The sequence below is a fragment of the Budorcas taxicolor genome, chromosome 18, assembly GCF_023091745.1.
Source record: "Budorcas taxicolor isolate Tak-1 chromosome 18, Takin1.1, whole genome shotgun sequence".
Lineage (NCBI taxonomy): Eukaryota > Metazoa > Chordata > Mammalia > Artiodactyla > Bovidae > Budorcas > Budorcas taxicolor.
The window spans coordinates 51999432-52071104 of NC_068927.1; the positions used below are offsets into that span (position 1 = coordinate 51999432).

At 49.0% G+C, this 71673-nt stretch overlaps 1 protein-coding gene across 1 annotated transcript; it reads left to right on the forward strand.

Annotated features, from left to right (window-relative positions):
- The first annotated feature begins 17604 nt into the window (after window positions 1-17604).
- Window positions 17605-33601, forward strand: CEACAM1 (CEA cell adhesion molecule 1). Its single transcript, XM_052655777.1, has 8 exons — window positions 17605-17762; window positions 18655-19014; window positions 23577-23855; window positions 25144-25422; window positions 29805-29934; window positions 30646-30698; window positions 31364-31395; window positions 32512-33601. Exons 1-8 carry the CDS (start codon window positions 17699-17701, stop codon window positions 32632-32634), a joined length of 1320 nt encoding a protein of 439 aa, XP_052511737.1. The 5' UTR covers window positions 17605-17698; the 3' UTR covers window positions 32635-33601.
- Window positions 33602-71673: the final 38072 nt, after the last annotated feature.

Below are 71673 nucleotides of genomic sequence, written 5' to 3' on the forward strand. Positions count from 1 at the left end.
TATACGATATAGTGCGTGCCGTGGGTGCACGGTGTGGTGTCTGTACCCAGGCTGCTCAGTGGTCTCACAGAGGCCTCACTCTGTTGCAGAGACTGCCCTCAGCTGAGCCACAGTCCCTCTTCAGACAGTTGCCCCCCACCCACTCCTGGGAGCAGCCAGCAGCCAGGACTGCCTAGCGCAGGGCTCTGGAGCCCCAAGTGAGGCCGGCGGTGGGCTGAAGTGTGTGCTCAGAGCCCCTCGGTAAGGCTGCAGCATGCCACCCCCCCCCCCCCCGCTCAGACCTGACCCTGGCTAGCTCCTGGCTCTGTGCTGCCCGGATTCCCTCCAGTGACCCCTCCAGGAAACTCCGGAATCCTCTCTCTTGCTCTGCTTCCAGGAAGCCGGACTGGAGACCATCCACTCCAGCAGTGGCTCTTGCTCGGAAGCCAGCCCTGCAAGTTGTTTCTGGATCAGATCACTCACCACAGGACTGGGAAGTAGGGCACCAGTATCCTGGACATTTTTATCTGAGGGGAGCAGTGGGGATAAGAACAGAGGTGCACAGCTGGCATGCTGTCTCGAGGTTGAGGTGTGGGGGGTGGTAGAGAGAAGGAGTGTGGAATCAGGTGCTGGTAACCTGAGCCTGGACCAGAGACAAGGACGGGCTCGCTCCTGTCACTCAGCAGTGACAGCCAAGTGTGAGAGGCCAGGGGACCCTCACCTCCTGCAGTCAAAGGCTGAGACCTGGCAGCGGCCTTAAGTGTAAAGAGCAAAACTTAAAAATGGAGCTCTTGGCTTCAGCAAACACTTTGTGCCTACACTGGGGAAGGAAGGGACCCTGAGACGAGGTCGGAGGGACCTGCTCCAGAATAGATCCCCTTGTGGTCTTGACCCCACAATACTCTGAGTCTTCTGCACGGAAGAAGCAAAAATGCCCGTGCCCTAACCCCAGACCCTGTGAATCCCTCCTTTTACACAACAAAGGAGGAGATTTTGCAGACAGGATGAAGTTAAGGATGGTGACGTGGGGGGACTCTATTTTTGCATTCTCCATGTGGTTCAGTGTTATCATCCTGGTCCTCGTGAAGTAGGGGCAAGAGAGTGAAGGAGAGAGGAAGACGTGAGGGCAGACGCAGAGGCAGGAGTGATGAGCTGTGAAGACACAGGAAGGGGCCGTGAGCCCTGGATGCAGGCAGCCCCCAGAGTCCAGCGAAAGGGAGAGAAACACATCCTGCCCTGAAGACTCCAGACGGGGTACAGCCCCACTGACCCTGGATTCGAGCCCCATCGGGTTCACTGCAGACTTGCATGACAGGACTGTGCTCTGTGTGTGCTGGGTGGTTACGGCAGCCATGGGAAGCAAAGACACCCCTTCTTGAGAGATTGTGCAGATTTCAAGGGACACACAACAGCTTCAGAAATTCCCTGGCTGTCCAGCTGTTAGGACTCAGCACTTTCACTTCCCGGAGCCCAGGCCCTAGCCTGGTTGGAGAACTGAGATCCTGCAAACTGCACAGTGTGGCCAAAGGAAAAAAAATAACAACCTACACTTCCTCAAGTTCCTCACGACAATTCCTGTAGTGAATTTAGGAAGTGAGTGTTGTTTGGATTGGAATCCCAGGCACGGGGTGAACAGGTGATGGTTTATGAACCTGAGTTCATCCTTGAGGGTCTTTGGGATGTGAACCCTCCAAGAGAAATGAGGGGCGCGTTTCTGGTTAAGGGAGGGGCGTGAGCCCAGGCCCACAGTTGGAAATGGGTGGAAGGCATGGGGGTGGGGGGACCCCGTGTAGTGTCTGCAGAACTGGCCCAGGACGTGATGGTTTTATGCTGCAGCCACTGGGGACGCGGACACTGACGGCAGCCAATGGGAGCAGCTAGGAAGAGGAACCAGTGGACCGCTATCTGCTTCCACTCTTAGAAGCTCAGCTGAAGGGAACGACAGGAAAATCTGTCGTAGCTGACACCTGTTCAGAACCAAGCGTCCTGCAAGGTCCTCTTCCACACAGGGCCGTTCTCGGTTGTCACGCTGAGGGAGGTGTTAGGACCAGGGAGGGTTCACAGCTTCCTTGCTCTCAGGGAGGCTGAAAGCACTCATGGCAGAATTTGAGCCCACATCTGCCTGATGCAAAGTCCTTGTTCTTTCCACTGAGAGACACTGCCTTTGTCAACTCTGTTAAGAGTCCAGGCTTCTGAGAACCACATGAAAGTGTAAATAAGTCTGTTGTAACGGGATTTAAGGGCGAAACAAAAGACCAGGGAGATAACAGGCTTGAGAGACTGAAAGAAACTCCCCATCTTTATGGGCAGAGCAAGTAAGGCCTCCACAAGACAAGTGACCAGAATGTTTCAGTGTCTAATAGGCATCGTCAGGTTTTATGTCCAAATGAGGGTCTTGGGTTCTTTCTGGTTTCCCCAGTGATTTTCCCGAGAGTTCCCCATACCATATAACGGAACCACTATCCCTCTGCTGATTCAGTGAAAAGCTTGATTAAAGTTAGGGCTTTGCGTTGTTTAAAGTTAATTAATTAGTTATTCTTTGGCTGCCCTGGGTGTTGGTGGCTGCACGCAGGCTTTCTCTAGCTGTGGCGAGCAGGGGCTGCTCGTTGTGATGCCCAGGCTTCCCATTGCTTCCCTTGCTGTGGAGTATGGGCTCTAGGGCACGCGGGCTTCTGCAGCTGCGGTGCAGGAGCTCAGTAGTTGTGGCCCACGGGCTTAGTTGCTCTGCAGCATGTGCTATCTTCCCAGACCGGGGATCGAACCCGTGTCCCATGCGTTGGCAGCTGGAGTCTTATCCGCTGGACCACCAGGGGATTCCCTGGGCTAATGGTTTAGAAAGCTGAGCCCAGCAAGTTTTCCCATATGGCCACCAGAGAGACGTGAGGATGTTTCCTTGGGCAGTGGCAGCCCTCAGACAAGCAGCTCCCCTGTCATTGCTTTCCTTTGCGTCAGGACAGGCCCTGCACGTGCGGCTGAGTGTTCCCTGGGACATAGCTGCTCGCCGGCCTAGCAGGAGCAGCCGCGTCGACTCCGTCAGCTGGAAGCGTGCCTGCTGGGAGCTGCGCGGTCACAGGCTCTCAAGAAACCCTTGCATATTTCAGCAGTTCCTGTCATTGGTCCTGACTGTGAGGGAAGAAATGTGTTTGAGGGGGAAAAAAAAGGGTGTTGGCATCTGCCAGTACTTTGGTGGTGCAGGTTTTTTTAAAAATCATATTCATGCTGCACAAGGAAGAAAAAAGATGCCCAGAACAAACTGCCCCTTGAAGTTCGGGGAAGAATGGATATGCGTATAAATGTGGCTGAATCCCTTTGCCGTCCACCTGAAACTATCACAACACTGTTAGTCGGCTACACCCCAATACAAAATAAGATGTTCTAATAAAAATTAAATTGTAAAGAGGGCTTCCTTGGTGACTCAGTGGTAAAGAATCTATCTGCCTGCCAATGCAGGAGACCCGGGTTCGGTCCTTGATCCGGGCAGATCCTACATGCGGTGGAGCAACTAACCCATGCGCCACAACTGTTGAGCCTGTGCCCGGATCCCGGAAGCCGTAATCACCGAGCCCACGTGCCACAACTGCTGAAGCCCCAGTGCTCTAGAGCCCGTGCTCCGTAAGAGGAGAAGCCACAAAATGAGAAGTCGGAACGCCACAACCAGAGAGTAGCCCCCTGCTCTTCTCAATTAGAGAAAAGGCCCGAGCAGCAACACAGACCCAGCGCAACCAAAGATAAATAAATAAAAACAAATTGCCCCTTGAATTGCTTCCACTTTGGGGCCACCAAAGTACACGTATGCAGTTAGTCACAATTTAACAAGGAAAACGGACGATGAGGGGATGCGGTGGTTGATAATGGCTGACCAGTGTCTCTGACTCCTTAGCTGTCTCGTACAGGACAGCCCTGGCCACCAGCAGGGCAGCCGGGAAACAGTGACGGGCCGGCACAGGAAGTCCCTGGTGGAGGCCAGATCTCGAGTCTGTCCCCTGTTAGCTGTCCCACTGCCCACTCGATTTCGTGCACACTTGGAAGCCTGAAGACCTCAATCCGGGCCCACACTACGACCGTCTCGCTCTGGGTGACTCAAGAACACCACTCCTCGCTGGCCTCTCATCTAAGCTGGGCCCATAGTTCACCAGTCAGGCCCTTCACTCTCAGCCACTTCGCTGCACACAATTAAAAAGTTTCTTTCTGGTCTCCACACAGGCTCCTGTAAGGCCGGACCCCTGGGGCCATGATGGGCCGCCCCTCCTCTCCCTCCTGTGGGCGGGGGAAGTCCCTAACAGAAGGAGCCTCGCAGATCCCGGGGACCAATGACAGCACACTTTGCCAGCTAAAGCCGCCCCACCCCAGCCACGTAGAAGGACCTGTCAGCCTGTGACGCCTGGGCGTGGCGACCTATCCGAACCCCGGTCCATCTAGCCTGACCATCCCTCGCAAGGAACATATAAAAGCCACCCCCAACACGGTCTGGGCCGCGGACTTCCTTGACCTGCCTCGTTCGGGTCTGGGAACCCCACCCGGGACGGCTTCGACATTAAAGAGCCTGTTAGACACTGTTTTGGTGTCCTGGTCTTTTACCTAACAGCTCCCTCCTCATACATCTCATCCTGTTCTTTCCATGCACCTGCTTGTTCAATTAAGGGTCATGGGATCGGACTTCCCTGGTGGTCCAGGGAATTCACCTGCTGGTGCAGGGGACACACGTTCAAGCCCTGGTCTGGGAAGATCCCGCTTGTCACGGGGCAACTAAGCCATGCAGCAACTCCTAAAAGCCCCGCACCCTGGGGCCTGAGCTCTGCAACAAGAGAAGGCATTGCAAGGAGAAGCCTGCACACTGCAACCAGAGAGAAGCCCCCTCTCGCCGGAACTAGAGGAAGCCTGTGCACGGCAATGGAGACCCAGTGCAGCCAAAAGTAAATATAAAATAAATCAATAATTAAAAAAAAAAAAAAGAGTGATCCAGTCTCCAAGACAGACCCTGGTTGAGTCCACGTAGAAGTCCTAATCATGAATTCTTGCATTTAAAATAAACATTTAAAAATGACTGTCAAATTCCTTCAGCTTGAAATATTATCCCTGCGCAGGGGCCAATCAAACACACACACACACACCCTTCAGGGCACCTACAGGACCCTGCACAGCACCAAGCAGGCTTTGGGAGAAAATTGAAGAGACGAAACGAGCCATGTGATGTCCCAGGGACAGTCGCTGGGAGTCTGCTGTGAGGGTTGAGATGGGATTGTGATGGGCAGGTGGCCTGGGGACTGCAGGGAGGGGGAGGGAGCCAGGGAGCCGGGTACTGATGCCCAGGGAGGACACATTGCTATTCCCAACAGAGACCACGTCTCTGCAGCAGCTGCCCCTACAGAGGGTCGCCCTGGCGAGCCTGGCAGTGCCTTGGCCCCCACACCAACCTTTCCCTGGGGTGAGGAATTTTCAGTCTGTGCCCTACATGGGTAGGATTGTTGTTGATGGTGACACCCAACGGAAACCTACGATTCCACACTCAAAATCTTGTGTCTGCAAAACAGGACCACACCCGTGTGTTCCATGCTAAATTTCCCAGGCAGCGCTGCCACTTCCGAATGACAGGAAGTTCAGCCGTTTCCTGGCTTCCTCCCCGACAGGTCTTCTTGCAGACACAAGGGATGGGTAACAATCATCCCTGCCTCTTCCCTCTGCTCAGTTGCTGCAATCATCCTGGGAGCTGGCTGATAATCAGGATATGGAGGCTGAGAGCCTGGTCGCACAGCCCACCAGGAGGGCAGGACTCAGCCTCCATCCTGGTGGGGTCAGAGGTGGCAATGACCATTCTGGTGACCTGGGTGTATCTGGAAAACTGAGGCCGTCAAACTGAGTTGCCCAAGTGTGGTCAGGACACAGGCTTGAAGCAGGGCTGGGTGGGGGAACAGAGTTAAGGCACCCCGGCTAGAAGCAATGAAGCAGTGGCGTTGAGCCGCTCTGCCGAGTCTAACTCTTTGCGACCGGATGGACGACTGTAGCTCGTCAGGCCCCTCAGTCCCCGGGATTCTCCAGGCAAGAGTGCTGGAGTGGGTTGCCATTTCCTTCTCCAGGGGATCTTCCCGACCCAGGGATTGAACCCGAGACTCCTGCATTGGCAGGTGGATTCTTTACCATCTGAGTCACAGGGAAGCACAGGAATGAAGTGAGAAGTTCTCAGATGTTTGCAGGGACGCAGCTGGAGTCTCCGAGGAAAACCGCCCACCCGCTGGTTCAGCGGCAGCAGCTGGGCTGACAGTGCACGGGAGTCTGTCCATCATCTAACTGCTCCCCCTCAGGAACACCACCCTCTCCTCACGGCCACCTGCTGAATCTCACCTGTGCGCCTCCATTTTCCAGTCTACTTGAAGGGACTCTGGGATCTCTTTTCCTGCACTGCAGGGAGTGCGAAGGAGTGTCAAGCACAGGAATGGTGTCCTGAGAGGTGGAGTGGCAGGACCTCCCCGTCCCAGCACCCTGGGTCCTGATCTGGAGTTTATGGTGAACCTGGGACCCCAGCTGCCCCCTCAGGCCCCAGGAGAACCTGTGCTGCAATGATGGACGCATCTCCCCTGACCCTTCCCAGCGCAAGGCCTCCTGAAGTGCCCAGGAGGACTCGTCTCCTGCTGTGGAGGGTCCATTCTGGAAGGTTCCTCAGCAGCCCAGCCAAGGGCACATGTGCAGATCCTGAGTGAAGGGGCCACAGGTTCACAGCTGTTTCCCCCAGTGCCCACGCTGGTGGCCTAGGCGTCTAGGCACCCATGTCCAGCCCACACTGCCCACTGTGCCTGGAGCCGTCCCCCTCAGCAGTGCCTTGGGTCCTGGGGTGGGCTCCAGGTCACCAGTCCATCCTGCCACCTTCTCCACGTGAGGTTCTTCCTGCGGGACCCTGATGTCTGTCCGCTGGTGGTTGTGGCAATGAACACACGGGCATTTGTCTCAGGTTATGGCAAAAGACTCTTGAGAGTCCCTTGGACTGCAAGGAAATCCAAGAAGTCCATCCTAAAGGAGATCAGTCCTGGGTGTTCATTGGAAGGACTGATGCTGAAGCTGAAACTCCAATACTTTGGCCACCTCATGCGAAGAGTTGATTCATTGGAAAAGACCCTGATGCTGGGAGGGATTGGGGGCAGGAGAAGAAGGGGACGATAGAGGATGAGATGGCTGGATGGCATCACCGACTCGGTGGACATGAGTTTGAGTAAACTCTGCGAGTTGGTGATGGACAGGGAGGCCTGGTGTGCTACAGTCCAGGGGGTCGCGAAGAGTCAGACACGCCTGAGCAACTGAACTGAACGGAACTGACGGCAAAAGAGGAGCGTGAGTGCCCTCTAGTGGACTGATCGAGCTAGAAGAGGAGCAAAGAGGGCTCTGGGGAGTTGAGAGACTGGGGTTGATCTTGGACAAAGGGTACGTTTAGGAGGCATACTTAGGGGGGATAAACTTATGGCTACCTGTAGCTCCCAAGTGGGAAGACTAGTTTTCCAAAGGGGGTAACCACAAGTCAGAATGTCACCCACTGGGTTATACTGAAAGTACAATGAGGGCAATTCTGTAGACGTTGGAAAGAAACGATATATAATGAATCCATATGCATTGTCATTAGACAGGCTGTTCCGATATTACCATCTGAAGAGAGGTCTTGGCAATGAATACAAGACCCCTTATCGTTTGGAAGAAATATCTCACTAAGAAGAAGATTATATCAGAGGAATTTCTTTTTTTTTCTGCACGGTATTTGCTTTACAATATTGTGCTGGTTTCTGCCATACATCAACACGAATCAGCCACAGGTATACATGTGTCCCCTCCTTCTTGAAGCTCCCTCCCATCACCCAATGTTCATTGCAGCATTTTTCACAATTGCTAGGACATGGAAGCAGCCTAGATATCCAGTGACAAGAATGGATACAGAAATTGTGGTACATATATACGATGGAATGTTACTCAGTTTTAAAAAAGAATGCATTTGAGTCAGTCTTAATGAGGTGGAAGAACCTAGAGCATATTCTACAGACAGAAGTAAGTCAGAAAGAGAAAGAATTTCTTTTGATTTTCAGAATCATGTACCTTGGCATCATTCCTTAAGGATGAATCTATCCCCCATGATGGTGTGATTACTCACCTAGAGCCAGGCATCCTGGAATGCAAAGTCAAGTGGGCCTTAGGAAGCATCACTACGAACAAAGCTAGTGGAGGTGATGGAATTCCAGGTGAGCTATTTCAAATCCTAAAAGATGATGCTGTGAAAGTGCTGCACTCAACATGCCAGCAAATTTGGAAAACTCAGCAGTGGCCACAGGACTGGAAAAGGTCAGTTTTCATTCCAATCCCAAAGAAAGGCAATGCCAAAGAATGCTCAAACTACAGCACAATTGCACTCATCTCACTCGATAGTAAAGTAATGCTCAAAATTCTCCAAGTCAGGCTTCAACAGTATGTGAACCACGAACTTCCAGATGTTCAAGCTGGATCGAGAAAAGGCAGAGGAACCAGAGATCAAATTGCGAGCATCTGTTGCATCATGGAAAAAGCAAGAGTTCCAGAAAAACATTGACTTCTGCTTTATGGACTATGCCAAAGCCTTTGACTGTGTGGATCACAACAAACTGTGGAACATTCTTCAAGAGATGGGAATACCAGGCCACCTGACCTGCCTCCTGAGGAATCTGTAGGCAGGTCAAGAAGCAACAGTTAGAACTGGACATGGAACAACAGACTGGTTCCAAATTGGGAAAGGAATCCATCAAGGCTGTATATTGTCACCTTGTTTATTTAACTTAGATGCAGAGTACATCATGAGAAATGCTGGACTGGATGAAGCAGAAGCTGGAATCAAGATTGCCAGGAGAAATATCAGTAACCTCAGATATGCAGATGACACCACCCTTATGGCAGAAAGCGAAGAACTACAGAGCCTCTTGATGAAAGTGAAAGAGGAGAGTGAAAAAGTTGGCTTAAAACTCAACATTCAGAAAACGAAGATCATGGTATCTGGTCCCATCACTTCATGGCAAATAGATGGGGAAACAGTGACAGACTTTATGTAGGGGGGCTCCAAAATCACTGCAGATGGTGACTGTAGCCATGAAATTAAAAGATGCTTACGTTTTAGAAGAAAAGGTATGACCAACCTAGACAGCATATTAAAGAGCAGAGACATTACTTTGCCAACAAAGGTCTGTCTAGTCAAAGCTGTAGTTTTTCCAGTGGTCATATATGGATGTGAGAGTTGGACTGTGAAGAAAGCTGAGTGGTGAAGAATTGATGCTTTTGAACTGTGGTGTTGGAGAAGACTCTTGAGAGTCCCTTGGACTGCAAGGAGATCCAACCAGTCCATCCTAAAGGAAATCAGTCCTGAATATTCATTGGAAAGACTGAGGCTGAAGCTGCAACTCCAATACTTTGGCCACCTGATACGAAGAACTGACTCATTGGAAAAGACCCTGATGCTGGGAGGGACTGGGGGCAGGAGGAGAAAGGAACAACAGAGGCTGAGATGGCTGGATGGCAACACTGACTAATGGACATGAGTTTGAGTAAACTCTGGGAGTTGGTGATGGACAGGGAGGCCCGGCATGCTGCAGTCCATGGGGTTGCAAAGAGTCGGACATGACTGAGCGACTGAAATGAACTGAACTGAACTGAAACTCCTCGGGGGATTCCTCTGATATGCCCGGTGGCCCATGCCCGTCTTTTCCCTCGGGGTCTGCAGGTAAGGCCACACTCCTCTGCGTGTCAGTAGACTTTGCTGCCACTTGTTCCTCCTCACTGATGTCACTATTGTCATCTTCAAGATTCATTTCTGTCTCATCCATAACACTGTCTTCTTCCTCCTCCTCCTCATCTTCCTTGGAAACATTCTTTAATGTGGTGAGCAGTCGATGGTAACCAGACACTTGTTCTGGTTAACTCTCTGCTTCACTTTCAGAACCTGAAGTATCTGAACTCTCTGACAGTTGACAAGTCTGCGGTTTTGCTTCCTTTCTGGAAATCTTGTCATAGAAGGGATGCTCCTCGCCAAAATCTCAAAGATGCTTCTTCTGCTTTTTAGTCAGGGAGCTGAGCAGCTGGCTCCAGCTCTGGCTCCCATGTATGCCCACGGCAAGCACCTCAAATCTGCCCATCCCTAAAAATTAGCTTTTTTCACCTGGAAATAGTCTGGTCAACCCATTCACGTGGGACCACCGACGGGGCTTTATGGCGGAAGGCCCTCATTTGTCCTTATTTAGCTTGGGGGAATGGTCTCATAGCAGAAATTCACTCTATTCTGGGGGCACAGGGGTACACAGAAAAATATTATATCTAAATTATCCTAACCTCCATCACTGTTTCCTGGGAGAGAGAAGTGCTGCTGGCAGATCGTGGTGTGTATGATATTAACAGGAAAGGATGACGTTCACAAGAATCTTTACCTTGGGACTTTTCCTGGTGGTCCAGTGGCTAAGACTCCTCACTCCCAGTGTAGGGGACCTGGGTTCCAACCTTGGTCAGGGAACTAGATCCCTCACACCACAGCTAAGAGTTTGCGTGCTGCAGCTAAAGATCTTGAAAGCCGCAGTGAAGGTGGAAGATCCCGGTGCTGCACCTAAGACTTGGCACAGCCAAATTAAATAAGTAAAATTTTAAGAGTAGAATATTACAGGTGAGCTTTAAAAAAGGAGGGGGAAAAAAGCCCTTGTCCAACCAAGATGGCTCTGGGCTGCGCTCATGCAGCCCTGAGGACCGAGGGATCATGGCTAGCTCTCAAACTTTTTTCCTTTGCAAACACAGGAAGGGATGCGGGAAAATGGGGCTGGCTGATGTCCACACAAATATGAGCAGGAAGAAGCAAGCACAGGTGGTAGACATGTCATGAACAGTTACTGCTTGTTCCCTTCCAGTGCCCTGAGCTCTCCTGGCCTCTTCAGTCCAGGCTCTGGGGGAAAGACGCCATGTCCGTCTGTCCAGGCTTACTAAGTCGCTTCAGTTGTGTCCGACTCTGCGACCCCATCGACTGTAGCCCGCCAGGCTCCTCTGTCCATGGGAATTCTCCAGGCAAGAATACTGAGTGGGTTGCCATGCCCTCCCCTCCAGGGATCTTCCCCACCCAGGGATCAAACCCGCATCTCTTATGTCTCCTGCATTGGCAGATGGGTTCTTTACCACGAGCGCCACGTGGGAACCCGAAAAGATACCACAGAACACACCAAGTCTTCAGAAAAGCTACCATCTCCTTTGTCTCACCTTCCCCCAAGAGCTCCCTCTCCCCTGCTCCTTGTTGTCTCATTTCCACGCTTGTCCCCTCATCACTCTTGGTCCACTGGGACTTGCTGGCGCCTCCCTGTATCTGCCTACGCAGTCCCTGCATGGGATGGCCTCTTCCCCTTTCCCCATCAACCTGCTCCGTCCCCTCTTACAGCCAGACTCACTGGCCATCTGCCACAGTCCGTCCCACCCTCCGCAGGTGAACCCAGGGTCCCCCTCTGAAGCCCCACCCCTGACACTCTCCTCCTTCTGCTGTAACCACATGCCCAAGACCGGTTCCTGCGCTCACGTCGTGCGTCCTGTGGATCCCTGAGTACCTGACAGGCAGGCAGGACGGGTCCAGCTGGGCTTGTCAGTGGTGCCGCTGCTCCTCGAGGAATTGCCCCTGAAAGTGCTCATAGTAGGAGCAAAGGAAAGATCGATGGGTAGATGCGTGGACGCCTGCTTCGGCCCCTGTGTAATTGCTACGAGAGTGCTTAGGGCGGGAAGAAATGGACATTCACGTGCGCTCCCAGCGACATTTTGGCGCCAGCTTTACACAAGGTAAGGGGTAGGATCCTCTCCTAAAGTTTTTGCTTTTGAGATAAAATTCACATACGCTGACATTCGCCGTTTTAACCCCTTGGAAGTGTGGGACCAAGGGAATGTGGCCCATCCCATCCTCCCAGAGTTTTCCTGGGCTGCAGGCATCTTGCACTGACTGCCCAGCAGGCAGGTCAGAGCCCATCTTTGCCTAGGAGTTGGTGTCCAGAGCACTAATCTGAGCCAGATGGTGACGTCAGGACACATAAAGGTGTCTCTCACACCACACCACACCCCCACTGTGGGAGCTGCCAGACTCACTCTGCCCAAAAGTGTCCTCAAGGACCCTGGGCGGGGGGCTTCCCCGATGGCTCAGTGGTAAAGAACCTGCCTGCCATGCAGGAGACACAGGAGGTGGGGCTTCAATCCCTGGGTCAGGAAGATCCCCTGGAGAGTGAAATGGCAACCCACTCCAGTGTTCTTGCCGGGAGAATCCCATGGACGGGGGAGCCTGGTGGGCCACAGTCCATGGGGTCACAAAGAGTCAAACAGGACTGAAGCGACTTAGAAGCAGTAGCACCGTGAGCATGGTGTGCTGAGTCGCTCGGTCATGTCCGATTCTCTGTGATCCCATGGATCACCCACCATGGAATTTTCCAGGCGTGGAGACAGAATGTTTTGGGGAGGAGAGTAACCGCCATCCTTAGACAGAATGATAGACGTGCCTTTGCTTTAAAATGATCCTGGACCTCCCTGATGGGTCAGCAGTAAAGAATCCACCTGCCATTGCAGGAGACATGGGTTTGATCCCTGATCAGGAAAGATCCCACATGCCGTGGGGCAACCGAGCATGCGCTGCACAACTATTGAGCCTGCGCTCTGGAGCCCGGGAGTCACAACTGCTGAGCCCAAGCACCCCAGAGCCCATGGTCTGCAGCCAGAGGAGCTACTGCAGACGAGCCGAGTACCGCAGCTAGAGAAAAGCCGGAGCCACGAAGGCCCAGCACAGCCAAAAGTGAATAAATAAACAGGACATACTTGGTCTAACACACACACAAGACCTCATGGCTGAGGCTATTCCTAAGGAAAAAAGACACTCCAGAGGGGGACCCTCCAGACTGACTGTGTCAGGCCCAACCAGAGGTCCAAGGGCATCTCCTTATCTGGCTTACTCCCCACAGTTATTCCAGGAGCACCTGGGACTCTGTGTGAGGGATTTTCTCCCTCCTCTGGGGCTCCACAGGTTGAGACACCTGAAGGCCTTCTCAGAGAAGAATATCTCTGAGTTTTTCCCACTCCGCTCACTAGGTCACTGCTAAGTTTTCCACCTGTCTGTGTTTATCTCGACAGAAACACAAGGAGCTCTCTGCACCAGAGAAGAGACCATTTACTCAGAGAAAGGGATTCAAAGACTTTTTTGGAATGCTGTATGGATTTATCATTTGAGATCTGCTCACCGATACCCTGGGGGAGTTCAGAACACACAGCTTCCGCCATGACTGTGAGATGCGACTTTGTAAGGAAGCCTCAGCAGCCTTGAAGAGCCAGCTCTGCGATGGTTCTCCTCTGAAGTTCGGAGATTACAGTGGGAGCCGCTGCCACGGAAGCGGGAAACCTCAATGCAATGCGGTAGCTGGATCAAGAGGCAGCAGGCCTAAGAGGCTTCTGTGGTTCAGTTGCTAAGTCGTGTCCACGTCTTTGTGACCCCATGGACTGCAGCACGCCTGGCTCCTCTGTCCTCCACTATTTCCTGAAGTTTGCTCAAACTCATGTCTATTGAGTCGGAACTTAATCACCAAAGACAAGGTGGGCCATGCTCACAGTAATGGACAGTAAAGTCCATGCTGTAATCAGAACAGTCTGACTCAACAGAGATGAGCACTGGCTAACTGATCATGGTGTTCCTAGAAATGAAAGAAACGGGAAGTCTGACAAATTCTTCCTTGATCCGTATACATGAAACAGTTCTAAATCAAGTAAACAAAAGTCTAATAAACTCAAGAAAAAAAAAAAGAGTCAGTATCCCTCAGTCAATTCCAAGCTTAAAAGATCCAGATTCCTTGGGGTGTATGTCTCTTTTTCAGCACTGCTCACAATAGCCAGGACATGGAAGCAACCTCAGTGTCCATCAACAGCAGAATGGATAAAGGTGTAGAACATACATAGCATGGAATATTTTTGTTGTTTAGTCACTAAGTCGTGTCTGACTCTTTTCCCCATACTCGTCCTCTTGTCCCCATACCTCTTTCCATCTGGCTGTTCCCAAATTATCCATGCATGCATGCAAAGTCACTTCAGTTGTGTCTGACTCTGTGTGACCCTATGGACAGTGGCCCACTGAGTTCCTCTGTCCATCCATGGGAGTCTCCAGGCAAGAATACTGGGATGGGTTGCCATGCTCTCCTCCAGGGGATCTTCCTAACCCAGGGATCGAACCCGCATCTCTTAATGTCTCCTGTATTGGCAGGTGGGTTCTTTACCACTAGCACCACCTGGAAAGCCTGTTCCTGAGTTATATCTTTCAATAAGAATCCCGAGACGTCCCTTTTGGTCCAGTGGTTAAGAATGAGTTGAACATGAGTTCAATCCCTGATATGAGAAGATCCCGCATGCCTCAGAGCAATTAGACCTGTGTGCCTCAAGTCCCGAAGCCCGAGTGCCTGGAGCCTGTACTCCGCAACAAGAGAAGCCGCCACAGTGAGAAGCCCGCACACCACAACTAGAGGGAGGCTGTGCACAGCAACAAAGGCCCAGCACAGCCGAAAATCAATTAATAGAGAAGTGGTAGCCCAGATACCATTGATCCCTCTCCTGTTGCATGGCCTGTCTGTCTGAGCCACACCTGTGCCCCACCACCGGGGAATTCCTACTAAGCAATAAATGGAAAGAGAGAAAACTTGCAGCTAGTTTACAGGGAGTTCTGCTTGATATGCAGACACCACGTGAAAGGGAAAAACTGCAGCACGCTAGACCCTTTCTGAAACTTCCCTGAAAGCCCAAGTGAAGAGAAATCCTCTGCGAGGGGCGGGGGCAGAGAAGGAACTTCAGGCAGGGCACCTGACTGTCCATTTCACTTGCAAAGAGAAATGGCCAGAGGTGTGATTATACACTGATTCACGGGCTGTGGCCAATGGCCTGGCTGGGCCGTCAGGGATTTCGTTGAGAACATGACTGGAAAATTGGTGTCAAGGAGATCTGGGGAAGAAATACATGGATAAACCTCTCTGAATGCTCACCGTTCACCTCAGCAGAAAGAGATTTAAATAATCAAGTGGATAGAATGACCTGTTTTGTGGACATCCATCAGCCTCTTTTTTTTTTTTTTTTTTAACATTTATTTACTTATTTTTGGCCGCGCTGGGTCTTCACTGCTGTGTGCAGGCTTTCTCTAGTTGCAGTGAGCGGAGGCTACTCTTCCTTGCAGTGGCTTCTCTTATTGCAGAGCACAAGCTCTAGGGTGCGCAGTCTCCAGTAGTTGCAGCCCATGGGCTCTAGAGCCCCGGGTCAGTAGCTGTGGCACACGGGCTTAGTTGCCCAGGGATCGAACCCACATCCCCTGCGCTGGCAGGCGGATTTTCAACGGCAGGACCACCAGGGAAGCCCCAGTCAGCCTCTTTCCCCAGCTACCCCTCCCTTCGACTGGTGGGCTCACGAATGTAGTGGCCACGGTGGCGAAGATGGTAGTCATACATGGGCTCAGCAACACGGACTTCCACTCACCAAGGCTGACCTGGCTACAGCCGCCGCTCAGGGCCCAATCTGTCAGCCCCCAAACCCGCCAGGCCTTAGGTAGGGCACTGCTTCCCAGGGTGGCAGGCTGATTACAGTGAACCATCTCCATGATAAAAAGGCAGCATTCTGTTCTTACTGGGACAGGCAGGTACTCTGGATACAGATCTGCCTTCTCTGCAAGCAAATGTCTTGGCCCAAACTACCATCCATGGCTGCCTTGGTGGTCCAGAGGTTGGGAATCCACCCACCAATGCAGGAGACACGGGTTTGATCCCTGGCCCCGGGAAGCTCCCACACGCCTCAGAGCAACTAAGCTCATGTGTTACAGCTGCTGAGCCCTAGAGCTACAACTGCGGAAGCCCGCATGCCCTAGAGCCTGTGCTCCACAGCAAGAGAAGGCACCGCACCGCACGGAAGGGCAGCCCTGCTCACCGCAACTAGAGAAAACCTGAGTGCGGCCGCAAAGACCCAGCGCAACCAGAAGTAGAAAAACAATTATCATTTTTAATAATAATAATAAGGAACTTCAGACAGGGAACTCCGCAACGAGAGGCCACCACAAAGAGAAGCCCACGCACGACAACTAGAGAAAGGCCGTGCGCACGATGTTAGGCACAACAGCGTGGTGTGGGGACTGCTGCATTTCCTCCCTTGTCCACCAGAGGGCAGCAGAGTTACTCCACAGCCTCGAGTCTCCCCAAGGGCCTCAGATCTCCCTCCGCCCAGCAGAGTTGGACCCTCACCGGTGTCACTTCAGTTCACAGTCCTCCTAGCCGCCCACACTGGACTCCTTCACCTCCTCCATCCAGCCAGGAGTGGGCCCGCTTCACACCATTAGGAACTACTATTCCTTCAGGTCTTCAGTGTGTGTCCCTGAAAGTGGTGGCCCCACTAGACCCCCAAGGAGAAAGAAGGATCCCTCTCGCCAGGCATTATTCACGCCCCCTTTCCAGCCCCTCAGTCCTTTTCTGGAGCCTTCCGGTGGGAATAGAACACAACCTTCTCACAGCCTTTGAGAACCCTGGGAAGACCCTCAACGTGACAGTCGCATCTGACTCTGCGACCCCATGGACTGTGGCCGGCCCAGGCTCCTCTGTCCATGGGATTCTCCAGGCAAGAATACTGGAGTGGGTTGCTATGCCCTCCTCCAGGGGATCTTCCCCACCCAGGGAATGAACCCTGGTCTCCTGCATTGCAGGCAGATTCTTTACCAGCGGAGCCACCAGGGAAGCCCCCAGTGTTACAAAGGGAAATAATATCCTGGTTTGGAGACCCCAGGGTGTCTGTGTCATGCTGACAGACCCCAGACCAGAACACGGCAGAGGCCAGCACTGGGGGGGTGGGTGGGCCTCTCGGTTGACTTGTCACCATCAGCCTTCCTGTTCAAAGTGTGCCCCACCGTCCAGTATGGCCAGCATCACCCGAGAGCTTGTTAGATGCAGACTCTCAGGTCCACCCCACACCTGCTGAGTCAGGCTCTGCATTTTAATAGGATCTTCAGACCCTCCCTGTGCATAGAATTTCGGGAGAGTCTGGTCCCACCCCACATTCTGGAGTCTCAGCCACGCTGGGCAACCACGTAACCTGTGCGGCTGCTGAAGCAGCTTTTCTTAGGTGCCTCCTGAGGGGTTCAAAGTCTTCATGAAGCTCCACAGGTGACTCCCATGCAACGTGGGGATAACGTCCCTGTGACAAGAGTTCCCGATGCACCTCCTCCCCACCCCCCAGGCTCCTGCTCTGAAGGGGAAAGAAAGCCAGAAGGGGAAGATGAGACTGGAGACTGTGCAAGTGGGGAGGCTGACTGTGCACCCCCAACTGAGACCTATGGGGGAACGCCCAGGACACTGAGCCCCGGGGTGGTGCTCTCCCCAACAACGGGGGAAATTGTGTATTTGTGTGAGTGTTTAGGGTGAGAAGTCAAGCTGCAAAAGGCAGAAACAGCCGCGGTTTGCAGGCAAATGAAATGTAACAGAAAGGGAAGAGGGAAGAAGAGAGAAGGCAGGCAGGAATGAGAGGGGAGGGGAGAGTGTGGGCTCCGGATAGAGACCCCGCCCCATGGGGCTGGGCCACATGACCCAGCGAAGTGCTCCTGCCACGGGGCAGGCCCAGCACAGAGCGGGAAGGACAGCAGAGCTCTCACAAGGACTGCAGGGCTTGTGAGCCTTTCTGGAGCAGAAGTTCTCCTCACAGAGAGAGGGACACAGCAGACGCAGGCACCATGGAGCCCCCGTCAGGTCCTGCAAGCAGGCGGCATGTGCCCTGGAACAGGCTCCTGCTGGCAGGTGAGAGGGGACAGTGTTCAGGGAGGGGCGGAGACTAGAGAATGAGAGACTGGCTGGTCCCTGGGGGAGACGGGGCTCTGAGAGGGGACAGGGGGCTTCTGTTCAGACCTGAGGGCAGAGGACAGGGAATCAGGGGAGGGTGGGGGGCTCAGCCACAGGAGCCTCTGCATGAGCTAGAGCTGGTGAGGGGCGGGAAGACTCAACTGCTGTAGGTTTTATAAGTTATTCTTCACTGAGCAGTAATTGTTGAAAACTGATGACGATAATAATAATTTATGTCTGGGTGTCACTACAGAAAAAGACATAAGCAGGACAGTAAACACTGTCCTTACCCGGCACCCTTAGAAACTGACAAATAAAACCAGGCTGTGGAATTGCTGGGAACTCTCCTTCCTTCATCCCCAGGTACTAATGTCTGGAGCCTGGTCCAGGCCCTGGGTTTCAAGCAGGATCAGACAAGCCCCTGCCCTCACGGAGCCCGCGCTCTGTGGGGAGGAAGACAGACAAGCAGAGAGATGGAGAGTGTGCTGGCAGGTGCTACAGGCGTCACGCAGGAACCGGAGCGGGGAAGGGTCAGCAGTGAGCACGGAGGGTCTTTACAGCAGCCGGTCGGAGGGAGGGGCATCTCCCAAGAGGCCCTGAGTGTGAGCAGACGTGTGAGGGCAGCGAGGGGGTGAGCCAGGGACAGCTGGGGAAACAGAGGTAAAAACGAGCCCAGAGGGGCTGAAGTGACGGGGGTCATGCTGCTGACCTTAACCACACACACACACACATGCACACACACCCACACTAAGGCTGAGGGATGAAGAGACCAACTCAGGACCCAGGGCACCATTTTCCCATCCCCCACGCAGGTCACAATATTAACTGATTTCTCTCTCTTCCCTCCTAGTCTCACTCTTAACTTTCTGGACCCCGCCCACCACTGCCCAGCCTACTATTGAAACGGTGCCCCCTCTTGCTGCAGAAGGGTCGGATGTTCTTCTACTTGCCCACAACGTGACAAAGAATCCTCTAGGCTATGCCTGGCACAGAGGAGAAAGGGTAGACAATGCCCAGCTAATTGCATCGTATAGGGTAGGTAATAATGCAACTACCAATGGGCCTGTGTACAGCGGACGGGAGACACTTTACCCCAACGGAACCCTGCTGATCCGGAACGTCACCCAGAAAGACACAGGATCGTACACCCTGCTCGTTACAAAGGAGGATTTACAGACAGAAAGACAGGCTGGACACCTCCACATACACCGTGAGTGCTTCCTCTCTGACCTCGGGGTATTGGGTGAGGTGAATTCTGTTCACACTTGCAGGACTGACAGACCCGGATGGCGCCTCCATCTCCCTCTACGTTATGTCCCGTGTTGGGGTTTGAACGTTCAGTGCAGGGCACACACTGCGGAGACAAACACCAAAGGGTCCGACTTCCACTCTGGGGATCTGGACCCTGCAGACACTGCAGAAAGGAGGCCGGTCTGATGGGAGGGGCTCAGCAGAGGGAGAGCACTCTCAGTCCAGCCCCCCGGCTCCCTCCCTGCGACCACGACCCTGAGGAAGACCCTGCAGGACCAGCAGGGCCCTGGCCTGAGGGACCCTGACAGAGCAGCTCAGGCCCGCGGGGAAGCCCCTCCCAGACCATGACCCAGGGTCCTGGCTCCAGCGACCATGGGGAACCTGTGCCACTGGTGGGTGTTGGCCTCCCAGGCGGGGCTGACTGGGGCGGATGATTCCCCAGATCCCTGAGGCCAAGGTTTCTCAGCAGGTCACCGGCCAGGGCTCAGCCCCAAGAGCCTCGTCTGAGCAGGGGTGGAGTCCAGTCCTTCCCCTGACACTCAGCATGGAGAGCAGGCTAGGCTGGGGGTTAGCCGACCCCCTGGGGGTCAGAGGAGACTCCAGAGGAAGGTCAGCGTCCCCAAGAAGGACCAGAGGAGAGAAGACACTCCTGGCAGCACCTCACCCCGCAGCGGGCAGCCCAGGGGGCCCTCTCCTGTGGACACAAATAATAGTTGAGGCAGGGTTTTCTTTTTAAAAAATACTTATTCATTTATTTATTAGGTTGCATCGGGTCTTCATTACATCATACAGGATCTTTCACTGTGGTTTGTAGGCTTTGTTGCTCCACTTAAGTTACTCCAAGGCCTGTGGGCTCTTAGTTCCAAAACCAGCGGAACCCGCATCTCTAGCATTGCAGGGCAGATTCTTAACCTCTGGAGTACCAGAAGTCCCTAGACACAGTTTCTGTGTCCAGCTTTAGACCAGCTAATTATTAATGATTTAAGGTTAATACACAGACAACATGGTGCTCCTGACACCATTTACCATTTATTCTGTCTTACTGAAGACAAGCTCAGTAAAATACAGGGAGCTACAGTCAGTGGATCAGAGTCACACAGACCATGAGTGGCCAGTCAGGGGAAATATGTGTGGAAGGGTCGGGCCAACATCACAGCCCCCCTCTCTCCTCCCTCCCAGGGGCCTTATCTAGGAACCCAGAAACCAAGTGTTGGTTCAAATCCTTTCTTCTTGGGCATCCTCAAGTAGAGGGAGATTCTAGTGTGAAAAGTCAAGGGAAATGGACAATTAATCCCATTTACTCTGGAACTAGAGCTTCCCAGGTGGCCTCTGGTGGTAAAGAACCCACCTGCCAATACAGGAGATGTAAGAGACACGGGTTCGATCACTGGGTTAGGAAAATGCCCTGGAGGAGGGCCTGGCAACCCAGTCCGGTATTCTTGCAAATTACCTGCATCAACCATCAAGTCAGCGACGGGAATGTCCAGGCCTCCCCTCCTTAGGTAGCCGATGGACAAGCTCCTTGCACTGAGTGAACCAGAGATCATGTACTTGCTGGTTACTGGAGGTGCTGGGTGTCACTCCCACTGGGAGTAAAATGGAAAGGACTCAGTTCCTCACTCCCCAGTCTATACCTGCAGCCAGCGCAGGGCCTGACAGGCAACGGGCTCTCAGTGTCTCCTTGGGGAGGGAAGGGTGGAAGGAATAAGGACGGATGAATGATCTGTGATCTCTTCAGGCGCTGGAATCTGGATGCAGAGTCCTAGGAGGCTCTGGCCACGCCTGCCTCCTGTCTCTCCAGGGAGGGGAGCTGTGTTTTATACCCTGATCACCTGCCCCTAAAGCGCACTGGGAGCTGAGTCTCATGGTGACTGTGGGGCTGCTCCGCCGTGGGAGGGTTTCCAGGAGTGGGGGGCAGGGGTCCTGCTTCTGGGCTGCAGTGGGGCTCTTGCACCTCTGGATGTTTGAAGTCACTTGAAACCCCTGCTTTGAAATCGCTTGTAAATGGACATTTCTCGCTCCCTGCTCTTCCCATGTCTCTCACCTTCCTCCTTCATTTCAGCCGGGACTGGCCCTGCTCTGCACAGCACCCCGCCCTTAGATTCCTGCGTGCACTCTCAGTCATGTTTGACTGTTTGCCCTCTGTCCATGGAATTTTCCAGACAAGAATACTGGAGCCAGTTGCCATTTCCTTCTCCAGGGAATCTTCCCAACTCAGGGATCAAACTCACGTAGCTTGCATCTCCTGCACTGGCAGTCAGGTTCTTTCCCAGCTGAGCCGCTGAGGAAGCCCCTGCACCCCACGCTTGTTCATTCACTTAGTCATGTCTGACTGCAACCTTAGGGACTGTGGGAGCTCACCAGGCTCTTCTGTCCATAGAATTTTTTCAGGCAAGAATACTGGCAGTGAAAGTGAAAGTGTTAGCTGCTCAGTCATATCTGACTCTTTGTGACCCTGTGGACTGTAGCCTGCCAGGCTCCTCTGTCCGTGGAACTCTCCAGGCAAGAATACTGGAGCAGGTTGCCATTTCCTTCTCCAGGGAATCTTCCCGAACTCGTGTTTCTCACGCTTCCTGCATCGGCAGACAGGTTCTTTACCAGCTGAGCCACTGGGGAAGCACCTCCACCCCAAACCCTTAAGACTTCCACAGATATTTCCCCAAATAACTGACTTCCCTGTTCCCATCCTGGCTTGTGGCCAGGCGCACCCTCCCAGGCGATAGTAAAGGACTCAGAAATCTGGGAGCTGCAGCCTCTGTGGGGCTCCAACACAAGCCACTTTCCCCAGGTCACCAGGAGAATGAGCTTCAGCTTTGCCTTGGTCCTGGGGTCTTTCTCCCCATGGTGTCAGCCAGTGGAATCATGCCACGTGACAAGGATACGTAGCCCCCCTCACCGATTGATTCCCTAACGTGACTCAAGCAGGAAGCCAAAGGCAGAAAGGCAGGTGTGCAGTCCCCAGGGGCTCACGGGCTCACTTTACCTCTTTCACTTGTGACTCACAACCTTGTCCTGATGTGGCCTCCCGCTCCTCTCAGGGGTTCCCGAGGCCTTCCCAGGATGGGACTGGCAGGCCTGTGCCTCTGATTGCTTTGCTGCCTACTTCATCGCCCATGTGTCCTCAGGGTGCCACCTTTATCATAGGATGGGATGCTCTCCGACGATGAGGGGCCTGAGCCACCGTCTTTTCACTTAGCCTTGGCCCGATTCAGACAAATTTGATCAAACACTTAGTTGTGTTTTCTGAGGCAGAAAAAAAAAAAAAAAGCATGCCACACGCCTGTGGTGGGCCCCCTTCTCATTTGCCTGATTTGGTGAGAGGGACCTCTTCCTCTAACTTTATTAATAGAACACACATCATTTCTGGGCTTCCTTGCTGGCTCAGACAGTAAAGAATCTGCCTACAATACGGGAGACCTGGGTTCAGTCCCTCGGTTGGGAAGGTCCTCTGGAGGAGGGCACAGCAACCCACTCCAGTGTTACTGCCTAGAGAATCCCATGGACAGAGGAGCCTGGGGGGCTGCAGTCCATGGGGTCGCAAAGAGTCAGACAAGAATGAACAACTAAGCACATATCATTTCTGCTCATTTAGATCATTCCTCCCTTTATGAGACAGAGACTCAGACTTGCCCTCTGATTCATTCTGTCCTCTTTTTCTTTAAACTTCAATGTCCATTTATTTATTTATTTGTGGCTCTGCTGGGTCTTCGTTGCCGCACATGAGCTCTCTCTAGCTGCAGGGAGTGGGGGCTATGCGTCGTTGCAGTACACAGGCTTCTCACTGTGGCGGCCTCCCTTGTTGCGGGGCATGGGCTCTAGGGTGCACGGGCCTCAGTGACTGCAGCACCCAGGTACTACAATCCAGGCTCAGTAGTTGTGGAGCACGGACTTAGTTACCCCATGGCACGGGGGATCTTCCCGTATCAGGGATCAAACCCATGTCTCCTGCACTGGCAGGCGGATTCTTTACCACTGAGCCACCAGGGACGTCCCTGTGTGTTATTCCTGCTCAAACACCCAGTTTCAGGCTGTGCTGCCCAGCCTTCTTGGGGTTTAAGGACTAGGGGAAAGCCCATCGTTACCCATCTTTAGGAAACCTTGGGAATTGAGGAGATGGTGAAGACATGTCTCCATCAGGCAATGTAGGTCTGTGCAGCTTGAAGGGACTCAGGACCTGCACAGTCCAGGTGAGCACCCCAGGGCCAGGCAGGCAGTCACCTGGTCAGTGAAAAACTAAAAGAGGAAGCAAGTGGTCTCAGACTTGCAGGCCTGGGATTCTGCTATCAAACTCTGATACTTGACTGATACTTGAGGAAGTCTGTGCTTCTTCCAGACACAAGAGCAGATGGCCTCACACTCTCTGAGCTCAGATGTTCATGCATTTGTCTCATGATACACAGACCTGCCTTATTCTTTAAGGGCGCAGTCTGGCTGAGAGGAGAGATTGCAACCCTGATTGAAAATGCTTTTAGAGGAACCCAGTATATAAAAGGGGCAATGTTCTCTCTGTTATCTGCACAGCGGTGCTACCGACACCCGTCATCACCAGCAACAACTCCAACCCCAGGGAGCACGAGGACACTGTGGTGTTAACATGTGGAGCTGAGACCCAGAACACCTCCTACATGTGGTGGATCAACAATCAGAGCCTCCCCAACAGCACCAGGCTGGAACTGTCCGAGGACAAGAGGACTCTCACTGTGTTCAATGTGACAAGGAATGACACAGGACCCTATGTGTGCGAAGCCCGGAACCCAGTGAGTGTCAGCCGCAGTGACCCATTCACCCTGAATGTCCTCTGTGAGTAACCTCTGTTCCTACGTGGTCCAGGCCTCCTGGCTGAATCTACAGTGCCAGAAGCCAAGCCGTACCCCTCCCTCTCAGGTCCAAGTGCATGGACCCTTACATTTGAACACCCAGACTGGAATTGTCTTCCTGTCCCAGGCAAGCCCAGGCAGGCCCAGCCTTGAGCCAAGACTGGAAGGGGATGGACTGCTCTGTCTTGAGAGGCTCAGGGTCACCAGCATGTGATAGGAGAAACAGGATAATGTCTCAGACTCAGGACGAGTGAAAATGAAGGGGTAGTTCTTGTTGGGAAACTGTAAAACAAGACTGTCCCTGGCTCAGAGAGATATTTAACTCTTCTACACAGTCCAGGAACACTGAGCTGGGCCATAAGAACTTATGTAACAGAAACTGAATGCCTCCCCCACTTTCTGGAAAGTCCCCTTGGCCCCAGAGATACACAGAGCTGGCAGGCCTGCCTTCACGGAAGTGTAAATAAGGAATGGGACTTGATTTTTCTTTTTTTTAAACTGGAGGATAATTGCTTTACAGTGTTGTGCTGGTTTCTGCCATACAACAGTGTGAATCGGCCATTAGTATACATAAGGTCCCCTCTTTCTTCAGGCTCCCTGCCAACCCCAATCCCCCACCCAGGCTGTCACAGAGCACCAGGCTGAGCTCTCTGTGTTATACAGCAGCTTCCCACTAGCTAGCTATTTTACATACTGGGGACTGAATTTTTTTCAATTTATGTATTTTTATTTACTTATTTGGCTGCACTGGGTCTTAGTTGCAGCATGTGAGATCTTCTAGTTGTGGCACGAAAACTCTTAGTTTCAGGATGTGGGATCTAGTTCCCGGACCAAGGATCAAACCCGGGCCCCTTGCATTGGGAGTGTGATGTCTTAGCCACTGGACCACCAGGGAAGTCCCTGAATTTTTTTACAGTCAAAGAAAATTGTGGGGAAAAGTCCAGGAAAGTTAATTTAAAAACTCCACTTGATGATGAGGATGTTAGACATATGGGCTGAGAAGAGGATCCCGGTGCTGATACTACAGAGATGTCCAGGGAGATCGGTCAGGGGTCGTCCCCGGGTACCTGGGGGTCAGAGAGGAGGCACCGTCCTCTCCTTACAGATCATCAGGGAAGAGAGACTCCATACCTTGATCACAGACTCAGGGCCATCCTCTGGGTCACCTTTACAGAGGTCACTGGGGCCTGGGGCTGGCTGAGATCTCTGAGAAGGAGCAAGGCCCAGGCCCCCGACCCACTCTCAGTAGTCACCCCTCTCTCTCTACACAGACCCAGTGGCAAAGCCCTCCCTCCAGGCCAGCAACACCACAGTCACAGAACACGAGGGCCCCGTGGTCCTGACCTGCCTCACAGATGAGACTGGGGTCTCCATACGCTGGTTCTTCAAAGGCCAGAGTCTCCTCCTCGCACAGAGGATGACACTGTCCTCAGACAACAGCACCCTCACCATAGACCCTGTCAGCAGAGAGGACACTGGGGATTATCAGTGTGAGGCCTTCAACAGGGGCAACTCCAATAGAAGCAACCCCCTCAGGCTGCATGTGAAATGTAAGTGACCGTTTGCCTTATGCTATATCTTTCTGGGCGGATTATTCTAACAATCGTGTGCAAAATGGAGAGAGGTCATGGTGGGCAGAACATCAAATGAGACCACTACAGGTCTTCCGAGATGGCTCAGTGGTAAAGAATCCGCCTGCAATGCAGGAGACAAAGGTTCGATGCCTGGGTCGGGAAGATCCCCTGGAGGAGGAAACAGCAGCCCACTCTAGTATTCTTGCCTGGGAAATCCCATGGACAGAGGAGCCTGGTGGGCTACAGCCCATGGGGTTTCAAAGGGTCAGACACGACTGAGCAACTGAATACATGCACACAGCAAACAGACGGCAGGATGAGTAACAGTTCAGTCTCTAAATCAAATAGTTTCTTCTCCTGGGTTTAGCATTTTCGTGTAACTTTCACAAGATTCGTTGTTTTTTATTCTCCTGTTACCATTTTTTTTAACGTGAAGAATACATAAAATATATAATTTTAGCCATTTTTAAGACTGCAGCTCAGTAACATTAAGTACATTCATATTGCCACTATCCATTTAGAACTTTTTCATCTTATTAAAAACTCTGTACTCCTTAAACAATAACTTCTAGAAGTCCCCCACCTCAAACCCTGGCAAACACCATTCTACTCTCTTTGTCTCTATGAATTTGATTATGATAGTTATATTGTATAAGTGGAATCATGCTATAGTTCAGTCGCTCAGTCGTGTCCAGCTCTTTGCAACCTCGTGGATTGTAGCACACCAGGCTTCCCTGTCCTTCACCATCTCCCAGAGATTGCTTAAACTCATGTCCATTGAGTTCGATGATGCCATCCATCCATTTCATCCTCTGTCATCCCCTTCTCCTCCTGCCCTCCTGACAGCATCAGGGTCTTTTCCAATGAGTTGGCTCTTTGCATCAGATGGCCAAAGTAGTAGAATCATATAATATTATAATTATCTCTTTGGGTCTGATTTATTTCACTTATTAGCATTATGTCTTCAAGGTCCCATCCATATTATAGCATATATCTGAATTTCATTCCTTTGAAAGGCTGAAGTATATTCCCTTGTATGTATATACAACATTTTATCATTCATAAGTTGATTGTCTTTTAAATTGTTTCCACCTTTTGGCTGTTGTGAATATGCTACCGTGGCATGCTGCAGTCCATGGGGTCGCTCAGAGTCGGACACAACAGCGACTTCACTTTGACTTTTCACTTTCATGCACTGGAGAAGGAAATGGCAACCCACTCCAGTGTTCTTGCCTGGAGAATCCCAGGGACAGGGGAGCCTGGTGGGCTGCCGTCTATGGGGTCGCACAGAGTCGGACACGACTGAGCGATGCAGCGGCAGCAGCAGTATGTGTATGATAACCCCGTGCTCCTCATTTATTCCCACACACACACATTTCCCCTTTGGGAGCCATAGGTTTGTCTTGTAAATATGTTGCGTCTGCCTGAGTTTTGTAAATAAGTTCATTTGTATCACTTTTTAAAAATAGATTCCATTTGTGAGTGATAGCATATGATATTTGTCTTTCTCTGTCCAACTTAGTTCACTTCGTATGAGACTCTCTAGGTCCATCCATGTTTTTGCAAATGGGATTATTTCATTCTCCTAATATCTGAGTAGTATTCCAGGGTACATGTTTGTACCGCATCTTTATCCATTCCTCTTGTTTACATCTTCTTTAATGTCTTCCAGTAGTGTTTGTTTATAATTCCTAAATGTATCAATCTTGTTAATGCCTAAGTATTTTGTTCTTTTTGATATTATTTTTAATATCAAAATAGAATAAAATTTTCTTAACTTCCTTTTTGAATGTTTTATTGTATATAACAGCAACTGATCTTTATGTGTTAATTTAGTATCCTTCAACTTTGATGAACTTGTGTATTAGTTCTAACAGTTTTCTGGGAAATCTTTATCATTTTCTACATATAAGGTCATGTCATCTCCAAACAGAAATAATTTCATTCTTCTTTTCCAATTTGGATGTCTTTTAGTTCTTTTTCTTGGCTGTGGCTAGTATGTCCGATACTATTTTGAATAGAATTGGAAAAAGCAGGCATTGTTGTCATGACCCTGATCTCAGAAAATAAATGTTCACTCTTTCACCATTTAGGATGATGTTAGCTGTGGGGTTTTTAAATATGGCCTTTATCATGTTGAGATGGTTTCCTTTTTTTCTCAGTTTTGAGTGTTTTATCATAAAAGGTTAGTGGGTTTTTGTCAAATGATTGTATTTATTTAACCTCCTTACTTTATATGTCTAGTCATATATTCTATTTCTTTATGATTACATCTTGGTAGCTCTCATGTTTCCAGGAATTTGTTCATTTCACAGAAGTTATCCAATTTGTTGGCATAGGATTATTCCTAGTACTCTTATACTTCATATTATTTTTGTAGAATTAGTAGTAATGATTCCACATTCATTTCTGATTTTTAAAATTTGAATTTTCTCTTTTATTCTTAGTGAATCTAGTTAAAGATTTGTCAATTTTGTTCATCTTTTTGAAGAACAAAATACAGGTTTTACTAATTCTATCTACTGTTTCTCCATCCTCTAATTTATTTATCTCCATTCTAATTATAATTATTTCCTTCCTTCCGCTAGCTTCGGGTTTAGCTTTTTTCTTGTCCCTTAAGTTGTAAATTTAGGTTGTTGATTTGAGATTTTTTTTTTAAATATAAGCATTTACACTTATAAATTCTAGCATGAGATTCTTAACTTCTCTGAGCCTCAGATTCCTCAAGTGAGAACTGCAATAAAAGAACCTTCTTTATGGCATTTTTTCACAGATTTAATGTAATATTCAACTAAACCCTTAGCAAAATACCCACACAAATTTAGCTGCTATAATTATTACTATTATCACTGTTGTTGCTGCTGTTTAGTTACTAAGTCCTGTCCAACTCTTTGAAACCCCATGGACTATAGCTGGCCAGGCTCCACTATCCATGGGATTTCCCAGGCAAGAAGACTGGAGTGGGTTGCCATTTCCTTCTCCAGGGGATCTTCCCAGCTTCGTTAGGCTATATAAAGCCTGGTATTTCTAGGACTACTTGACTCCAGACCCACATCTCATTAGCCATATGGCTTTAGGGTTTCCACCACTGTAAACCTCAGATTTTCCATCTATAAAATGGAAATAATGTCTATCTGACAGGGTTATTATATGAATTAAATGAGATATTTGGGAAATATATAGCACAGAGCCTGGCACAGAGTATGTACATCATAACAATAGCTAACATTAGCATTAATTTTCAGTCTTGAGTTGAACGGTGAGGACCACTGAAGTAAAAAGGAAGAAGGAGACAAAAGGGGTTTTATATATTTCGGGAAGGAAAGCATAAAGCTCCACAGGAACACATTACTTACTAAATATGGAAGAGAGGAAACAGGGGGTTTGAGTACAAGGTTTCATGTCTAGTATGATAGTTTTCACTCCGTGAGATGCAGCCAAGATAGGATTAGACATCTAAGACATTCATTGTGGCAAATGCCTGTGAAAGAAAGTGAGGCAGGAGTGGGAGGAGCCTGGGAGGGTCCTCAGACCAGGATGCACACTGGATCCCTAGGAAGGAGGAAGTTTCAGGCTGCAGTGCAGTTCTAAGAGAATATCTGCAAAGCTGGCAAGGAGCCCTTGAATTAAAAGTCACCCATCACACAAAAAAATTTATTTCTCACAGAACTGGGATTGAGTTCATATTCCTGCTGGAAACCTGTGTGAAGGATAGTCTCTGTGCAAAGGGGTAGTGAATTCAGAGGGCCTTCCATCAATTAAGTCCCCACCATAAGACACCTCCTATGGCTCAGATGGTAAAGAATCTGCCTGCAATGTAGGAGACCTGGTTTCGATCCCTGGGTCAGGAAGATCCCCAGGAGAAAGAAATGGCAACCCACTCCAGTATTCTTGCCTGGGAAACCCCATGGACAGAGGAGCCTGGTGGACTACATGGGGTCACAATGAGTCAGACATGACTGAGGAACTAACACTTTCATAAGACACCTAACAGGTGCACATTCATGGCAGCCATACCTGGTACCCAGATAAAGATGTAACCATGAAAAGATGGGAAGTTATAACATACTAAAACAACCATCATCAGTCCTTCTTACATTTCCAAAGACTTCAAATATATGAGTGCAGGAAAGCCAGGTTGGAATTGAGGAACGTGGTCACCAACCTAGAAATACAATCAGAGAGGAAAAAAATCACAAGGATATAGTCGGTTAGTCACCTCACAGCAACCTTCCACAGAAAGTTTATACCTTGAAGGAACAAGTAGAGACTATCTCATATTGAGTTATTTCCCAGAGCCCCTCCCACTGTAAAATAATGTCACCTTCATTCATTCTTCTCTTTTCTTTCCACAACAGATCAGTGGACACCAGAAAGCTCCTCTGACTTCTCAGTGGGCGCCATTGTCGGCATCGTGATTGGCGCCGTGGCTGGGGTGGCTTTGATAGCAGCCCTGGGGTATTTTGTGTACACCATGAATACAAGCGGGTATGCCGCCTTTCCCCTTGCTCTGCTTCCTCCGAGGCTGACTGCCCTGCTTGGGAGAGGGGAGGAGACTTCGTCTCTGTCCCTGGCCTAGGTCTGCTTCTCAATCTTCCTGCTTCTCGGCACTGATTCTTATGGGTCTCCTCTTCCCTGGTCTTCATGTTTCCTGTACCCTCCTCTCTCTTGGACATGGCTATTCCCACCTCCATCTGGTTTAGAGGAGGCAGAGCCAATTGTGTTCCTCTGTCCCAGGCAGGGAAACCAAGGTCCAAGAAGGAAAACTAATGAGGACATGAAAGGAGGAGCAGGAGGAAGGGAGTCCTGTGCTGTGTCAACTGCAAGAGCAGGAGGAGGGAGGGACAGGACTGGAAGAGAACCTAAGAAAAGCAGGAACAACCCAAGGCCTCCTGGGCAATAAAGTGAGAAATAACCAGCATCTACCTACAAAAGGGAACAGATGTCCGGGTAGAAATAGAAGCAGTTGAGATGAATGGCCGTAAATGTTCTGAAGAACCAGTAAACCAGAGAGGAGTAACCATGAGAAGGGGTAATGGGTAGATCGAAGACGGAGGTCCTAGGAGGAAAGAGGACCAACCAAGGTAAAAATGCACATGGAGGAGCCCCAGGGAATCATGCCGACATTGTGCTTCCTAATTCAAGGAGCAAAGATCCTGTGCCTGGGAATAGTAGTCACTGTGTCTGATATTTATTTAGGGCAAGTGACCAGCGCGATCTCACAGAGCACAAATCCTCAGATCACAACCACAGTAAGTAGAGCCACTCACTCAGTGAGAGCTGGTTTGTTCCACCACGTGCCCTGACCGACCAGGGAATCCCTACCCTCTGAAATATGAGAGGTGATCTCAGTCCCCACCCTCAGTCTGGCACAGGTCTTCACACCCTTCCTAGTCATGTAAGAGTCCCAGAGACATGGCCCCTCTGAGGCCACACCAGCCAGGCAGCCGTGGGATGGCCGAGCTTCCAGGATCCCCTTCCTCATCCTGCCTCCTTCCCCCTCCTGCCTCTGTTATGGATGCGGGCATCTCCTATGGTGAGACTTTCCCTGCCTCTGGTGCCCTGGGTGCTGTGGGCCTCAGCCCCTCCTGCCTCTGGAGCCTGCTGCCGAGACACACACCTGTGAGACACACCTGGGCAAAACTCAGGCCTTGTGAACTGGCAGAAATATTCAGAAGTGCACTGAGGCCTCCCCTCAACCCCCACCCTGCCCCACCACCACCTCGGTCTAATGCACTGGGTTCTGGACCACAGACTAAGGGAAGCGAAATCCTTGTCTTAATCATGGGCCCCCAACCCTGCCACCACCTGCCACCTCCTTCAGCTAGAAGTCACATCAGCTTAGGAACAGCCTGTTCTGAGACCATAAGGCAACTCTGCATTTTCATGGGTTGATGACTCTCCTTTATTTCCCCAGGTCAAGGTTTCTCTGACAGTTTACCTGCAAAGGTAAGCACAGCCAGTTTCACTGGCTCCTTTTCTCATGGAAATATCTCTCTGTAGAATGGGTTAGTCTTGTAGACACAAATGTGACATCAAGTTTGGATCAAAGTTCCTCACTGCAGCAACAAAGAAGCATTACTCCCACGAGTCCACCTCACTGGGCTTGATCCCGGCTGGGACCGTGGACAAGTAACTTAACCTCACAGAGCCTCAGCTGAGTCCTCTGTAAAATGGATGTGCTGCCTACTTCACAGAGGAGGTCAAGGAATTAAATGACATAACCAAGGTAAAGCACTCAGCACAGAGGCCAGAGCAAGAAAGACGCTAGATCATCCTCCCTCTTCTGCCTCCAGTCTGACTCTGCTCTTACTGACAAATGATCATTCCCAATCTTATAGACCTGAGGTCTTGATTCCTTTACCTTCTAATACTTTTACTGAATTTTTCTCATCTTAATCTTCAACAGAATACACATATAAACTGAAAAATGCTTCAATCGTAAGTATTGGGTTGACCAACGTTTGTTTGAGTTTTTTCGTGAGATCTTATGGAAAAACCTGAGTGAGCTTTTCGACCAACTTAATAATTTTAACAGTAAGTTTCCACAAGTTGTTCATATCTATGTAAACAGTACCCAATCATTTTTTAGAAATCAACCCCCCTCAACACACACACACACACACACACACACACACACACACACACACACAATGCCCCAGTTGCTTCCCTCTGAAGAGTAAGGACTATCTTCACTTCCAAGGCATTAGATTACTTTTACCTGATTATGTGCTTATATAACTGAAAAACACACTGTGTACGTGCGTCTGGCTTCTTTCATTCAAAATTGTTTTGCAAGATTCATTCATATGGTTGTGTGCCTTTATTGTCTATTTATTCTTATTGCGATGCCATCGTATTCCATTGTAGAATTCCATAATCATCCATAATGTTCTAATGATTATTCAATAGGATGTTACTAAGCAGAGAAAATAGGTAATAGAAGCCCTTCTCTGAAGCTAAAAGTTTCAAAGTGGTAAGAGCATGGGGTGCTGAGTCACCCTGGACAAGGTGAGGGTCTGGCCTATGATGCTGATTTAACTGACTGCTGCTCATGCCTTTCAGGTTGATGAAGTTGAATATTCCTCCCTGAACTTCAATGCCCAGGAATTAAAAAATAAAGCAACTTCAGCCTCCCCATCTCCAACAGATACAGAAACAATTTATTCAGAAGTGAAAAAACAGTAATGGAACCTGTCCTGCTTGTTGCACTGTTGACTTATTCCAAGCTTCTCATCCCCATCTCTAGGAGATCCCTCTGCCCTCAGGGAAAATGAGAAGAGAGTCTTCCCCCGACCCCTTCGACCCTTAATGAGGCTCCTCCAGGCTGCCTGGTCACAGCCCCTTCCTTCAGTGTCAGTAGCTGAAAAGGCACACCCACGAGGAGGTCTGTGAAGTGAAGTGAAGTAGCTCAGTCATGCCCGACTCTTTGCGACCCCACGGACAGTAGCCTGCACCAAGCTCCTCCATCTATGGGATTTTCTAGGCAAGAGTACTGGAGTGGGTTGCTGTTTCCTTCTCCAGGGAATCTTCCCAACCCAGGGATCGAACCCAGGTCTCCCGCATTGTAGACAGACGCTTTACCATCTGAGCCACCAGGGAAGTCCCAGGAGGTCTGTAGGAAACCAAAACTTCCTGGTCATTGAAATCTAGCAAAGCAGACCTTGGAAGAAAGTTGCCAGAACCCCTGCTGCTCCCCATTTGCTGACTTAGATCAGTTGTAAATTTGTGTATTCAGAACACATTCATTCCTTCCCACCTCAGTCCTGTCCTATTGGAGTCTAACTTGAATTTGCCATAACCTGGAGAATTATTTCTTATCCACTGAAATGCCTGTGCCAGAAAAGAAGAGCAAGGAGAAGGAAAAGGAAGAGCTTCTGCATTCTGAAGCCCAGTGTGAACCCACCATTCACAGGAAGACACATACATGACCAGCTCTGAGCTGGGAAGTTCTACACCTTTGTCCACTTTCAGGGTTGTCTACCTGCAGGATCAGGGACTAAGCAACTTACTACTTAGCTAGAATACCATCTAAACCTTTGAAAGCCTGCCTTCAGAGAACGTACTAGAAGCAACTAGAAAACAACTTCTCAGCGTTCATAAGTGTATCTTGATGGAAACTGCAAAAAAAAAAAAAAAGCACATAATGTTTTAATAATGCTGTGGGCCTTATTCAAGGCAATGCCCGGAGATTGAGGGGTCATCGGTTTATGGGGCAGTCAGCTCTTACCAGATACAATCTGCTGGGATTGGGGAAAGGACTCAGAAAGTTACACTGCAGAGATTATTTAAATAATGGTCAAAGAATGTACAATTTGGGGGTATTGGCTGTTTTTTCCCTTCCTTCTGAGACATTCTGCCATTTTAATTTTTGTAACTGCTTGTTTATGTGAAAGGGGGTTCTGTTTAATTTGCTGCATAAGCCAATCTGACCACTTTAGGGGGAAGAACCTACCAAAGCCTCCCATGTCCCTCTGGCCATGAACTCCCCAAGCCTTTTGTGTCAGGGGCTCCGCACAGAAAATAAGAAGCAGCAGTTTTCTACCTTCACAGCCAGAAATGGGTCTCACTCCGTTTCTACATCTCAGGCCAGTCATCAACCCCCTTCTCTTCCGTGTTCCTGCCTGTGCCTGTTCAGTCCGTCTGCCCCGCTTACCTTCTCAGGACACCTTCTTGAGAAGCAGGAGCACCCTGAAGGGAGCATGGCCCCTTGCACTTTTAGCATTGTTTACAGTCCAGGAAGCCGTACTGGTGTGCATGCTCCTTAGGACATAAGGTGCAGATTATGATTCAGCCCTGGGCTTCTTGAAGAGCCTCTGGAATTCTTCCCCCATGGGGTGCACGGGACCCAGTGTGTCAGCACAGAAAGGGAGGACGGGAGGAGGAGAGGTGTGCCTGCTTCCACCAGCCTTCTGCACAGATGGGGCCTCCTTGGGCTGCTGAGAGAAAGGCTTTATTCCACTTTCATGATGGACCTCCTGCTGTGTGGAACTGGCCCCCCAGAGAGGAGTGGCTGGGAGCGCTCTGTACTCAGGTACCTCTTTCAGGGTTTTCTCACCCTGACACAGACTGTGTACACCTCCCCTCATGCAAGCACTTCTGCATAATTTAATTTTGCCTGGCTAAGGCCACTTCTGAATGATTTGTAAAAATTGCTCTATATTTATAATAAATATTGTGTATCAGACACCAACATGCTGCCTCGCAGTTGGTACTGCTTTCTGCATTGCCTTCTTTACAGGCAGAAGAAACAGAAACTGCTCAACAGGGAGTCACAGTGAGCCTGTTTCTAAGTCCAGAGGTATTTGATCCTGGGATCCGAGAGAGAGCTCGATAAATTCATGCGCACACCTGCTGACAAAGTGTGTCCACCTAGAGCCACAGGTCACTGCTGCAACCTGCCTGGAAGGACCTGCCTGTCTTCCTCTGAGGAGAGAAGGAGAGAAGATGATTTCATGAGTAAAAGGTCTGCTGGGCTCTTCATTAGGGACACACCGCACTGCCCACGCGGATGGCTCCAGTGCACCCATGCCTGATCCAGCGTTCACTCCCACAGTCTCCATGGGCTCAGGTGTATAGACATCTCTCCAGCACGTCTCACCTCCTTGTTCCTTGTCCCTTTTTCTGCCCCTCAGAGTCAGAGCTCTTCCAATCAGGATAACCTTCCTTTATTAATTCCACCAAAAATTAGCCTGTCATCTCATCTCCTTCACTTCCAAGCAATTGGAACATGTGCTGTCTTTCCCCTCCTCACCCCCTGATTTCCCCTGGCCCTCTGCTGTGGTGTCTTGTTCCCAAGACCACTGGAAGCAGCACTAAAATCAGTACCCAGGGGGGTTCCTTGGCGGTAAAGAATCCACCTTCCACTGCAGGGGCCACTGGCTGATTCTCTGGTCCAAGATATCCCACATGCCGTGGAGCAACTAAGGCCATCCACCACAACTACTGAGCCTGTGCTCTGCAACAAGAGAAGCCACCGCAATGAGAAGCCCACCCACCACAACTAGAGAGACAGCCCTCACTCTCCGCAACTAGAGAGACAGCCCTCACTCTCCGCAACTAGAGAAAAGCCCATGAAGCAATGAAGATCAGCCAAAAATAACATAAATAAATAAATAAATAAACACTTTATTATTTTTTTAATTGGCGGTAGTAACTGATGGCCTTGGACTTCCCAGATGGTGCTAGTGGTATAAAGAACCCAACCACCAACGCAGGATATGTGAGAGACACGGGTTCGATCCCTGGGCCGGGAAGATCCCCTGGACCCACTCCAGTGTTCTTGCCTAGAGAATCCCATGGACAGAGGAGCCTGGTGGGCTACTGTTCATAGGGTCCCAAAGAGGCGGACACGACTGAAGCGACTTAGCACACATGCACGCGTGCACTCAGTGGTGTGAGAATTCGCCTTAGAGGGTAGAATCAACCACAAAGGTGCACAGGAGGGCTCTCGGGAGTAATGGAAACATTCTACATCTCAGTTCAGGTGATGATCACATGGGCGTGTACAGTTACCAAAAGTCAAATTATATACTTAAGATCTGTGTGCTTTCTCATGGATTTTAATTTTATTTGAATTTTTAAAAATAAACAGAGGAGCGGTTTATTCAACCTATCAGGTACAAAGCATCTGTATTCATTTTCTACTTTTGCCAAACTACGATAGATTTAGTGACTTAAAACAACACCCATTCTTAAAGCTCACAAAATTCAGGTCCTTGAAGTTATAAGCCTGAGGTCCCCATCGTCCTAGTACAAACACTCGCAGCTCCTAGGGGACCTTCTCAGGTCCTAGGCATGAGGCTCTCTCTATCTCAGCAATGGAGAATATCCCTTAAATTCAATTTCTCTTTTTAAAAATTTTTTATTTATTTGGCTGCAACTGGGTCTTCACTGCTGTGGAGGCTTTTCTCCAGTTGCGGCAAGGGCGGCTACTCCCCAGTCGCAGTGCAGCTCCTCTTTTTGCAGGGCACAGGCTCTAGAGCACTTGGGCCTCAGCAGCTGAGGTGCGTAGGCTCAGTAGTTGCGGTTTCCTGGCTCTAGAGCGCAGGTTCAACACTTGTGGCACACGGGTTTAGCTGCCCCACATGTGGGCACGTGGGATTTTTCCCAGACCAGGGGTCAAACACGTGTCTCCTGCATTAGCAGGCAGATTCTTTATCACTGAGTCACTAGGGAAGACCCTCTAATCCCTCTTATATTTCCGATTCTGAGACCAGCTAGAAAAAAAAAAAAAAACAGTTGTTTTTCAAAGTGCTCCTGTGATTACATTAAGCCCACTTATATCACATCTCTTTTTGTTAAACTCAAAGTCAACTGATGAGTAACCATATTTACTGTATGTCTGCAAAACCCCTTTTGCCACGTAACGTAACACAATCACCCACACGATTACGCATCACATATTCACAGTCCAGGGATTAGGAGTAAGTCTTGAGGTTCCATCCTAGAATGTTGCTTACAACAGCACCATACGGAAGCTGTTCTTGTTCTCAGGGAGCTCCTTCAGGGTCTCTGTTCTATAGAAACAACAAAAAAGCCAAATGTGTTTGGTCCAAAGTCAAGCTGATATTATAAGACACTGAAGACCAAAAACAGAGATAAGAAAGCAAGGGCCCCTTTCCTGCTGCTGCTGCCGCTGCTGCTGCTAAGTCGCTTCAGCCGTATCCGACTCTGTGAGACCCCAGAGACGGCAGCCCACCAGGCTCCCCAGTCCCTGGGATTCTCCAGGCGAGAACACTGGAGTGGGTTGCCATTTCCTTCTCCAATGCATGAAAGTGAAAAGTCAAAGTGAAGTCGCTCAGTCGTGCCCGACTCTGCAATCCTGTGGACTGCAGCCTACCAGGCTCCTCCATCCATGGGATTTTCCAGGCAAGAGTACTGGAGTGGGTTGCCATCGCCTTCTCCGAGCACCAAAGTTAACTCCTAGCTAAAGTCATCAGAAACCAAAAGCCACCCCGAGAAACCAACCAAAAGCAACAGTAAGGCTGCACTAATTCAACCACGAGATGTTACAGACTTCCGATGATTCATTCATTCATCATCTTTTACTGAGGATTTACTATATGACAAGCACGAAGTCACTTGCTGAGAACAATGTGATGATTACAAAATAAAGCCCTTATTTGGATTGTTATTTAAAAAATTCTACTGAAAAAAAAAAAGAAAAAGCAGGGGAGACAAATGAGGTAATTGTAGAAATTTGAATACTGAAAACTTCATGGCACTGAGGAAGCATGACTTCTTACTGTGACAATGGTATTGTGATTGTGTTTTTCAAAGAGCCCTTACATTTTAGTAATACAACTGAAATATTCACAGATGCAATGATTTGATATCTGGGATCTGCTTCAAAACAATCCAGACCTGGAAGCTAGTGGGAAGTTGCTGTATCACACAGGGAGCTTAGTCTGGTGCTCTTTCTTTGATGACCAAGAGGGGTGGGTGGGATGGGGGCAAGTTGGGAGAGAGGCTCAATAGGGAGGGGATATATGTATACTTAGGTTGGCTCAGTGGTATAGAATCCGACTGTCAATTCAGGAGCCACAAGAGATGCAAGTTCAAGTTCAATCCCTGGGTTGGGAAGACCCCCTGGAGGAGGAAATAGCAACCTGCTCCGGGATTCTTGCTGGGGTAATCCCATGGACAGAGGAGCCAGGTAGGCTACAGTGGATGGGGTCCCAAAAGGACGGAGTGGCTAAGAGCACACACGCACGCGCACACAGCTGATTCAGGCTGTCACGTGGCAGAAGCCAACATAACCGTGTAAAGCAATTACCCTCCAATTAAAAATAAATTTTAAAAAATAAAGTACTCCAGGTTGGAGAGGGGAGTATAGAAGAAACAAGATTGGCCACGAAATGATAACTGCTGAAATTACGTGATGAGTACGTGTAGATTCACCGTGTTATTAGTTTTACTTTTGCACGTATTTGACATTTTTAAGACGAAAAAGCCCTCGCTCTCCAGAAGCTTATAACACAAGAGCAGATATTCCAACGAATATATTGCTAAGTAATTTAACAAAATATACAAAAAGTGCTAGTCCAGTTCTGAGGATACCCAGAACATAAACTCTTCAAACATAGTCTCATCACCGAGGAGACCCTGCAGACAGATTTGTACAATCAGCTCACATCTCACTGGGGTTTGGTGCTCAGAAACTTCTGGGGAGGAGAGGGAGTCACAATGGGCAGGGAGCCCAGCTTTAGGTTGTTATTTGCTGTGCAAACTGATTTCTTTTTCCTCCATTAGCAGACATCCTCATTTTCACCTGCCAAGAACAGTGAGGAAGACAAGAAGAGAATATGAAGAGCCGGAGCCGGAGACCCGAGAAGATACAAGACCACAGAGGACACAGATTCTAAGGTGAAGTGTGAAGCTCAGAGGCAGGTCTCTCTGGAATCAAAGCTGTCTGGACAAAGTGCCCTCTGCCCTGAGCAGTGATGTGGGGCTGGAGCATAGTCCTGGTCTCCAACAAGTAGGAAGTGCTGGTAGGACATTAACTAACCACCCAGGGGCAGAAGGAAACGGAGCCTCAGAAGGGCCTCTCTCTACGGTTCTCACCATTATGCCTGAGAGTTAGGCAATTCAAGGTTATGACCCAGCCCTAGGATTTGATGGTTCTTTTCTGTTATAAAGGTGGGTGAGGAATCACAGAGCAGAAATGGGACACAGGAAAAGACAGACTAAAAAGAGCTGTTTAAGCATGCTTTGTTTAAAGGTCAAAGCTTTTTGAGCCAGGCCAACTTCCCTTCCCTGCTGGGCTCTCTGTGACCATTAGCCTTGCCCTGTACTTTGAGCCCAACTGAACCCAGAACTCTTCTTGCTTGGGGACTAGAGCAACGCATTAAAAAGAGAACTGGAAAGAGGAAGACAAATGAGAAAAGCAGAGTGGTAAGACTCTTGAAATAGTCAGTGTGGTTATAAGGAAGTGAAACTGGTCTTTTGGTAGGGCTCAGACTAGTTTTGAGAGCAGCTCAACATAAGTGACTGAAATATTTGAGTAATGACAGAACTTCTGGAATAAATAGGTTGTCAGCTAGGAAAGCTACTTTTCTTTTTCTGCTTTTGTTTTCTTTGTTTTTAATTGGAGGATGGCTGCTTAACAATGTTGTGTTGGTTTCTGCCATACAACACCACAAATCAGTCACAGGTATACATAAATTCCCTCCCTTTTTGAGCCTCCCTCCCACCCGCTCCGCATCCTCCCGCTTCTCTAGGTCATCACAGAGCTAAGTTCCCGATGCTCTACAGCAGCTTCCCACCAGCTGTCTATTTCACACGTGGTGGTGCGTATATATCAATACTACTCTCTCAATTCGTCCCACCCTCTCTTTCCCCCACTGTGCCCACAAGTCCGTTCTCAGCATCTGTGTCTCTATTCCTGCCCTGCAAACAGCTTTATCAGTACCTTTTTCTAGATTACATACATATGCCTTAATATATGATATTAGGACAACTACTTATAAGGTGCCCATACTTCCTGGGATTTGATATACTTATAAAAGGAATCCTAAAACTCATTTGAGTCTCATAACTTTGTCTTTAACTTATTATGCACAGGACTGAAAAAAACAGTTTGATGCAACCAGGAGTTTGAGGAGAAAAGAAAAACTGGGGTGGAGTGGGGAGGGAAGAAGTACAGATGGTGGCAGAGATGTGTGGATAAGAAAAAAGAAGCCCCAAAGGAAAGAGGAATACGAAGGGAACAGTAAGTTTCAGAGATGAGAGCACTGTGCCAATTGCAACTAAAATCAGCGAATTGCCCCCTTTCCCAGCTGGAGCTTTTCTGGGTAATATTGTCCCCCAGCTCTGTCACTGTGGTCCACAGTGAAGTGAAATGGGAGTGGAAATGGGCAGAAACAGACACTAAAGGCGCCCACTTCCATTTAAATCCAAGAAGGGCTTTATTACCCTACACTGAGACGTTAGAGTTTGTGCATTTAGGGGGATAGTTTGCATTAGCAAAGAAATTTGCTTACATCAGTTCTTCGGTTGCTAAGGAACTCCCTGTTGGTCCAGTGGCTGGGAATCTGCCTGCCAATGCAGGGGACATGGGTTCAATCCCTGGTCTGGGAAGATTCCACATGCTGAGGAGCAAGCAAGCCTGTGTGCCACAACTATTGAGCCTGTGCCCTAGAGCCTGTACTGCCCAACAAGAGAGGCCACCACAATGAGAAGCCCACTGATTGCAACTAGGGAGTAGCTCCTGCTCCCCGCAACTAGAAAAAGCCCATGCAGCAACAAAGACCGAGCACAAAAGTAAATAAATCTCAAAAAAAAAAAAAAAAAATCAGAAACAAAGATGTAGTTTTTATCCTTCAGCTGCTTTTAGAAGAGAGTGGGTAAATATGTACTCAGATAAAGAACAAGGCATAATGACAATGCAACAGGTGCCATTAAAGTTTAAAAAAACAAGGCTACGGGATGACCGCAGGACCACCACCTGTTTTCTAGAGTTGCTGTTTCAACCACTCTAGTTATGGTGTCGGGCTTCCCTGGTGACTCTGTGGTAAAGAATCCGCCTGCCAGTGAGGAAGACGCAGGTTCGATCCCTGGGTTAGAAAGATCCCCTGGAGGAAGGTGTGGCAGCCCATTCCAGTATTCTTGCCTGGAGAATCCCATGGACAGAGGAGCCTAGTGGGCTACAGTCCTTGGGATCGCAAAGATTCAGACACAACTGAGGCAGCTAAGCACACACATGCACAGTTATGGTGTCTGGGCAAGAATGAATCATTTCTACTTAGTTCAGCCAAGTCTGGACTAACCTTTCAGTAGGAGCTACCAACAGGAACAAGACAAGTAAAAGAGATTTTTTTGTTTTTTAAGATAAAAGCAGTCAGCCAAGTATAACTGAAGCCTAGCCAGAGATTTCTCACTGGATGCCTCTGGCCTTGTCTGAACTTCCTTGGAAAACAAATCTGGCTCCCGACTAGTTCCGAGGGATTAGCACAACTTACTTTGCCCTCCCTTTCATTAATCCCGGGCGATGCTGAACATAAACTTGCAGGTCCTGATAGCTCTGGGAGGACAGCCACCCTCTCGGTATTCTGCACTCCTCTCCTAAACTTTAGCCTCATCTGAACCCACCTGGCAATTGACATGAATTTGAGCAAACTCCTGGAGATAGTGGAGAACAGAGGAGCCTGGCATGCTGCAGTCCATGGGGTCACAAGGAGTTGGACGTGACTCAGTGACTGAACAACAGAACCTACTTGGCAGCAGCTTCCTTTGCTCTACCTCTAAATCACTCGAATTTTGAGGCCCTGGAATGTCTTCTGCTGCCTGAAACACACCTTTTCTCTTTTTTAATAAAAAAAACAACAACAGCAACTCAGTGGAACGTAAAGAGACTTTTGCACACAGTGGGAGAAGGGGTGGGATGATTTGAGAGAGTAGGATTGAAACATACACATTACCATATGTAAAATAGATAGCCAGTGGGAGTTTGATGTGTGACTCGGGGAACCCAAGGCTGGTGCTCTGTGACAACCTGGAGGGACAGGGTAGGGAGGGAGATGGGAGAGGGGTTCAGGAGGGAGGGGACACGTGTACCTATGGCTGATTCACGTTGATGTATGGCAGAGGCCATCATAGTACTGTAAAGTAATTATCCTCCAATTAAATAAATACATTTTAAAACCTCTGGGGAATATATGCCTTAGCCTGATCTTTGTCAAGGACACCCCTTTAGGGTGTTTTACTATTTTCACCAAGATCAGGGCCAGGCTCCAACGACAGGCTCAGCTTTCAGAGGCCTTCATTATGGCCACCCTTGCCAAAACAATAGAAAACAGCTTCTTTTCCTATTTCAGAACCCCTGAGCTGCACTCATACAATGCCCATGCGATGACAGATAATTCTAACAAGTTTTGGGAAATGATGTGGCAATATCTGTCAAGAACTCAAGTAACTTTTTTGACCAAATTCTCTGTTCACATTCAAAAATAAAGCCCAGGGAAATAACTAGAATGTAAAACAATGAAATCACATTTATGGCAGAAATATTTAAAACAGAAAAAAACTGGAAATAACCCAAATGTCCAACCACAGGGAGACTGTTAAGTATGTTGTAAATTATTCATTAATATAATATACACTCTTTTAACTGTTTGTTAAAATTTAAATAACATGAAAACATTCATATTTACTGAAAAAAGTCAGTATTCCAAGTTGCATACATAGTGTGATCTCAGTAAGTAGAAACATGGGCAAAGGAAAGTCTAAACACAACCATGTCTCTCCAGGGGGTATGATGAGGAAAATCTTTTTATTTTTTTATTGGAGGATAATTCCTTTACAATGTCATGTTGATTTCTGCCATACCACAAGGTGAATCAGCCATAAGTAGTATATATATATATCCCCTCCCTTTTGAACCTCCCTCGCACCCACCCGTCACACTCCTCTGGGTCGTCACAGTGTGCCCAGCTGGGCTTCCTATGCTAAACAGCAGCTTCCTACTAGCTATCTACTTTGCACACGGTAGTATATACATGTCGGTTCTGCTCTCTCAATTCCCTCCACCCTCTCCTTCCCCCACTGCGTCCATAAGTCCGTTCTCTATGTCTGCAGATAGCTTCACCAGTACCATTTTTCTAGATTCCACATATATGCATTAATATATGATATTTGTTTTTCTCTTTCTGACTCACTTCACTCTGTATAACAGGCTCTAGGTGTACCCACCTCAGTTCAACAGACTCATATTCATTCCTTTTTCTGGCTGAGTAATATTCCACTGTATACATGTACTGCGACTTCTTTATCCATTCATCTGTTGATGGACATCTAGGTTGGTTTCATGTCTTGGCTATTGTAAATACTGCTACAATGAACATGAGGGTACATGTGTCTTTTTGAACTACGGTTTTCTCAGGGTATACGCCCGGTAGTGGGATTGCTGGGTCATATGATAGTTTTGGGCTTCCCAGGTGTCGAAATGGTAAAGAATCCACCTGACAGTGAAGGAGACATGGGTTTGATCCACGGGTGGGGAAGATCGCCTAGAGAAGGCAATGGCAACCCACTCCAGTAGTCTTGCCTGGAAAATTCCATGAACAGAGGACCCTGGCAGGCTACAGTCCATGGGGTCACAAAGAGTCGGATACGACTGAACAACTGAGCATGCAAGCACGGTGGTTTTATTCCTAGTTTTTTAAGGGATTGTCATACTGTTCTCCATAGTGGCTGTATCAATTTACATTCATTCCCACACAGGAAAATCTTAAACTTTACAAAGTTTCTGTGATAAACATGGTGTGTGTCTGTGTGTGTGTGTGCTGTGCTCAATCTTGTCTGACTCTTTGCAGCCCCATGGATTGCAGCCTAGCAGGCTCCTTTGTCCATGGGATTCTTCAGACAAGAATACTGGAGTGGGTTACCATTTCCTCCTCCAGGGGCTCGTCCCAAGCCAGGGATTGAACCTGCATCTCCTGTCCCTCCTGCACTGCAGGTGGGTTATTTACCACTGAGCCATCCAGGAAGCCCCAAACACGTGCATGCACCGTCATAAACCACATTGCCCCCAACCCAGCTGGCGCCTTGAGAGGATGGGTGGGCCGGAACTGCTTGCTGCCAACAGAGCCAGTCCTGGGTCAGGCAGGAAGCCAAGATAAACACACATGAAAAGAAACAGAGCGAGTGTAACACACCCTTTGCTGAGGCCACAGTCAGGTTTCCCAGGGTCCTTGCGGGGTCCTCTGAGCTTCCTGGCATTAACCCCTCACCTGGGGCCAAGCCAGGCAGCAGCGCTGCTCTGTTTCAGAGGTGGCTCACCTAGGAGCTCTGACCAAATGGTGAGACAGCCGGAAATGAAGAGCCACGTTCCTCTGAAGCAGAGTCAGAAAGGTGATTCTCCAGCAGCTGGTTCCCTGGGAGGGAGCCCCACCAGGAGCCCCTCCCTATGGCCACCCAGTTTCAGCTCCTGTGTTTTCCTTTCGGGGCCCGTCTGACAACTTTGGGATTTCTTTGCACATAGACAAACTGTGCCCAAAAGCCGTAATAGAGCACGTTGGAAGAGGCCTTGACACTGTGCAAACCTCGAGTTGGCAGGAGGGCCTGTGTCTCTCTGCCTGACCCAGGGCCGTGTCCTCCACGTGCCCAAGTGCAGGCGGACTTCCCTGCTCTGCTGGCAACAGCTATCATTAACTGAGTGTCTACTGTGTGCCAACCACTGTGCTGCTGTCCTTGTCTGACTCTTTTGCGGGCCCCGTGGACTGTGGCCTGCCAGGCTCCTCTGTCCATGGGATTTTCCAGGCAAGGAAAATGGAGTTGCCATTTCCTCTTCCAGGGGATCTTCCTGACCTGGGATTGAACCAGAGTCCCTTGTGTCTCCTGCATTGGCAGGTGGATTCTTTGAGCCACCAGGGGAGCCTTGCCAAGCACTATACCCAGGGCTTTATTTTTTTTTAATTAGAGGTAATTAAACTTAAAAAAAAAATTTATTTATTCTTTTTGGCTGTGTCGGGTCTTAGTTGCAGCATGCGGCTTCTCTCTAGTGGCAGCCCGCGGGTTTAGTTGCTGTGTGGCATGTGGGATCTTTGTTCCCTGACCAAGGATCAAAACGGAGTCCCCTGCATTGGAAGGCAGATTCTTAACCACTTGACCAACCAGGGAAGTCCCTGCCTGGGGCTTTAAATGTTCTTCTGAATTAATTCTTATTAACATTTTGTGAACTACACAGTCCACTGCAGTAGTTAAACACAGGCCCTGGGGTTAGACAGTCCAAACTCAGAACCCCAGCTCCATTACTTATGCGTTGCATTACCTTGGACCTGCTACTTAAATTTTCTGCACCTCAGTTTCCCATCTGACAAATGATGGCTACCTTAATTAGATCCTAGAAACATATAAGGATTAACTCAATAAGTATAAAGTGCTCAATACATGTTGCCTACAATGATAACTCTTATGTGGGCATCATCTGCGTTTGACAGATGTAGCAATTGAGTCTTGCAGAGTGTTTACGTCACTTGCCAAGGTCACACGGTTAATGAAGGACAATGTGTGTTAGCTACTCAGTCGTGTCTGACTCTTTGCGACCCCATGGACTATAGCCCACCGGGCTTCTCTGTCCATGGAATTCTCCAGGCAAGGATACTGGAGTGGGTAGCCATTTCCTTCTCCAGGGGATCTTCCTGAGCCAGGGATCAAAGCTGGGTCTCCTGCATTGCAGGGAGATTCTTGACCATCTGAGTCACCTGGGAAGACGAAGCATGGATTTAAATCCAGATCTGATCTACCTGATTCCAGAAGCACACGGACACCTGACATATCTCAGTGCCTGAAGCCTCCGTCTGTCTCTTGTCTCTTGGTAAACTGTCCTCAGGGAGCATCTGAGTGGTGAAAGAGATACAGTAGAGCCCAGGTTTTGGCTAAGTTACTGGAGTCATCCTGGAGAAGTAGAAATGTGCAAGGCCCAGAGCCAACCCTAGGAATGTGGGGTCTGGAAAATTTTCACACACCCTAACCCCGGTGATCTTACACAAGTGCTTCAGGCTAACATCAAAGGCAGTGTTGGAGAGGAAGAGAAGTCACATGGCACACCACGAAGCCTTAGCAGAATGGAGTCCCACTGAGTTGGCTTGGTGTTTTGGTATGGTCGAGGAGGTCCAAGCTTAGTATGGGAGCCTCAGGGGAAAAAACTGGCACAGTTGCTCTGAGCGTTTTTGTGCATCTTTCTCCCCACTCCACCCTTAACTACTGCCCAAACGCCTGCTCAGAACAGGTAAAGAAACTGTAGTTCATGGGACTTTCGTGGTAGTCCAGAGGATGAGATGGTTGGATAGCATCCCCGACTCAATGGACATGAATTTAAGCAAACTCCGAGAGAGGTGGAGGACAGGGGAGCCTGGAGTGCTGCAGTCCATGGAGTTACAAAGAATCAGACACGACTGAGCCACTCAACAACGACTATGCATATAAGTCACATAACAGGGTGGAAATATAGAGCCTTGGCATGCTCCTTTCCCAAGTTTGAACCAGTCAGTTGTTCCATGTTTGGTTCTATGTTCCATGTTTGGTTGTTGTGTCCGACTCTTTGTGATCCCATGGACTGTAGCCTACCAGGCTCCTCCCTCCATGGGATTCTCCAGGCAAGAGTACTGGAGTGGGTTGCCATTTCCTTCTCCAGGGGATCTTCCCGACTGAGGGATTGAACCCGGGTCTCCCACATTCCAGGCAGACGCTTTAACCTTTGAGCCACCAGGGAGTGGTCTCAACAGCAACTACTATGCATATAAATTACATAAGCAGGGTGGAAATATAGAGCCTTGGTATGCTCCTTTCCCAATTTTGAACCAGTCAGTTGTTCCATGTTTGGTTCTAACTGTTGCTTCTTGGCCCACATACAGGTTTCTCAGAAGACAGGTAAGGTGGTCTGGTATTCCCATCTCTTTCAGTATTTTTCACAGCTTGTTGTGATCCACACCGTCAAAGGCTTTAGCGTAGTCAATGAAGCAGATGTTTTTCTGGAACTCCCTTGCTTTCTCCATGATCCAATGAAAGTTGGCAATTTGATTTCTGGTTCCTCTGCCTCTTTGAAACCCAGTTTGTATTAATACATCTGGAATTGTCTCTAGGGAACTACAATTTCTTTTTTTAATTAATTAATTTATTTTAATCGGAGGATAATTACTTTACAATATTATGGTGGTCTTTTCTTTTAAAAAAAATATTTGGCCACACCATGCAGCAGGCATGCATGCTAAGTCACTTCAGTCCTGTTCGACTCTTTGCGACCCCATGGACTGTAGCCCATCAGGCTCCTCCCTCCATGGGATTCTCCAGGCAAGAATACTGGAGTGGGCTGCTGTGCCCTTCTCCAGGGGATCTTTCCGACCCAGGGACTGAACTCAAGTCTCGTATGTCTGCAGCATTGGCAGGTGTTCTTTACCACCAGCGTAACCTGGGAAGCCCACAAATGCATGGGTTCAGTTCAGTTCAGTTCAGTTCAGTCACTCAGTCATGACATGGGTGGTGATGGCTAAGTACTCAACATCTCATTTCTGAGAGCTGACCTCAGGCTGTTCAAGATGGCCTGGCATTTCATCTTCCGCTCTCCATACTCTCACATCTTACACATCAAAGAATAGAACAAAGTGGGGAGGTCCAGCAGTTAAGATTTCACCTACCAGTGCAGAGGGGTGCAGGTAATGATCCCTGGTTGGGGAACTAAGATTTCACATGCCATGTGGCATGGCCAAAAATAAATAAATAAAACAAAGTGAATGTCAGACCATATTAAGGAAATTTTGTACACCTTTTTAATCAGTCCTCTGACAATATAAGTTACCAGTACTTTGCATAAAAAGCAGAAACATAAACAGAGCAAACCCAGCTCCTGAATCACTTCCTCTCCCCATCAACTGCCATTGCCCCCCATCCCCTGACTCTGACCCACATGCACAGCCCCAGACATAGGTAATGTAATACACTCCTGCTCAAATACAGCACCCACACTCCGCTCTTAAGTGGCAGCAACATAGAAGAGATTAGGACTCCACACGGCTGCACATATGTGTTACGCAGGCCCCCGGACAACGTTAAGATCGTAACCCCGCCCTTCAGCATACAGGAATTCAGACAGCTGGAACAGGCCTGTGCCTGTGCGCCCTCTGTGTGTTCCGTCAGGCCCTACAAGTGAAGAGGAAAACATGAAGCAGAGGACAGGGGACCATGAAATGAACTTCCTGCTATTTGCTACAGGAAGCTGCAGGCAGGAAACAGCCAGGAAGGTTATCTACGATCATAGCCCACTCTGGAAACTGAATGTGAGACTCTGGAGAGGGGGAGTGGAGCAGGGTAGGTTGGAGGGGAGGTGGGAGAACAGAAGAGGAAGTCGTATCACCCCCCCAAACAGGACAACTCTCCGAGAGGGCCGGGAACCTACCCTGCTTCCCCAGAAGCCTCGGAGGTTCCGGGCTCCACAGACCCTCCTCCCCACACCCTCAGTGGACGACACCTTCAGGGCACCGAGACACAGAGTTGGGGAGGGAGAGGCACAGACAGAACTCACCACCTGCTCACTTGCGGGGCAAGGGGGGAGGCAGGCATGTGAGACCCCAAGAAAGGAGAATGCAGGTCCCTTCCACCCCTGCCCTGACTCCCCTGCGGCTGACCTGAGATCAAACCCAGCAATTTCCATACAACAAACTCACGTCCAGAATGAGCATGTGACTAAATGGAGCTGGTTCCTCAGCTGACTCAGAGCCAGCTCTCCCGTAGGATGAATCGAGAAAGCGGCACTGACACATGTACACTTGTCGTTCAGGCGCTAAGTCATGTCCAAGTCTTTGCAACCGCGTGTGCTTCAGCGCACACTACCATATATAAAATGATGAGTGGGAAGCTGCTGTGCAGCACAGGAAGCCAGCTTGGCACTCTGTGAGGTGAGGGGGGAGGGGAGGGGATATATATATATATATATAACGATGACTGATTTGCATTGTTGTTTGGGAGAAACCAGGACAACATTGTAGAGCGATGTTGTTTAGTCGCTAAGCTGTGGCCGACTCTGCAACCCCATGGACTGTAGCCCGCCAGACTCTTCCAACCATGGGATTTCCCAGGCAAGAATGCTGGAGTGGGTTGCCATGTCCTTTTCCAGGGGATCTTCCCGACTCACGGATTGAACCAACATTTCCTGCATTGCAGGCAGATTCTTTACTGCTGAGCCACCAGGAAAGTCCTGTAAAGCAATTATCCTCCAGTTAAAAATTTCAAATTACAAAAAAAAAGAACTCCTCTCTCCCAGCCCAGGGCCCTGCCCCACCTCTGGATGTAGCCAGGGACCCAGTGTGTGAACATCCCCTCAGCTGAACTCTAGAGTTCTCACTCAAGACAGGGAGTGGAACTGGATCAGCCCTCTAAACGTGTAGTGGAAGGTTCATACCTGCTCCTGTTCATCTGCACTGACTGGCAGAGAGCCCGAAGGGAGATTAACCCTCCATTTCAGAAGAGATGGGGAGCGCGCAGCCCTGTGTGTGGGTGGCAGGATTTCCACTTCACATGCCAGGCTGCAGCTCCACCATGCCTGCCACTGCTCTCAGACGTCCCCGCCCTTCACGGAGCGAAACAGCTGCGCCCTGTGGAAAGGGCTACCTCTGCCTCCACCTCCAGTGGGGCTGGGCCTGAAAGGACCCGCGGGTCCACTGCTCCCGTCCCCGTGCTCATCCCCCGGAGCCCTGAACCACACGGACACTGCCGCGCCCACCCCCTGTCCTGTCCCACTCAGGTGGCAAGCCACCCAGGGACAGGCAGAGAAGCGAGACCCACCCCGGAGAGGGAGTGTGGGGAGGGGCTGTCAGAGAGGAGAGAAGCGAATGAACGGTGAAGGGAAAACAAGAATAAAAGCCACTGTCTGGAAGCGCCTCTTCTAGCATAGATGTTAGCACAATTTCCTCCACTCTCAAACAAAACACACCCTCCTGCAGCCCAGAGAAGGAAAGAAAGCAGAGCCTGCCCTGTCCACCTCAAAGAGGGGTGAGACCCTAGGATGCAGCCAGCTGGAGGAGGCAGGAGTCCATACTGTCCAGAATCAGACATCCAACCCCAGCTCAGTCGCAAATATCCCTGTTTGAGATTCTGTTTCCGTTTGCTCCAAGATGAGACTTGAACATCTCAGTTTTTGACAAACGTCCCAGGTAACTCTGACGCAGATGGTCTGAGGACCACCCTAAGAGAAGTCCCACCTCGTCACTTCCCCACAGGATGGCTGAGAGGTGAAGAGCCCAAGTAGAAAATCCCACCTGATGCGAAGAACCGACTCATTGGAAAAGATCCTGATGCTGGGAAAGATTGAGGGCAGGAGGAGAAGGCAGCAACAGAGGATGAGATGGTTGGATGGCATCACTGACTCAATGGACATGAGTTTGAGCAAACTCTGGGAGACAGTGAAGGACAGGGAAGCCTGGTGTGCTGCAGTTCATGGGGTCGCAAAGAGTCACACGCAACTTAGTGAGTGAACTACAATAGAAAATCCCCCCCACCCCCCCCCCCAACCCCTGGTGACATGTCTTCCTTCAAGTTCGGGCTCAGGTCCTGTACCTGCAGTACCCTGCACAACAGACCACACCTTAATCCCCTCATTGTTAAAAAGGGCTAATAAAGTGCCCACTGCATGCACCCTTGTGAGGATCAAGGGAGCTTGTCTGATTATTAAAGTATTTAGCACGTGCCTGGCCTGCATTAAGCACACAATGTTTGTTGATGATTAGCTGTTCTCTTCATACCTGACTAGCAGTACTAGTTGTCAACTGTACTGTAATTATTAGCAAGCAATAATAAATTGCAGAATTTATTGACTGATAGGAGTTCATAATGCAACGTGTGCACATAGAACTCACTACTCCCAAGGAACTGACAGGTCAAGGAATCTTTAAGCAAAAAGGAGCTTTCCAAGGAGGTTTCTAGACCCTGTAGCCCAGTTACCAGCTTCATCCTTCTGAGGCACCACCCCCATCCCCGCCGTAGTCTCACCCCTCTCGCTTCTGTCCCCGGACATGGTGCTCTCACAAAACCTGACAGTCACACTGTGCCCTGTGCTTCATCACCAACGTTAAAGTGCTCCACGGCGCCTTCTGAGTGCAGCCCTCTCCCGCATCCTCTCCAGAAGGCCTTCCTTTCCCTCCTCCTCTCCGCCTCCCCCCTCATCAACTAACAGCTCGCATTTTCCGAAAGACTTTCAGGCGGCTAGTACGTGGACCCCCAGGTTAAGAATACCTATCTAACTGCCACACATCCATATGAGTCGGCCTAGAAAAAAAAACTATCTAAGCAAAACTCTGAAAAGTCACCCTGACCAGAGTAAAGAAGGGTGATGAAGAGTAGACGCAGCCCTGGAACTTGTGACGAGGAGACCAGGAGAACTGTACTACACAGGCCAGCCTCTGGCCTGGCTCCCTCTCCTCCACCCTGGCCTCGCCCACCCGCTGCAGCCCCCACCTCCCTGGGGAGCTTCCTCCGACTGCCTATAGGGGATCTCCACCTGCACGAGCCTCAGGCATCTCATCTAAACGTATCGGAATTGGGCTCCCCTGGTGGCTCAGTAAAGAATCTGCCTGCCAGTGCAGGGGACACGGGTTTTATCCCTGGTCTGGGAAGATCCCACATGCCTAAGAGCAACTAAACCCCCGCGCCACAACTACCGAGCCTGTGCTCTAGAGCCTGCGTGCCCCGACTACTGAAGCCCGTGTGCTCTGCAGCCGTACTCGGCCACAAGAGAAGCCACCGCAGTGAGAAGCCCACGCACAACTAGAGAGGAGCCCCTGCTCACTAGGGAAAAGCCTAAGCAGCAACGCGAACCCAGCACAACTAAAAAATACATAAATAAGGTGAATTTAAAAATAAGAAATAAACACACCCAACTCTGAGCTAGCGTCTCGGTCCCTAGGCAACCAGCCCTCATCCTTCTCTCGGGGCTCATGACAGCTGATCACCCAAGAGGCCAAACAGGACGTGGCTCCCACTTGCCTTCAGGCCTCCCCCTCACCACCCTTTCCTCTCTGGCCACTCCCCAGGCCTGCCAGTGCTTCAGAACACCCTCCTGGCCCCTGCTGTCTGTGCCTCTGCTCCCCCAGTTCAGATTCTCATGGGGACCCTCCATGGCCACAGTTCTCCCAACGTAACAGCTGCCAGAGAGCACATCCTGAAACCCAGATCTGACTAGGCCACGTATCGTTCCCCTCTCACAAGAGTCTAAACTCCTTAGGCTGCCAGCCAAGACTTCCACGATTTCAAAGGACCCCACCCCTCCTGCCATCAAAGAGGGTGCCAGACGAGACCAGGCCCAAGATATCCACCGCCTTCACTCTACTCTAAAAATCCAGCATCCAACATAATAGCCGGGAGTGGGCCCCTCCCATACAGATATTATTAGTCAGATTTATTTGATCTCAGAGTAGATCCTTGGAAGATTTCAGTAAGAAACAGGAAAGAAAAGGCCTGGCAGGGCGTTCAGGCTGTAGGCTTTGAGTTCATCTAGTGAAATCTCATTTTGCAGCTTGCATGCATGCTCAGTCACTCCAGTCCTATTCAACTCTTTTGAGACCCCCATGGACTATATCCTGGGGGGACTCTCCAGGCAAGAATACTGGAGTGGGTTGCCATTTCCTCCTCCAGGGGATCTTCCCGACCCAGGGACCGAATCTGCGCCTCCTGTGTCTCCTGCAATGGCAGGGAGATTCTTTACCACTGATCCACCTGGGAAGCCCCAGGCAAAGATAAAGCCTAGAAAAGTTAAGCTACCAATTCAAGATCAGAGCTTATTCACCAGCCCCAGGGCCCAGGTTTCCTGGCCCACAATTCTGCTTCCTCTGCCAACAGGCCTAGAAAAGTCTCCCAAGTGCAACTGACTGAGATTTCCACAACCCTCCCCTTCTCCTGCACAAAACTCAGGACCCCCGTACACCACCCCACAAGCCTACAGATTCTAATGTGATCTGGAAGAAACAGAACAGGGAAGCTCAAACCGCAGCACCAGTTTCAGGGTGGCAACTCCTGAGGACAAACATGAGGGCCTTTGACTATAGAAGAAAAAAAACAAAAGAAAAGCAGACCCATTGTTCCCATGGGTGGAACCCAACCACAGCAGAATCAGGGAAAACAGTCCTATGCCCAGAGATCAGGACTTGACCCAAAAGTATCAGAGTGGAGAAGGGAGAAAAAGAGAAAGAAACACATACTTGAAGGAAATAAGGGCATGACAACAGTTCTTACTCACCCCTGGCTTTTGTTTTTTATTGTTTTTTTTTTTTGTTTTGTTTTGTTTTTTTAGTCCTCACATAGGCCTCTGAGTCCCCCAGGATCTAGGAAGACCAGGAAAAGGAGTGGCTCCCTGGAGGGAGAAGGACACAGGATGAGATTTGATGGCTCTGTTTTATGACTGTACTGTTAGTAGAAAAAGAAGTCACTCTATCAGTAATTTCCCCAAGTGCTGGTCAGAGAAAAAACAAAACAAAAAACACTCCACCACTAGCAAAGGAAACAAATTCTCCTGCAAAATACAAGGACTGTATTTGGGGACCAGGGCTCTGCCCACTCAGTACTGCAAGAAACAGGAGGGAAAAGCAGAAAAGTCCAAGCTTTTAGCAACTACTTCATAAGCACATCCTCCCAGTCACCAAGTCTCAAGCTACTTGATATGATTTCAAGTTGCCGGAATGCCTTGTCTCGCCCCCAGAAAACGTCTCTGATCATATTCCTTGATGCCTAGAGACCCATTCCTCTGGGTTTGATCCTTCAAGTCACTGGACTTTTTTTTTTACCGCATTGTACATCATACAGGATCTTAGTTCCCAGACCAGGGACTGAATCTGTATCCCCTGAAGTGGAAACGCAGAGTCCAAACCACTGGACCACCAGGGAAGTCCCTGATCAAACATTTAGACTGAAGAACAGAATCTCATGCTTAGCCCCAAACAAGGCTACCATCCCCGCTTCCTGCTCTGGCACAAGCCTCTCCTCCACTGTAAAGTCCTTCCTTCTCCTGCCCTTGCCCTCGGCACACTCGAGTGGTGAGCTCTCTCAGGGCCCCACAGGACGAGTAGTGGTCCCCAAACATGCTCCCACAGTTTGTTGATTATACCCTTATTTATAACATCACGAAGTAATGATATTTAAATTCTTATTTTTGAAAGCTAAGATACAGTATGAAAAGATAAAGTATCACCCATATCCCATTTTCCACCCATGCATGCCTGCGTGCTAAGCTGCTTCAGTGATGTCCGACTCTGTGTGACCCTATGAACTGTAGCCCGCCTGGCTCCTCTGTCCAGGGGATTCTCCAGACAAGAATACTGGATTGGGTTGCCATTTCCTTCTCCAGGGGATCTTCCTGACCCAGGGATCAAATCCACATCTTTTAGGTCTCCTGCACTGGCGGACAGGTTCTTTACCACTACTGCTGAAGGAGGAAACAGAGCCAGACTCCAGGCCAGGCTGCGAACCTCAGGCTACACGCGTGGTCACCCTCCCAGTGGACTCTGAACTTTGTGCCCGGTGTCTATAGAAATGGCAGACCAAGGGAAAACGAAATCCCCCTGGATAAAAGAGCCTCAGGACTTGTGCTTGGACTTTCCGTTGCCTAGAAGAATATGCTAATTATCTCTGTAACAGGACAAAGTGGTAAATTCCATTATGTTTATCTGGATATGACCACAAGCCTCTGGATAAATACCCACTGTTTATCTAGTCTTGTGACACATGAATCATGGGTTAACTTTGATCCTATCTCTCTTTTACCTTGTCCAGACTAGTTTGAAGGAATTTGGGGAGGTGGGTTTGAGCACGTACACTTAGGGTATAAAAGATTTTCACAAATGCTGGTCAGGGTCCTTGGCTAAGAGGAAACTCTGCCTTGGGCCCGCCAGTGCAATAAACTGCACTCCACTATCTGCACTGTCCTTCTGAGTGAGTTTGTTTCCCGGAACGCGTGGCTACAACACTGACACCTGGGAATCTAGACTTAATTGTTGTTTAACAATTTGGCATTTTCTTTCAGGCTCCTTTTCTGGGTGGCAAACTGTAACCTCCTGGAATGCAAAGATGATATGCTTTTTTGGGGGGTGGGGTAAGCAACACCACATGACACGTGGGATCTTACTTTCTAGGCCAGGGATTGAACCCATGCCCCCTGCAGTGGGAGCTCAGAGCCTTAACCACTGGATCACCAGGGAATTCCCAATGACAATATACTTTGCCCCTGTTTGTACAGTTCTGGAGGTTAGGAGCCCAACACGATGTCACTGGGCTCACATCAAGGTGTTGGCAGACGGTGTTCTTTCTGGAGATTCAAGGAGTGAATCCGCTGCCTCTCCTGATTCAGGCTCCAGAGACGCCCACACTCCTTGGTGCTCAGCCCCCTGCATCCACCAACCCAGCGATGGATGGTAGAGTCTCTCACACTGACCTTGGCTCTCCTGCCTCCCTCTGTCACTTATGAGGGCACCGGTAATGACGTCAGGCCCACCTGGATGATCCTGAAGACTCTTATCATCTCAAGACCCTGAACTTCATCATCACACCTGCAAAGTCCATCATCCCAAGTAACATGACATCCACAAGCTCCAGGGGTTAGAAGGCAGATGTGGGGGAGGACCAGGATCTGCCTGAACGTTACCCACACCCACCCCTTGTTTGGGCTTCCTCCTCCTTCACTTTGCTTCTGGTGCAGAGGCAGGAGCACGAGCTTCCGGGTCAAACCCAGTGGCCGTGCCATTAGGGCTGGATGACCCTGGACCCATCCCTTCACCTCCCTCAGCCTCGTCCTCCTCACGTGTAACACAAGGGTCACTCTCTCTGCATTAGGAAATGACAGAAAAGAGCAGGTGAGATATCTGAGGCACTACCCACAGAGTCTGGTCCGTGATGAGCCTACAAGTGAACCTTCAAGGAGGGCCCGAGTCAGACAATGGGTCAAGCAGGATGATTAGCCAGAGACAACCTGGAAACCAAATCCATTGCCATGAAACTCGAGCCACGGGGCAAAGAAGTCCTTCTGAGTTCCCTTACCCTGCTGTTCTCCACCTGGGTGCCCCTTCCCAATAGTCTCTTGCTTTGTCAGCATGAGTGTCTCCTTGGACAATTCATTCCTGTGTTTTAGACAAAAGCCCACTCTCAAGCCCTGGAAGGGGTCCCCCTTCCTGCAACATTTGCACAGCCATTCTCTAGCCATAGAAGGAGTGCACAAGGGAAAGATGGACAGTCCCCAGGAGGATCAGAAAAGGGCTGCTGCTGCTGCTTAGCCGTTCTGTCATGTCTGACTCTCCGTGACCCCATGGACTGTAGCCCGCCAGGCTCCTCTGTCCATGGGGATTCTCCAGGGAAGAATAGTGGAGTGGGTTGCCATTTCCTTCTCCAGGGGAGCTGGAGGAGATTCCAAATGCAAAAATGGTCATAAAACACACCCAGCGTGTGGCCTTTCTGCAATGGCAGCCCCACCCAACTCTTTCCATGACTACTGGCCTCTGACTTCCTCCTCAGTCTCCCTACTCCCGGCTTTGACATCTTAGACCAGTACTAGGGGCTTGGGTTGTTGCTGTTGTCTAGTCGCTAAGTTGTGTCCAACTCTTTGCAACTCCATGGACTGCAGCGCATCAGGCTTCCCTGTCCTTCACCATCTCTCGGAATTTGCTCAAACTCAAGGGGGTTGGCACCTGGGGCCAAACCAGAGCACCCAACACAGCTGTGTGGGTGGAGGGAGCAGAAAGGGAGAAAGCGCTCACCTCACAGGGAACCTGACACCTGTGTACCCATCACTCAGGCAAGGCATGGATTAGTGAAGTTTGCCATGCTTGACTCATGGTTCAAGGAGTCTTACCAAACAGTCAGCTTCCTCAGTGCTGTCCTGGTGAGAGCAAAGATGGGTGTGGGAGGCATGACAGATTCCTCCCAATGTTTCTAACCCATTCTCTCCCCACCCCTACCCCACTGGGTTACATTCCTCTATCTACAGGTCACTTATTTACTGAGTTAGCTTCCGGGGTGGGGGCGGAAATCTCAGTTGAAATCCTTGAAGACCCATGCACTCAATTCAGTTCAAGTGTGCCTGTCATCTTAATGACTAGACACAGACATCTTTTACAGACTCTGAAGGAAATTTTGACAAGAGCCTTTGCACCAGCCACCGTCCCCATAGGGACAACTGAGCCACAGACAAGAGGAGGAAGGTGCCTCCTATGTGCTGGGTCTTCAGGTCTGCACCTCATCGAATGCCTACAGCGACCCTTCTATGTGCTGGGTCTTCAGGTCTGCACCTCATCGAATGCCTACAGCGACCCTTTGACGTAGGTACTACCATCCCTATTTGGCAGATGAGAAACCAACACTCCAACAAGATCAATTAACTTGTCCCTTATTCAAGCACTGGTGAAAGGTAAAACTGGGATTCAGAAGCACATATTTCTGAATCTAAAGATCATATTTTCACTCCATGCCATCCTACCTACCAGAATCCAAGGACAGGAAAGATGACTGCTTCTAACAGAAATACTCATAAAAGACTTCAGTGAAAGGACAGGATCTGGAATGGGTCTTAGGATAAAAAAATAATAATAATTCAGGAGGCTGAGCAGGAAGGGAAGGGTATTACAGGAAGAAGGAAAAGAATTTGAATAAATGCAGACATAGGAATGTAAAATGTGGGTTCAGATCTTACTACATAGACCAAGGGAGCAGACTAGGGTCATGCTTTGGGGATTTTTGAATGACAGCTTACCTACTGTAATAGCGCAGAGAACCTCTGCTCAATGTTATATGGCAGCCTGGATGGGAGGGGGGTTTGGGGGAGAATGGATACATGTAGAGGGATGGCTGAGCCCCTTGGATGTTCACCTGAAACTCTTCACTATGTTCACCTGTAACTATTAGTTACACTATTAGTGTAACTAATTTGCTACACTCCAATATAAAGTAAAAAGTTTAAAAAGTTTTTGAACTTCCTCCTACAGACCATAGGAGTCACTGAAAACTTTTGAAAGTCATAAACACAACAAAAAGAATTTTCAGTAAGATTATTCTGACAGTATTAGGCAAGATGACTTAGGAAAGTGATTCTCAACTCTGGTGACTCATTAATTATCTGGAGGCTTTCTTATTGTGCTTCTATTTTCTTAACTTTCCATTTTAACATAATTTTAGACATTCAAAAAAGTTTCAGAATAGTCAGAGTGCCCATAGACCGTTCACTCAACTTCCCCAAATATCAATGTGATAGGTAAAACCACAGAGATGATCAAAATCAATAAATTATTGTTGATACAATCCATTAACAAATCTACAGAGTTTATACAAATATCATCGACTTTGCCACTAATGCCCTTTTTCTGAATTAGGATACAATCTAGGATCCCACATGATATTTATTTGTCTTATCTCCTCTGCCCTTTTAATCTGGACCAGTTCCTCAGAATTCCTTCCTGACCATCACCTTTTTTTTAATTGCAGGAGAATTGTTTTACAATGTTGGATTGATTTCTGTCACACAACAAGGTGGGTGAATCAGCCATCAGTATACATGTGTCTCCTCCCTCTTAAACCTCTCTCCCACATCCCACTCCATCCCCCGCTCAAGGTTGTCACAGAGCACCAGGTTGAGCTCCCGGTGTTATACAGCAACTTCCTACTAGCTGTTTAACGTGTGGTGATGTACGTGTTTCCATGCTGCTCTCTCAACTCATCCCTCCCTCTCCTTCCCCCCGTGTGTCCACAGGTCCGTTCTCCTTGTCTGCGTCTCTATTCAGCTCAGCTCAGTTCAGTTCAGTCGCTCAGTCATGTCCGACTCTTCATGTGACCTCATGAATTGCAGCACACCAGGCCTCCCTGTCCATCACCAACTCCCGGAGTTCACTCAGACTCACATCCATCGAGTCGGTGATGCCATCCAGCAATCTCATCTTCTGTTGTCCCCTTCTCTTCTTGCCCCCAATCCCTCCCAGCATCAGAGTCTTTTCCAATGAGTCAACTCTTCACATGAGGTGGCCAAAGTACTGGAGTTTCAGCTTTAGCATCAGTCCTTCCAATGAACACCCAGGACTGACCTCCTTTAGGATGGACTGGTTGGATCTCCTTGCAGTCCAAGGGGCTCTCAAGAGTCTTCTCCAACACCACAGTTCGAAAGCATCAATTCTTCGGCACTCGGCTTTCTTCACAGTCCAACTCTCACATCCACACATGACTACTGGAAAAACCATAGCCTTGACTAGACGGACCTTTGTTGGCAAAGTAATGTCTCTGCTTTTCAATATGCTATCTAGGTTGGTCATAACTTTCCTTCCAAGGAGTAAGCATCTTTTAATTTCATGGCTGCAATCACCATCTGCAGTGATTTTGGAGCCCAAAAAAATTAAAGTCTGACGCTGTTTCCACTGTTCCCCATCTATTTCCCATGAAGTGATGGGACTAGATGCCATGATCTTCATTTTCTGAATGTTGAGCTTTAAGCCAACTTTTTCACTCTCCTCTTTCACTTTCATCAAGAGGCTTTTTAGTTCCTCTTCACTTTCTGCCATAAGGGTGGTGTCATCTGCATATCTGAGGTTATCGATATTTCTCCCGGCAATCTTGATTCCAGCTTGTGTTTCTTCCAGCCCAGCATTTCTCATGATGTACTCTGCATAGAAGTTAAATAAGCAGGGTGACAATATACAGCCTTGATGGACTCCTTTTCCTATTTGGAACCAGTCTGTTGTTCCATATCCAGTTCTAACTGTTGCTTCCTGGCCTGCATACAGATTTCTCAAGAGGCAGGTCAGGTGGTCTGGTATTCCCATCTCTTTCAGAATTTTCCACAGTTTATTGTGATCCACACAGTCAAAGGCTTTGGCATAGTCCATAAAGCAGAAGTCAATGTTTTTCTGGAACTCTCTTGCTTTTTCCATGATCCAGCAGATGTTGGCAATTTGATCTCTGGTTCCTCTGCCTTTTCTAAAACCAGCTTGAACATCTGGAAGTTCACAGTTCACGTATTGCTAAAGCCTGGCTTGGAGAATTTTGAGCATTACTTTACTAGCATATGAGATGAGTGCAATTGTGCGGTAGTTTGAGTATTCCTTGGCATTGCTTTTCTCTGTGACTGGAATGAAAACTGACCTTTTCCAGTCCTGTGGCCACTGCTGAGTTTTCCAAACTTGCTGGCATATTGAGTGCAGCACTTTCAAAGCATCATCTTTTAGGATTTGAAATAGCTCAACTGGAATTCCATCACCTGCACTAGCTTTGTTCGTAGTGATGCTTTCTAAGGCCCACTTGACTTCACATTCCAGGATGTCTGGCTGTAGGTGAGTGATCACACCATTGTGATTATCTGGGTCGTGAAGACCTTTTTTGTACAGTTCTTCTGCGTATTCTTGCCACCTCTTCTTAATATCTTCTGCTTTTGTTAGGTCCGTACCATTTCTGTCCTTTATGGAGCCCATCTTTGCATGAAATGTTCCCTTGGTATCTCTAATTTTCTTGAAGAGATCTCTAATCTTTCCCATTCTGTTGTTTTCCTCTATTTCTTTGCACTGATTGCTGAGGAAGGCTTTCTTATCTCTCCTTGCTGTTCTTTGAAACTCTGCATTCAAATGGGAATATCTTTCCTTTTCTCCTTTGTTTTTTGCTTCTCTTCTTTTCACAGCTATTCGTAAGGCCTCCTCAGACAGCCATTTTGCTTTTTTGCATTTCTTTTCCATGGGGATGGTCTTGATCCCTGTCCCCTGTACAATGTCACGAACCTCCGTCCATAGTTCATCAGATACTCTGTCTATCAGATCTAGAGATGAGCTATCCCACACCCGAGGTCAGAGGCAGCAGCCAAGAGGAGCAACCCCATGTCCAAGGAGCGGCAGCTGCGTGGGCGCAGAAGGGCTGAAAGGAGCTACTCCACATTCAAGGTCAGGAGGGGTAACCTCGTCCAAGGTAAGGAGCAGTGGCTGTGCTTTGCTGGAGCAGCCGTGAAGAGATACCCCCCGTCCAAGGTAAGAGAAACCCAAGTAAGACAGTAGGTGTTGCGAGAGGCATCAGAGGGCAGACACACTGAAACCATAATCACAGAAAACTAGCCAATCTGATCACATGGACCACAGCCTTGTCTAACTCAATGAAACTAAGCCATGCCATGTGGGGCCACCCAAGACGGACAGGTCATGGTGGAGAGGTCTGACACAATGTGGTCCACTGGAGAAGGGAATGGCAAACCACTTCAGTATTCTTGCCTTGAGAACCCCATGAACAGTATGAAAAGGCAAAATGATAGGATACTGAAAGAGGAACTCTCCAGGTTGGTAGGTGCCCAATATGCTACTGGAGATCAGTGGAGAAATAACTCCAGAAAGAATGAAGGGATGGAGCCAAAGCAAAAACAATACCCAGTTGTGGATGTGACTGGTGATAGAAGCAAGGTCTGATGCTGTAAAGAGCAATGTTGCATAGGAACCTGGAATGTCAGGTCCATGAGTCAAGGCACATTGGAAGTGGTCAAACAGGAGATGGCAAGAGTGAACGTCGACATTCTAGGAATCAGTGAACCAAAATAGACTGGAATGGGTGAATTTAACTCAGATGACCATTATATCTACTACTGTGGGCAGGAATTCCTTAGAAGAAATGGAGTAGCAATCATGGTCAACAAAAGAGTCCAAAATGCAGTACTTGGATGCAATCTCAAAAACGACAGAATGATCTCTGTTCGTTTCCAAGGCAAACCATTCAATATCACGGTGATCCAAGTCTATGCCCCAACCAGTAACGCTGAAGAAGCTGAAGTTGAACAGTTCTATGAAGACCTACAAGACCTTTTAGAACTAACACCCAAAAAAGATGTCCTTTTCATTATAGGGGACTGGAATGCAAAAGTAGGAAGTCAAGAAACACCTGGAGTAACAGGCAAATTTAGCCTTGGAATGCGGAATGAAGCAGGGCAAAGATTAATAGAGTTTTGCCAAGAGAACGCGCTGGTCATAGCAAACACCCTCTTCCAACAACACAAGAGAAGACTCTACACATGGACATCACCAGACGGTCAACACCGAAATCAGACTGATTATATTCTTTGCAGCAAAGATGGAGAAGCTCTATACAGTCAGCAAAAACAAGACCAGGAGCTGACTGTGGCTCAGATCATGAACTCATTATTGCCAAATTCAGACTTAAATTGAAGAAAGTAGGGAAAACCACTAGACCATTCAGGTATGCATCTCTATTACTTCCTTGCAAATAGGTTTGGCTTGCACATTTTTAACAGTATTAGCCAGTTATTTTGCAGAATGACCCTCAGTTTGAGTTTTAACATTTTTTCATGATTAGACTTAGGTTATGCAATTTTGGCAAGAATACCACAGAAGCAACACTATGCCTTCTCAGTTTGTCATTCTGGGTCCACAATATCAATGTCTCATCACTGGTGATGTTAACTTTCAACGTTCCTTTGCTCTGAAATGACCACTATTTTGCTTGGAAGCTTTTTTAAACTACCAAGGCTGGGGCCACACCACAAATCAGTCAAAAAAGCCTCTCTGGGAATAAGATACAGGCACTGCTAGCTTTAGGTGTCCTGTGGGTGATTCGAACTAACAGCCAGGGTCAGAAACCACCAGCTGAGATGAGAAAATTAGCATTCTGGAAATCAGCAAGGAAGCGATTTCCTGGGCTTCTCTTTTTAAAAGAACAGCCAGTTCCAGGCACAGATAAACATATCTGGACTTTGGCACAAACCCATGGTAGGGGAAAGGAAAGGCCAAAGAAAAAAAATCCCCTGATTGAGAAAGCGATGGGTGAGTAGACTGTTGTCCAGTCAAAGAGAAGGCAGGACGCTAAGGAAAGTGGTCTTCCCGGTCTATTTTCTCTCCAAACTTCAAAGAAACCTTTGCTACAGTGAAAGAACACACCATATAATTATATGGTCATGAGCCTGATGCAAGCTCCTAAGTGCCACTGAGGGAGGAAATTATGGATCATGGGATATGAATATATGACCACACATGCAAAGATGACCACTTTTGGGTACAGTCAAATGAACAATTCAGAGAATCTAGGTCAGAGGTACATGGCCTTGGCCCTCCCCCCCTGGTGTTTTGTCCTTAGTTTCTTCTGAAACAAGAGAGTGAGGACCTTGCTATAAATTTGATGAAATAGGAAAGTGTACACATCTCTTGCCACTGGATTGTTGAAGCAATGATTCTGTGCTCAACTTCTTTATCGTTACTGGTGTTTCTAGAAAGAGATTTCATCAACCACTTTCTTGAAGGGGCCATTTCATAATGGGGAACACAAAGGGGAACACCAGTTTACCAAAAATGGAGAATCTAGAAGGTGCCTGATAAGAACTATCCCTAAAGTGTTCGAAAATTACCAGGTCTGGGCTTCCCTGGTGGCTCAGTGGTAAAGAATCTGCCTGCCAGTGCGGGAGATACAGGTTAGTTCCTTGATCCGAGAAGATCCCACATGCCCCAGGGCAAGCAAGCCCAGGTGCCACAACTACTGAGCCTGCGCTCTAGAGCCTGGGAATCACAACTACTGTAGCCCACGTGCCTAGATCCTGTGCTCCACAAGAGAAGTCACAGCAATGAGAAGCCCTTGTACCACAATTAGAGAGCAGCCCCTACTCTCCCCAAGAAGAGAAAAGCCTGCACAGCGACAAAGACGCCTCACACCCAAAAACATAGAAGTAAAATCATATGTAGTAAAAAAAAAAACAAACAAAAACTACTAGGTCTGGTGCTGCTGGTGCAGGAGGAACCTATGCGAAGGAATAAGTGACAATAGAAAAGGCAGGAAGTACTTTAAAACTCAGGGAATACCAAAACAAGAATTAATTTCATTATCCCTCAGATACACAGCCAGTTACCCCTGAAGCCTCTCTGTGGTGTCTCACTGAAAGGACTGACAAATAATAAAATGTTAACAGAAATAAGTTATAGAAGCATGGGATCAACTAGGTCAAAAATGGCTGGGGAAGGTCTCACAAAAGAGGCACACCTTGACTGGTTAGGTCTTAGGGAAATAGAGACAAAGAGAAATACAAACACAGAGAACCAAGCATCAGGCACCACTGTGGACACAAGTTTTAAAAAGGATTTCAAAAATGAGAGTGGGTTGGCATGTGTTATTTTTCTTTACTCAGTCACTGTATGGGGTTATTTCAGAGGAGGATGCTGACCCTCAGAAAGGTGAAGTAACTTGCCAAGGTCATTGGTGGATCTGGAACTGGAAAGCAGGGACACCTAACTCCAGGGATTCTCAGGGGACACTAGTGGTAAAGAGCCTGCCTGCCAACGCAGGAGACATAAGAGACGTGGGTTTAATCCCTGGGTCAGGAAGATCCCCTGTGAGAGGGCACAGCAACCCACTCCAGTATTCTTGCCTGGGAAATCCCATGGACAGAGGAGCTTGGCGGGCTGCAGTGCAGATCTAACTCCAAGCCCATGGCAATACCACTACCACTGAGAGAGGACTGAAATATACTGAACACAGTATATTTAGGGAACAGGAAGGAACAGGGGTAGCAACAGAGCAAAGATAGGGTTAAGAAACAAGGAATTTATGTAAGTTTGCAAGAGTGGGACTGAAACAGAGCAAAACTCTACAATTCTTGCCCCACAATGTTCTCTGCCTGCCTTTCGTCTGTGGAAAAACTTTAGCCAATGCGTAAGTTTAATCAGAGAAATGAGAAAGTGCAGAGAAAAAGGAAAACAGTCAAAGGAGACCAAATAATAACAATGTACTCCATTAACCAGAGTCAAGGACCTTTATTCCTTTTCAAGAGCTATAGATAACATTCTGAGCCATATCCTGTGAGCTGTCTTATAGGCACCTGTCTAACAGGCAGGTGGAGACGTTAACTGCATGATAATCAGACTGGACCCACAACATAAGCTGCCACAATTGCGAGAACTAGCCTCAAAGAAATGGAAACAAACTGACCCGGGAACTAAAGATGAACTGTCCCTAGAACCACCAAGATGACGCTGGTCAGACCACCGATGACCAATTTCAAGATGACTGCCAGAGCTGACTGTGCTGTTTCTGCATGCAGCCCCCTCCGTCTATAAAACCTCTTGCCCCCTGATTGTCAGGGAGGGAGTCGGCCTTTAGACAGATGTCTGCCCCCTACCCTAGTTGCACACATTTGAAACTTTCCTTTCCACCAATCTGGCCTATTTATCGGCTTTCAAGCAGCAAGCAGCCAGACCCCATCTTTTGGTAACAGGACATGTTATACAGCCATGAAAATGAGACAGACATTTGAGCTTGATCTGGTAGTTACAGAAGAATCACTGAAGGGTTTGAACAAGGGAGTAACGGAAGTGATGCCTCCATCTAACACAAAATCAGATGGTGATAAAAAATGGGAGTTCTAGGCTACAGAGGTGCAACAGCAGCAAATGGGGCCACACAGTATTGTGGAGCAAGAAGTGCACCAAGAGTGAGAAGCCTGGGCTGAGATGTAGAAAGCTAAGTGCTGCAGTCACTGCCACATCGGGCGAGAAATCTTCTCTCTCCAGACACTAATCTCTTTTCATCCATAAATCAGGGGAAGGGAGAACTAACCTAAATGACCTCTAGGGCTTTGCTATTCAGTTGTTGTTCAGTCGCTAAGTTGTGTCCATCTCTGCAGCACGCTTGGCCTCCTGTCCCTCACCATCTCCCAGAGCTCTTCCAAGTTCACTGAATTGGTGATGTTTTCCCGTCATCTCATTCTCTGCCACCATCTTCTCCTTTTGCCTTCAATCTTTCCCAGCATCAGGGTATTTTCCAGTGAGTCAGCTGTTTGCATCAGAGGCCAAACTATTGGAGCTTCAGCTTCAGTCCTTCCAATGAGTATTCAGGGTTGATTTCCCTTAGGATTGATTGGTTTGATCTCCTTGCTCAGGGGCTCGAAAGAGTCTTCTCCAGCACCACAATTTGAAAGCATCAGTGCTTTGGCATTCAGAGTGTGGTCCACTAATCAGCAGCAACAGCATTATTCAAAAGCATATTAAAAATGCAGAATCTCAGGGCCCACCAGAAGAATCAGATTTGTATTTGAAAAAGCTACTTAGGAGATTTGTTAGCACATTAAAATTTGAGACACTTCTCTAAAGTGTCTGCCACTTCTCAAATGCAATGGGTTTGAGATTCACCTCAACTCTATCATTTCTCACAGGAAAAAAAATTAAAAAGCTTACCTAGTTCACTTCACTTGTGCCCTTTTCCTAACCCTAACTTCATCTCAGACTTGGACTTGATGGATTCTGGGTAGAAATCAGGGGAAAAAGCAGCACTTTGGTAGTGCTGCCACCGTGCGGCCAAAACTTGTAAATGCACTTCATATTACCTCAACAAGAAAGGAGCTGGGAGGGCTGGCTCTTCTTGCCCCAAACATCTGCACTTAATAAACAAAACTCATTCCAGAGACTTTAGGAAATGGGCTCGAGGACAGAGGAGAGGCCAGGCTTTAAGGGCTGGGTGACATCTGTGGAGCTGAGGGGAAGGTTAACAAGGAAGTCCTCCCTGTTCCTCCAGGCAGGAGTGAATAAAGTTGGTGTGAGGAGGGAAGAGGCCAGGCATGGTTTTTGTTTAATCATCCTTACCCTCTCAATTTCAGATTATTCCTGCCTATGAACATGTTGGAGAGTTGATTGTAGCCTTTGCTACAAAGTTCATAAAGCATCTGTAGGTGGCAGGCACTGTGCTACACAGTGGAGATTGTCCTCAGGTTGAACGCTTGAGTCGAAGACTTAGTCTGTGTCTGGTCTGATGTAAACCACTGATGTATCTCCCCCTGGGAAATTCTAACAATGGTCTCTGTCCTCAGGAAGCTCAAGTCTAACCAGAAAGATGACACACACCATAAAACAGCATGCAGTCAAATTTCAGCGGTGGTACCAATTCACTGTGGACTGAGTAGCTTAAGGGACTCTGGACTCAGGGGAACTTGGGCTGGGTCTGGAGGGTGGGGTAGGATTTGTGTTGATGGAGGGCAGGGCGGAGAAGGAGCATGGAGCTAACTGGGTAGGGATTTCTGTGGCAGGGCCATGAATTGCTCATTTTTATGTTCCTGAACTTATGCAGGGCCTGGCACTTTGTGGATACTCTGCAAATGTTTCTTGAGTTGAATGATATTTTTGTAAGCCTTTATCTAGGCCTGCTATGTTAGAAAGCATCTGAGGGTGCAGTCCATTACCAGTAAAACACTTTTTGACAGAAGGTCACGCACACATGTGGAGCCTGAGGGGGTGCTTTATTTAGTTTCCCATCGAGTCCTCGGTAGTCAGGGTTAGCAAGTGTTGATGTTCTGCACCCTTGGTGTTTGTTCCAAGTAGTATTGTTACCAACCAGGATTCTTGGCCTCCTTAATCAATGGAAATTGAGCAGAGGCCAGACAAGAAACTCAGGCAAAGTTGTATCGGGACCCTTGCTATTGCAGCAGGGAGCAAGAACAAACAACAGGTTCCCTTGCTTGCTCATTGCCTGAGGTGGGTGAGCTGGTTTCTTATATGAGGTGAAGTTAGAGGCATGTCCAGGGGTCCAGCCTGAGGGATGGCTGAAGTGGTTTGCCCACCTTTTAGGCGGTATTGTGTGCAGGAGGTATTCACAGTACCCTGTTTAAGCTCCAGGGTCTTCAAAAACAGCAGTTGGGTTTTTTAGTCTCTTCATATCTTTTGTCCAGAATTTGCCCCAACTGCACATGCGCAGTTTTTCATCCTATATAGTTTCTTTGGGGCTCCCCTGGAGGCTCAGATGGTAAAGAAGCTGCCTGCAACGCAGGAGACCTGGGTCGCATCCCTGGGTCAGGAGATCCCCTGGAGGAGGGCATGGCAACCCACTCCAGCATTCTTGCTTGGAGAATCCCATGGACAGAGGAGCCTGGTGGGCTACAGTCCATGGGGTCACAAAAAATTGGACACAACTGAGCAACTACACACAACACAGCATAGTTTCTCTGGGGCTTCCCTGGTGGCCCAGGAGGTAAAGAATTCGCCTGCAGTGAAGGAGACCTGGGTCCCATCCCTGGGTCAGGAAGATCCCCTGGAGGGGGGCATGGCAACCCACTCCAGTATTCTTGCCTGGAGAATTCCATAGACAGAGGAGCCTGGTGGGCTATAGTCCATGGGTTCTCAGAGTCAAACATGACTGAGCGACTAACATTTTCACTTTCCACTTCAGTTTCTTTGTATTTTGTTGCTCAGAGAGAGGTGTATCCAGGTGCAAGCACTGCAGCAAAGGGTCCCAGGGCCCAGCCCCAGTATCACTTCCTTCTTTCATCTTGGACTGATTCCAAACAAGATTCCACATCAAGAGCCACAGAAGCCTGGGCAAACACAGTCCCTGCTGTGGCTCTTGCTTCTCAAACCCCCTTGGACCAGCCTTGAGGGTCTTCCACCAACCCAGGTCCCTCTGCTTTAGGCAGGAACCAAGAGGCCACAGCCACCTGCCTGAGCACCAACAAGGAGGACTGCTTAGACCCAGTGCCCCAGGGCAGGGTTCTGGACAGGAGAGAAGAGCCTCTCCTCCATCCTCTCTGCTTCCTTCCTTATGCGGCCACAGACTTGGAGGACGCTGTCCACAGTAGAGACACCACGATGTCTGGAACTGTGCTGAGGCTGGGAGCAGGGAGGACAGAGGCGAGACAGGCCGTGTCACCCTCTTTGCCAACCCTTAGCCCTCACTTTTCCTGCCAGACACTGAGCTAGAGAACATCACTCAAACGTATAAGGAAATTCAAGCAAGCCAGAAGAAATCCCAGCACGTTGCAGGGTTGTGGGGGCGGGAGGGAGGGGACGAGTACAGCGGCCAGGTTACCAGTCACCCTCTTGTGTTCCTAGGAAGGCTTCATTCTTTTGTTTGGCCAGTTTTGCCTCCCGGATTCCCATAAAACACAAGGTCCAACCTGTTACCTAACAAGGCCAGCACCACTAGGCCCTTCCAGCCCTTTAGTGGAAATGCTGGCCTGGGAGTAAAGCCCAGACCCGACCCCACTCCCCCAGCCACATACCACGCACGGCCTGAACAGCCAAGAGAAGTGGACACCCTCTCACTGGTAACCTGACACACACTCTTCAAATGACGCACAGCAGCATCGACAGGTGAAATGAAGGTTCTAATCTCTTCCCTCCTCCTGTTCCTGCCACTAATGCTGATGTCTGCAGTCTCAAGCAGCTCTGCTGCTGCTGCTAAGTTGCTTCAGTCGTGTCCAACTCTGTGCGACCTCACAGACAACAGCCCACCAGGCTCCCCTGTCCCTGGGATTCTCCGGGCAAGAATACTGGAGTGGGTTGCCATTTCCTTCTCCAATGCATGAAAGTGAAAAGTCAAAGTGAAGTCACCCAGTCATGTCCGACTCTTAGCGACCTCATGGACTGCAGCCTACCAGGCTCCTCTGTCCATGGGATTTTGCAGGCAAGAGTACTGGAGTGGGGTGCCATTGCCTTCTCCGCTCCAGCAGCTCACACACAGGTAAAAAAAAAAAAGTCCACTTTCTATGAAAGATAGAAAGGGGGGAGAAACGTGGCGAAACAGGAAAGAGCATGACGGCACACACGGTAAAATGTAGCCCCTGCAGGCTACGGGGATTAGCGGTGAGTTAGCCTGTCTGGACGCCTGTTTCTTTGTTTACAAAAATGAATGAACTGAATGTAAACCCTAAAAGTGTCGTGAAGTTAAAGGAGCCCATGTGTATGGAGTGTCTGCAAGGGTAGCTGGCGGGAGAGGACCTTACCTCTCCCCCAGTCCCTGTTCGGGGGTATTGACTGTCCTGGGGACTGGGCCTGGAGGCCGTGCAGAGGGTGTTGAAGGCAAGTGTGTGTCCAATCAGTCAGTCAACCTCGATTATATTCTTCCTAGTACACTAGACGTGCCCCAACAATTCTTAATGCTATTTCATGGTAAGGTGATAAACCAAAAAATCACATCACCAGGTAGTACCTGTGTTCGAAGCTGTGACCACACCAAGCCCTCTTTGAACAGCTCACCTTTAGGAAGCAGATCCTGGGTTAGGAGCTCCGAATCCACCCCACTGTTCCCTACAGCCGGAGTGGTCCAGCCCTTAGCAGAACAACTGTGCAGAAGGGACCCCCTCCGCACCTATGTTTCCACTCTAAGTGACCATCTCCCCAAGCGCTACTTTGAAGTGAAGCAGCTTTGTTACATACTCAGCATCGAGTGGGTCCTAAAATCAGGAGTCTACCCTCCTGCACCCATTTCCAGCATCTTCTCTCTTATAGAGTTCTGTGGAAGCCGCTGGGCCCCATGGCCCGGCGGGGGAGGCCCTAGACCAGCATTCTGGGAGGGAAGCCTTTTCCACCACTGTGATGGGCCCCCAGGCTGGAGACCTCAGCCTGGACTCCAAGCTCCAGTCACAGCCGCCTTTCCCGGCCATCCCCCCCCCCCACACCCCACGCTAACAAGGGCCCGTGTTCCTCTCAGCCAGAATCTCGGAACCTCGGCTGCTCCCCAGCTGCTCTTGTGTCTTCCCACCAGCTCAGTTCTGCCCCCACAGCCGCCCTGATGCAATCCAGAGGCAGACGTGAGCCCTCCCTCCCCTGCACAAGCTCGGCCCCGACTGGACTCTCTGCACGGTCCGCGTTCCACCTTGAGTTGAGTGTTGGTGTGTCTCCTACCCCAACTGCTCCCTTCTGCGCTGTAACCTCGCCACTGGCACAGCCTGGTGTCTTGTTTCCACATCACTCCCATGACCCAGCAAGGTGCTAGGTAAATATATCTAAGTGGAAGAATAAATCCTCAGGTTTCTAAGTTCAAAATTTTGCTCTTAGGAGACTGGCCTCTCTTTACAAGACTTTGGTGGCTCAGACAGTAAAGAATCTGCTTCCAGTGCGGGACACCTGGGTTCGATCCCTCTGTCAGGAAGATCCCCTGGAGAACACAATAGTAACCCACTCCAGTATTCTTGCCTGGGAAATCCCATGGACAGAGAATCCTGGTGGACTACAGTCCGTGGGGTCGCAAGAGTCAAACACTATTGAGCGACTAACACTTTCACTTTCAGGAGACTGGACACCCTGCTTTCATAGCAGCTCTGCTGACATTAGAGCTTAATAATTCTCAGTTGTCAGGTGGTGGGGTGGTTTGGTAACATGTTTTTAGCAACATCTGAGTGGCCTCTACCCTCTAGAAGCCGATTAGCAGCCTCTCCCTGCCCACCCCCCAGTTAATACAGCCAAAAATATCTCCAGACAAGGCCAAATGTTCCCTGCAGGGGGATCCAGTCCCCAGTGAAGCCACTGCTCTTTACCAATAATTCTCAAACACGGCAACACGTTTAGACTCACCTGGACCTTCAGACTCAGGCTTGAATTCAGGGGCACCGCGATCCAGTTCCTGGCTCCATCACTTACCTTGCAACCCTGGACAAAATGCTTAACATTTTAAAATTATTTATTATTTATGTCATTTATTTTTGACTGCACTGGGTCTTCGTTGCTGCCCGTGGGCTTTCTCTTATTGCCAGGAGTGGGGGCTACTCTCTGGTTGCGGTGCGTGCGCTTCTCATCATGGTGGCTTCTCTTGTTGCAGAGCAGGGGCTCTAGGGCGCGTGGGCTCCGCAGTTGTGGCTCACGGGCTTAGCTGCTTCGTGGCATGGTCTTCCCTGACCAGCGATCAAACCAGTATCCCCTGCACTGGCAGGCGGATTCTTAACCAGTGGACCACCAGGGAAGTCTGGATGCTTAACATTTTTAAGCCTCAGTTTTAGCATCTTAAAATGAATAAAATACCACTTGGCTTATACAACTGTTGTGAGAAGTAAAC

Excerpts from the sequence above, each read along its gene's own strand:
- CEACAM1 (XM_052655777.1), top strand. The coding sequence starts at position 17,699 with ATGGAGCCCCCGTCAGGTCCTGCAAGCAGGCGGCATGTGCCCTGGAAC. Across the intron at positions 25,423-29,804 it reads CCTCAGGCTGCATGTGAAAT|ATCAGTGGACACCAGAAAGC; the intron begins GTAAGTGACCGT and ends TTTCCACAACAG. Across the intron at positions 31,396-32,511 it reads CTGACAGTTTACCTGCAAAG|GTTGATGAAGTTGAATATTC; the intron begins GTAAGCACAGCC and ends CATGCCTTTCAG.